The sequence below is a fragment of the Dendropsophus ebraccatus genome, chromosome 3, assembly GCF_027789765.1.
Source record: "Dendropsophus ebraccatus isolate aDenEbr1 chromosome 3, aDenEbr1.pat, whole genome shotgun sequence".
NCBI classification, from domain to species: Eukaryota; Metazoa; Chordata; class Amphibia; order Anura; family Hylidae; genus Dendropsophus; species Dendropsophus ebraccatus.
In genome coordinates, this window is record NC_091456.1 from 101,465,234 (window position 1) to 101,537,322 (window position 72,089).

Consider the following 72,089-nt stretch of genomic DNA (forward strand, 5'->3'; position numbering starts at 1 on the left):
TTCAAACTAAAAGAACATAATATTGGAAAAATTTGAGTTTTTCATTTTTACTGTCTACTTTTGAATACTTTCCTCTAATACCTGTGGGGTCAAAATGGTCACCACACACCAAGATGAATACTTTGAGGGGTGCACTTTCCAAAATGGAGTGACTTATGGCGAGATTTTACTCCGCTGGCACTACAGGGGCACTGCAAACGCACCTGTCGCTCGGAAACTTCTGCAGCAAAATCTGCATTGAAAAAGCTAATTGGCGCTCCTTCCCTTCTGAGCCCTCCTGTGTGCCCATGCAGTGGTTTATGCCCACATATGGGGTACCATTGTACTCAGGAGAACCTGCGTTACAAATTTTGGGGTACTTTTTTCCTCTTGTTCCTCGTGAAATTGAGAAATTTCAAACTAAACGAACATATTATTGGAAGAATTCGAGTTTTTCATTTTACTGTCTTCTTTTGAATACTTTCCTGTAATACCTGTGGGGTCAAAATGGTCACCACACACCAAGATGAATTCTTTGAGGGGTGTACTTTCCAAAATGGGGTGACTTATGGGGGGTTTTCTCTCTGCTGACACTACAGGGGCACTGCAAACGCACCTGGCGCTCAGAAACTTCTTCAGCAAAATTTGCATTGGAAAAGCTAATTGGCGCTCCCTTCCTTCTGAGCCCTGCTGTGTGCCCATACAGTGGTTTACGCCCACATATGGGGTACCGTTGTACTCAAGAGAACCTGCATTACAAATTTTGGCGTGCTTTTTGTCTCATATTCCTTTTGAAAATGAGAAACTTTAATCTAAACGTATATATTATTGGAAAGTTAAAATTTTCAATTTTTTTACTGCCTAATTGTGAATACTTTCCTCCAGCCCCTGTAGGGTTAAAATGCTCATTATACCCCTAGATTAATTCTTTAAGGTGTGTAGTTTCCAAAATGGGGTCACTTATGGGGGTTTTCAGGATACCAGACTTCTAAATCCATTTAAAAAAAGAACTGGTCCCTAAAAAAAATCAGTTTCACGAAAATGTGATAATTTGCTGATAAATTTCTAAGCCCCATAACACCCTAAAAAAGTAAAATATGTTTACCAAATTATGCCAGAATAAAGAAGACATATTGGTAATGTGACTTAGTAACTAATTTATGTGCTACGACTTTCTTTTTCTAGAAGCAGAGAATTTCAAAGTTCATAAAATGCTAATTTTTTCAATTTTTCATGATATTTTGATGTTTTTCACAAAAAACACACAAAATAGTGACCAAATTTTGCCACTAACATAAAGTGCCATATGTCACGAAAAAACAATCTCAGAATCGCTAGCATACGTTAAAGCATCACTGAGCTATAGGAGCATAAAGTGAGACAGGTCAGATTTTGAAAAATTAGCCTGGTCATTAAGGCCCAAACTAGCTGCAGCACGAAGGGGTTAAAGAATGTCCTAAAGGCCCTATTACACGGAACGATTATCGTTCGTATTCGGCCGATATCGGCCGCTACGGACGATAGTCGTCCGGTGGAATAGAGTGCAACGATCAGCCGACATCGTTCATGTCGGCTGATCGTTGCAGTCGCTTGTTTTTCAACATGTTGAAAAACAAGCTACTGATATAGCAGCGATCTGCTGCCGTCGCTCCGTTGAATAGGACCGTTGGCAGCAGACGCTGCTATATCCTATGGGCTGCCGGGACGATCAGCGATCCCCCGGGCAGCCCCCCCGCAGCTCCCCGCCGCCCCCTCACCTGCTCGCTGCAGCCGCGTTGAATAGCGGAATAGGAGTTGTGCCCCTGCCTGAATACAATTCACTCTGGGCGCTGAAAGAAATAATTTCATCTGGAGAGAGTCTACCAGAAATCCCAGGAATATCTTTGTCTTGGATGGTACCAGATCTCACTTCTCGTGGTTGATTAGCCAACCTAGTTGTTAAAGAATGTCCTGGACATAATCCAACTGTAGACTCAGAAGATTCTGAGTCTGAGCCATAATCAACCAGTCGTCTAGGTATGGTATGATCCTTATTCCCTGTAACCGGAATAGGACCATCATAGAAGACACTACCTTCGTGAATACAAAGGGAGCGGAGGTTATCCCGAAGGGAAGAACCTTGAACTGCATGTGTCTTATATTCCCTTGTACCTGAACGGCAATCCTCAAGTATTTCCTGTGGGCCGTCATTATTGGAATGTGGAGATAGGCATCCTGTAGATCTACTGTCACCATAAAATCTCCCTCCTGGAGAAGAGACTTTACAGATTTTATATTTTCCATACGGAACTTTCTTTTTATTATGAATTTGTTTAAATACCATAGATCTATAATAGTTCTCCACTTTCCTGACGGCTTCGGCACGAGAAATATCGGAGAGTATACGCCTTGACCAACTTCTGCGAGCCTCTATGGATAGGAGGTGAAGAACTTCGTTCACTAGAGCTGTCTGTTTCTCTGGTCTTAGTCTGCGGGATACAAGAAACCTTGGAGGAGGAGGAAGAGAGAAATGAAGGACATAGCCATTGCGAATAATGTTTACCACCCAGATATCTTTTATTAGTGTCTCCCAGGCTGGGAGAAATAGACTGAGACGCCCCCCCACCGGGATACTTCTGGCGTCAAAAATCTGGTTTCTTTGTGGAATCCTTATTCTGTTTTCCGGAACCTCTCTTGGAATTATATCTTACTCTTCCTCTGAACTGATATCTTCCTCTCCCACGCTGAGGCGATCTTTGTCTACGAAAGGAATCACGTGACTTATATGACAATGGAAGAGACTTTCCTTTCTTATCCGACATCTCTTCCATTAATTTATCAAGCTCAGTGCCGAATAATCTACCAGGTTGGAATTCCATATTACAAAGCTGGAATTTAGAATTTGCGTCCCCAAACCATGGTTTTAACCATAACGCTCTCCGCCCCGCGGTGGAGAGAGCCATCGACTTAGATGCAAGCCTAGTTCCCTGTGATGCTGCATCACATAGGAAATCTATGGCCATATTAACTTTTTTGAAGGAGCGAAGGACATTGTCCCTGCTCACTCCAGACTCCATGTTCTCTTGGACCTTGGCTAACCATCTTCTAAAGGCCCTATTTCACGGAACGATTATCGTTCGTATTCGGCCGATATCGGCCGCTACGGACGATAGTCGTCCGGTGGAATAGAGTGCAACGATCAGCCGACATCGTTCATGTCGGCTGATCGTTGCAGTCGCTTGTTTTTAAACATGTTGAAAAACAAGCGACTGATATAGCAGCGATCTGCTGCCGTCGCTCCGTTGAATAGGAGCGTCGGCAGCAGACGCTGCTATATCCTATGGGCTGCCCGGACGATCAGCGATCCCCCGGGCAGCCCCCCCGCAGCTCCCCGCCGCCCCCTCACCTGCTCGCTGCAGCCGCGTTGAATAGCGGTGGCAGCGAGCGGGGAACGAGGAGCAAACGAGCGCTGAGAGCGCTCGTTTGCTCCTCTGACGACCTGTGGAATAGGGGCATTAGGCTTCTAGAAACCTCGAAGGAAGATATAGACGCCGCTCCTTGGGCAGCAGCCGCCATATAGGATCTTTTAAGGGCTACTTCTACCCTTCTATCCATAGAGTCCTTTAAATTGGACCCATCCTCAGCCGGTAAAACCGTGCGTTTGGATAATTTTGCTATAGCCGTGTCCACTTTAGGAGGTTCCATCCATTCCTTGCAATGTTCTTCCTTGAGAACATACAAGGTTTTAAACCTCTTACTCAATACTGGAGCCTCTTCAGGTTTTTTCCATTCGGTCTCTAACATGGACCTTGATGTCTCACCCACATGAAAAGCCCTCGGCTTTTTTGTGGAGGACGAACCTTCTCCTACTTCTTCTGGATGTATTTCAGCTTGGACAGCTTCACGTAACTTGAAAATTCTGTCCGTAGTAAAATATCCTTTAAATAACTCTTTTTCATCCTCAGAGGTAGAAGAAGAGGAATCAGACTCAGATGATGATTGCACTTCATCAATAATTTTTAATTCAGACCCCTAAGGCAGAAACAATATGTATGTGTGTGTAACTAATCTTAACACCATATTTCAGCCGGAAGAAATATACTCACAGGCTGAGAAGTAGAGGGAGAAATACTCCTCTTGCTCTTTTTCTTAGGACAGGAATGACGACAATCCTTAGATACAGCTAATGATTTTTGCACATAATCTTTTACCCAGACTACCACATCTTGCACATCGGGTTCCTCATTATTAGACGGAAGCGGTTTTGGTCTGCAGGATTCACAACGCACTAGAAACACATAGCTACTATAAGTTTCTTTATGAAAAAAATAGTAAAGTCTTATCTGAATCAGTTGCTCTTCATACGGTATTCATAGCCGTCTGGTAGAGGAGTCTCACAATGCGCACAATGAAAGTGCTTTCTTTTCCCAGACCTTTTGTTAGATGGGCTGGTCTCCATTTCCGACATCTATAAACATAAATTTATATTAAATCCCTATAATAGACCTAGTCTATAAGGGAGATGTCATACCACATTTCGCCACTAGATGGCGCCAGAGTACAGTGATAGTATACCTGAGATGGATGTAAGGATAGATCCGTCCCAGGACATGTGTGTGTGCATGCCTGGAAATGGTCAGGGCAGTGACTGGGATGTGTAATGAAGGTGTCACCATTATCTGGATGGGGGTCAAGGAAGCTTGAGGAGCTGTATCAGCAGCTCAAACCATTCTCTGTACTGGTGGTCTGTCTGGAGCCTGTTCACCGTGTGTGCATGCTCCCATGTGACCACTATTACCAACACCCTGAAAAACCGGCCTAGATAGTGGGCAGGCCATCTTGCCTCTCCCAATACAAATATATGCCTCCTTTAAAAGTCAAGTGGGCAAAATGTGAAATGCATGTTAGAGGCATGTCTAGCAGTCAACAATAGTACACTGCCCTAAAGTAGCCTTTGACAGCTTTTCTATAGGACAGAGGGGGAGGCCTTGTACAGGGCTCCAGATGGCGACCAAAATGGTCGCCAATGCGACTGACATATTGCAAATGGCGCCCAGATTTATTAATCTGGGCGCCATTTGCGACTGGCCCCGGCGGCGGCGTGCTGTCTCTTTAAAGAGAACCAATCACGGAAGAAATTTAAAATTTTTTTATTTTCTAATTCAATGTAATTATTTATTTAATTAACATTTGTAAATACTTTTATTTATTTTTTCGGCCGCGTTTTTGTTTTATTCACTTTTTAATTCACTGTCTCGCGCCGGCTCTTTTCAAAAGAGCCGGCTCGAGACAGGAAGCTCCCGTCATCCACAGCGGCAGCAATGCCGGCCGCCGCCATCTTGATTACGTCATTTGCGTTCCAGTGGTGGAACGCAAGTAGCGTAATCAAGATGGCGGCGGCCGGGCCGAACAAGAGGAACAGGTATAGTATAAGATACAGACTGCAACAGCAGTCTGTATCTTCATTTTGTCTATTTATGAAGATACAGACTGCCTTTGCAGTCTGTATCTTATACTTTACCTGATCCTCTTGTCCGTTGCAGTCTGATGCCGGGCGGCGCCATCTTGAATACGTCACTTGCGTTCCAGCGGTGGAACGCAAGCGACGTAATCAAGATGGCGGCGCCGGCCTTGCTGCAGCAAACAAGAGGAACAGGTAAAGTATACGATACAGACTGCAAAGGCAGTCTGTATCTTCATAAATAGACTGCCTTTACAGTCTGTAGCTTATACTTTACCTGATCCTCTTGTTCGGTGCTGGAAGGCCGGGCGCCGCCATCTTGAATACGTCACTTGCGTTCCAGCGGTGGAACGCAAGCGACGTAATCAAGATGGCGGCGCCGGCCTTGCTGCAGCAAACAAGAGGAACAGGTAAAGTATAAGATACAGACTGCAAAGGCAGTCTGTATCTTCATAAATAGACTGCCTTTACAGTCTGTAGCTTATACTTTACCTGATCCTCTTGTTCGGTGCTGGAAGGCCGGGCGACGCCATCTTGAATACGTCACTTGCGTTCCAGCGGTGAAACGCAAAGTGACGTCATCAAGATGGCGGCGCCCGGCCTTCGTACAGCAAGCAAGAGAATTGGGTAAAGGGATAAGATACAGACTGCACAGACAGTCTGTATCTTCTTAGATAGACTTAGGGAGAGATTTCCTTTGATAATAGGGATAGTGATTTTTAGGTGATTGGTCCTCTTTAAGGACAATGAGCTGCGCTGCTGCCTTCCCGCGCGCTTCCCTGACCTCTCACACAACCTTGGCTCCAGTGGCGTAGCTACCAGGGTCGCAGCGGTCGCCGCTGCGACCCGGCCCGCTACGAGGGGGGGCCTGCGAGGGCCCCCCCTTGCCACTGCACTGCTCCCCCCTTAAATTACTCTTGTGACCGCAAGCATTGATTTGCTTGCGGTCACAAGAGCGTGCTCGTCCGGGCCCCCGGCTGATGCGCGGCTGCCGGGGGTGTCCCATCCTATCCCCGGCAGCGCCGCGCATCAGTGAGCTGCCTGGGGCCCTGACTTCCGGCACAGGAAGCGCACGTCAGAGACGCTTCCTGTGTCAGAAGTCACAGCCCCAGCGTACAGGGAGCTCACTGATGTGCCGCGCTGCCGGGGATAGGATGGGACACCCCCGGCAGCCGCGCATCAGCCGGGGACAGCGCCTGAAGAAGAAGAGGATCGCCGGGGGAGCGGGTTGTCAGGTGAGTTTGTGTGTTTGTTTTTTTTAAATACTGCTTAGCATAGAGGAAAGGGGGGGCATCTATAATTGGGGGAAGAGAAGGGGGGGGGCATCTATAATGGGGGGAGAAGAGGGGCCATCTTCAAGGGGGGGGAGAGGGGGCCATCTATAAGGGGAGGGGGTATCTATAAGGGGGGAAGAGGGGGCCATCTTCAAGGGGGAGGGAGTGGGGGCCATCTATAAGGGGAGGGGGGCATCTGTAATGGGGGGGAGAGAGGGGGCATCTATAATGGGGGTAGAGGGGGTCATCTATAAGGGAAGGGGGCCATGTATAATGGGGGGGGAGAGGGGGTCATCTATAAGGGGAGGGGGTCATCTATAAGGGAAGGGGGGTGCAACATGCAGTGGGGGCCATCTATATATACTATAAGGGGGTCACATAGAGTCAGGGCTACCCACCAAATGAGGGTGTAAAGGGGACAGTACAGATGTGCAGTGTGTATAGAGATGAGGATGGTGCCAGAGTGAGGAGACTAATATGTCTGTCTGGCAGATTCTGTGGATTCGTGGCTCTGAGAAGTTCTCATAACGGCCCAGGACAGATGGAGAAGAAGATGAAAAGGAAAGAACTCCGATCAGAGAAGACGTCTCCTGTGAGTCACCTGATATATCTGCGCTGTAATTTATATGGTGTATACAACCTGTGTGGAGCTGCTTCCACCTCTATATGAGTGTATGAGGTGATAGTGATCTGTGTACAGTGAATCTTATTCAGTAGCAGAGGTGGTGTTAGTCAGTATGTGGCGGTGTTAGTCGGTATGTGGCGGTGTTAGTCGGTATGTGGCGGTGTTAGTCAGTATGTGGTGGTAATATTTGTTACTTGTTATGGTACTGTGTTTTTTATTGGTCTCAGTATACTGGTTTTGGTCAGTAACAATGTGGTGGTGATGGTAGTGGTTGTGGCGTTAATATTTTCCCCTTGTATACTTGTATTATTGGCAATATTGGTCTCAGTATACAGTAACAGTATGGCGGTAAAATATATCGTGATAATATTTTCACTTCCTATATGCTGGTGTTATTGGTAATATCTGTCTTGGAGTGTGTGTATATATATATACACACACATACACCTACCAATAGCATCACTTGGTCGTGAAAGGGGGGGGGGGGCCCAAGTTGACCTCTCGCACCAGGGCCCAGGAGACATTAGCTATGCCCCTGCTTGGCTCCGCCTATATTCTTTAGCCAATCGCGTTTCTACCCAAACTCATGACGCAATTAAAGAAGAACCAATTAGCGTGAAGGCTGCACCAAGCGCTAAGCGGGACATTAAGCACACGTATAGCGGGGGACCCGGAGGACCCGACTCGGACCTCACTACTGGAGAGCTCGGTAAGGGCGCAGAGCTGCGGGGGGACTACAGATGTCAGCATGGCCTCCCTGCAGCATCAAGTGTCAGCACGTCAGGGTAGAGAGCCAGGGGGTAACTATGGCTGCACTGGGTGATATATATATAAGTGTAGGGCAAACTGGCTGCAGACACTGGGAGATAGATATATGCACAATTATTATTATCAGGGCCCCTCAGGTGTCTGTATTGTAGGGGGTCACTTGCATTAGTCACTAGGTGAGAGATATATCTATCTATATACACATCTTGTGGGGGGTCACTATGGCTGCAGTCATAAGTCTAGCTCAGTATGTATAGACTGTTGCAAGCTTTTAAGTTCAAGTTCAGAAGAGTAAGCCTCATTAAAAGGCTAGCCAAGTGAAGCTGAAGTACTGAGTCGGACTGTATATGGTTGTCAGATGTATATGGTTGTCAGACTGTATATGGTTGTCAAGTTGCAAGTTTCCATGTTGAACGTTTTCAAACTAAGAAAAGAGAGAATCTAAAGGAGGAGGATGCTGCCGTGGCCTCTGCACACAGTAAGTCCCATTTAACATAACATTAATTTTACATGGTTTAAAATGTTGGCGACCAAATATTCTATTTGGCGCCTAAATTTTTCAGGTTAGGAGCCAATGGCTCCCAGGTAAATTTTTTAGTCTGGAGCCCTGTTGTATACCCTTTTGCGTTGAATCAGACCACACCTGTAATCATTTACTGACCTGCCTATAGAGATATAACTGTAGAGATAAGCAAATTTAAAGTAAAAACAAAGCAAATCGCTTTGTTAGCTCGGCAGTCGGCTGTAAATTCGCTCATCTCTATATAACTGCGTGCCAAATGCCCATTAGGGTTTTTTTTGCCAACAAACTGAATCACATACCCTGCCCCCACCCTCAAAGAGACCTCCATGCCATCAGGATGTTGTCAGCCATAGCGCCATCTAGTGGCAGACAAAAAGACATCGGCGCTGGCGTCTCATCGGGTTTGTATAAGAACCTACGTCCCACAATAGGATTCTACAGCAGAGCTTTTTCTGAGCCTAGAATCCGCTCACGTGAGGTCATGTGACCGGCATGTCACGTGTGGCTCGTCCTATCTTACAAACACCGAGCGAGTACGTGAGAAGATAAGCGAAGACCGGAAGTGCGTAGCTCATGCCCCCGCCCACCGACATAAGGAAGCAGCTGATCTGCCTCTAGCTTTAATTGGTTTCCGTACGGTGAGGAGAGAAGACGGGACGCCAGTGACCTGTGTGTGTGGCCGGGGCATACTGCAATATGAACGGCTCCGGGCTCTTGGTCGCTGCTGTGCTGCTCGTGTGGGGCGGGAGAGGGGCCGACTGCTCAGGTAAACGGCGCGTTGTTATAGGGCTGGCTGGGGGTGAGACCATGACCGGGCGCTAACGGTCGGCTGCTGCGCGGCGTGCAAGGGCTCTCCTTACCGACCGTATTGCCGTGGTCTCTGGGCAGGAGGGTGAGAAACCGCATTACTTAGGGGCAGGGGTTCGGTGACGTCAGAATTTAAGAGCAAACCGTAATATTAGAGCCGGATGCCTGCAGCCGAGATGTGGCCTCCACCATCTAGTGAGAGCAGCACAAGGGAGGGCGTATAATATGCTGGGAGAGCGGCCACCATGTAAGGGGGCCCCTATAATATGCTGGGAGGGCGGCCACCATGTAAGGAGGCCCCTATAATATGCTGGGAGGGCGGCCACCATGTAAGGGAGGCCCTGTAATATGCTGGGAGAGCGGCCACCATGTAAGGGGGCCCCTGTAATATGCTGGGAGAGGGGCCACCATGTAAGGGAGGCCCTGTAATATGCTGGGAGAGTGCCCACCATGTAAGGGGGCCCCTATAATATGCTGGGAGAGCGCCCACCATGTAAGGGAGGCCCTGTAATATGCTGGGAGAGCGCCCACCATGTAAGGGAGGCCCTGTAATATGCTGGGAGAGCGCCCACCATGTAAGGGAGGCCCTGTAATATGCTGGGAGGGCGGCCACCATGTAAGGGAGGCCCTGTAATATGCTGGGAGAGCGCCCACCATGTAAGGGAGGCCCTGTAATATGCTGGGAGAGCGGCCACCATGTAAGGGAGCCCCTGTAATATGCTGGGAGAGCGGCCACCATGTAAGGGGGCCCCTATAATATGCTGGGAGAGCGGCCACCATGTAAGGGGGCCCCTATAATATGCTGGGAGAGCGGCCACCATGTAAGGGAGGCCCTGTAATATGCTGGGAGAACGGCCACCATGTAAGGGGGTCCCTGTAATATGCTGGGAGAGCAGCCACCATGTAGGGGGGCCCCTGTAATATGCTGGGAGAGCGGCCACCATGTAAGGGGGCCCCTGTAATATGCTGGGAGAGTGGCCACCATATAATATAACAGTGAGGGCAGCACTACATGTAAGGCAGGCCCTGTAATGCTGGAAGTACAGCACTACATATAAGAGAGGCCCAGTAATATGCTGGGAGTGCGGCCACCATACAATGATGTAACAGTGTGCCATATACTCTCAGCTTTTGACTCTTCCAACCTTGTTTGCAGGGTGTGCTGTCACCTTCTACAATGGGTTAGTAAGCTCTCTCAGCAAGGACATTGCTGTGTCTCCCAGGCTGCTTCCCTGCTACATTGCGTCACTTCTCAGGAGCTGCATCAGACTGGTTTCCAGGCTTTGTTACAGGATGTAGCTGTAGCAAACCTTCATTTGTAGGGTTTTTAGCCTGTGGATGGACACAATCTTACAGTAACGTGACAGAAGACCTCTTGGTGGTAAGGAGGGCTTGTATTGTGCAGCACGTTAGATGTAGTAAGCCCACCCTTATATTTTAGGCTTGGCTGCCCATACTGACAGGCATCATACCCTGCCATAGTCATAAAGGCATTGTGTTACCTATAGTTTCTTCATGAAAGAATGTATCTTTACCCAAGGGCCTGTGTACACAAATCAAGTACCCAAGGAAATCTGCATGTAAGGTAGCACGCTGCATGTTACATAGCTCACTGGTCAGCTGTGAATTGTAAAATATTAGAGAAGCCTTTTACCATTGAAAGCCTATTTGTTTGGTTGTTCAGTTCTTTAAACATTAGCTTATTTGGTATATCCTGTATATATTCTTTGCCTTTTTTGGCTTGTTTTATAGGGTGTAATGGGTGACCTGCTAATTCATCGGAACGAGGCTTGTAACTTATTGTGCATAGCATTATCATCTTAAGAGTAGCGTTAAGCCTGTCAAAATGTTCAGGTTTGGCAATGTTATCTGAGCCAGAACGGTCTGTGTTGGATTTTACACGGCTGCAGAAGTTGGATAACGCCCTAGGGCGGCCAGAAAAAACAGATACAGCCTGTAGCCATGTTTTCCTGGCAGCCCTAGGGCAGCATCAAACTTCTGTAGCCACAGGAAATCAAATGCAGAGTGTTCAAATAACCTTGCCAAACCTAAACACTTTGACAGATTCGCTCATCACTAAAAAGGAATGTTCTTAAAAACTATCAGTTCTTACATTACTAAGTTGTCTTGTATAATGGTGCCAGTTTTCCCATAGTGCCGTCCAGAGGAAGAACAGAAGATGCCGGGAGCTTGGAGTATGTCAGCAAAGCTTCATTCCCTCTTGCAATTTGTTTCATTGCAAAATTTGGCTTTTTCAAACCTTTCAAATATGTAATGTTTAGTGGGTTTCTGTAGATCTGCTGCTTGGACCAGTCTAAATCACATAAGAGCTTCCCTTGTTCTTAGGAAATGAAGTTTGGAGTACAGTAAGCCCATTGGCCTGTTAATAATCCTCTTTATAATTTGGCTGACCTGGGACACTGCATGTGATTTCAGTTTGGAGTGGCTTCAATCGCCTGCATTCTTCAGCACTAGCCTTGCTGCACCAATTATTAACCCCGTTGTTGATGAATGTGTACTTTATGTGGCTAGTCCAAACTGGTAAGCTGCCAGATTGTATTTTACCAGGGTCACCACTACAACAAACTCCAGCAGGTGGGGATTTGGTATTTCTCTCTGGGTTGTTAACTATGCAGCCAGTTTCAGATTTATTGCAGGCAATTTGCATTTTATTCAGCTTATAGAAGGGTAAATGTAGTAACAGCATGACCATAGCAAGGCAGCCATGAATAGATGAATTACACTCAAAAACTGATCTATCCACTACAATAATGGTGGCCATACGCCTTCATTGATTGAACAAAACTTGGCCCATGGCTGTTCCTTTCCCCTCACATAAACATGCATTCTAGAATTGACAGAGTGCTTGTGCTTGAAGGGCATGTGCACACTACAGAATACGCGCAGAGACTTCTCTGCACGTATTCTGTAGTGGCAGGGCTGTGGAGTCGGTAAGCCATAGCTCCGACTCCTGAATTTTATCAGGACCGACTCTGATTCCCGACTCCTGCTCCTTCATAAATGGCCAATCATATACCAGGGGAGTAATTTATCACACTGGCTCAGCAGCTTCTGCCTAATGTCCTACATGATCCTGGGGCGACTTCTGAGGGAATAAGGAAAGATATAAAGCAGCTTCTCCTGTGTGTGCAGTGGATGCAGCCAGTCTCCAGCCTCCATGTCCTGAACAACTCAGAATTAGACTAGATGGAGCAGGTGGTCTTTTCCTGCTGACAGTCTTCTATGTTTATAACTAAATATTCACTATACTTAAAGAAACACTGCTAACACTGCCAGATACCTGTTATACAGGTCAGCCATAGTGATATACAGGGGGTCACACATAGTAATATAGAGAAGGGTTACACATAGTGATATAGAGGTCACACAGTGATATAGAAGGTCACTGTGGGGGCACGCAATTGTATGCACACACACAGCCTGCTGCAGCCATAGCACACACACAGCCTGCTGTAGTCATAGCACACAGCCTACTAAAGCCATAGATCACTGAAGAAAAGCACACAATCTTCTCCCAGAGAGAACACCACACTGAATACAGAGGTTACAGCTACACTACTTATGTCTCCTCCTCCTCTATATTACACAGGATATCTTCATATTACACTGCTGCGCATAAACAGTCATCCAGCATCCAGGAAGAGAACAGCACAGATCTCCCCCCACACAATGGACTCTTCCAGCTCAGAAACAAACTGCCAAATGGTGACCGACAACTTTTTCCATGACCCCCCCCCCCCCCCCTAGTAATAGGGCCAGTGTCCTAGAATTTTGCTCGTAATATATATTCATGAGCAAAACTTGTAAAATTCATGTTAAAATTCAATTCTCCATTTTTTTAAGCTTTTTTTTAAAGCTGGAGTTGGTACATTTTTTTTTTCCCTGACTCCACAGCCCTGTGTAGTGGGAATAAATATATACTCTCACCGGCCACTTTATGAGGTACACTTGTCCAACTGCACGTTACCACTTAATTTCTAATCAGCCAATCACATGGCAGCAACTCAGTGCATTTAGGCATGTAATCATGGTCAAGACAAACTCCTGCAGTTCAAACAGAGCATCAGTATGGGGAAGAAAGGTGATTTGAGGCCTTTGAACGTGGCATGGTTGTTGGTGCCAGAAGGGCTGGTCTGAGTATTTCAGAAACTGCTGATCTACTGGGATTTTCACGCACAACCATCTCTAGGGTTTACAGAGAATGGTCCGAAAAAGAAAAAACATCCAGTGAGCGGCAGTTCTGTGGGCGGAAATGCCTTGTTGATGCCAGAGGTCAGAGAAGAATGGGCAGACTGGTTCGAGCTGATAGAAAGGCAACAGTGACTCAAATAGCCAACCGTTACAACCAAGGTAGGCAGAAGAGCATCTCTAAACGCACAGTACGTCGAACTTTGAGGCAGATGGGCTACAGCAGCAGAAGACCACACCGGGTGCCACTCCTTTCAGCTAAGAACAGGAAACTGATGCTACAATTTGCACAAGCTCATCGAAATTGGACAGTAGAAGATTGGAAAAACGTTGCCTGGTCTGATGAGTCTCGATTTCTACTGCGAAATTCGGATGGTAGGGTCAGAATTTGGCGTCAACAACATGAAAGCATGGATCCATCCTGCCTTGTATCAATGGTTCAGGCTGGTGGTGTCATGGTGTGGGGAATATTTTCTTGGCACTCTTTGGGCCCCTTGGTACCAATTGAGCATCGTTGCAACGCCACAGCCTACCTGAGTATTGTTGCTGACCATGTCCATCCCTTTATGACCACAATGGACCCAACATCTGATGGCTACTTTCAGCAGGATAATGCGCCATGTCATAAAGCTAGAATCATCTGAGACTGGTTTCTTGAACATGACAATGAGTTCACTGTACTCAAATGGCCTCCACAGTCACCAGATCTCAATCCAATAGAGCATCTTTGGGATGTGGTGGAACGGGAGATTCGCATCATGGATGTGCAGCCGACAAATCTGCGGCAACTGTGTGATGCCATCATGTCAATATGGACCAAAATCTCTGAGGAATGCTTCCAGCACCTTGTTGTATCTATGCCACGAAGAATTGAGGCAGTTCTGAAGGCAAAAGGGGGTCCAACCCGTTACTAGCATGGTGTACCTAATAAAGTGGCCGGTGAGTGTGTGTGTGTATATATATAATTATATTTTAAACTTCTTCTCCATTTCAAGCTGCTGGCAAAATTCAGCAAATCATATCATCATATGTACAATTGACAGAAATGGATTAATGGCTGACTTACATTTTGTATAGCCAGCTTAAAAGAATATTTCTATTATAGCTTATCAGCTGCTCACTACTTGGACCACAACTGATCCAAAAAAGGGGATGCAGTTGTCCTGCAGTGAATGGATGCAGCCTGTGCTATATCCATTCTCTATGGGGCCGACAAATGACTGCTGAATGTGGAACCATTTGGCAGCCCTATAGAAAATGATTCTTGGTGATATTAATGGTGGCCGTGCAGGTCCACTGAGTGCTATTTTTGCAGGCAATTTTTATCACCATTCTCTGGATTGGTGGTGGTCCTGGTGGTTGAACCCCCAGAGATCAGTTTTTTTTTTTTTTATCCCCTATATTTTGGGAATTTTCATTATATTCATTAAGGTTATCGGTGACGCAGGAACGATCTTACCTGTTCTGCTTCCTGGTGCTTTTACACTCTGCTCGTCTCGGAAATATACCTTCTGAGAAGGGGTGGTGTGTGTCACAATTTCTAGTAGCGGACCAATGCCTCCTCAACAATGGTTACTGTCCCCCCCCCCCCGTAACATATAAGATGATCCTACAGTAATTACAGCATTCGCCAGACATTTATTTAATGTATGTGTATGGTGACTGCTGGACAACTTTAGTGACAGCTTATATCTCATACACAAGGATCTGCCATTGAAATTCCCCATGTCTGACAGGTCTTTCCTAGACATTAGAGGAGGGAATCTCAATCACATTTCGGTTCATCTCGGAGGTGGTGAGAGGGGTGATACAGAGGTCTGAATGCCTAACATGAGGGATCCACCTCCTGGAAATTTTCAGGCTGCCACAATGGAGAGTTTTGGTCTTGCAACCTGCATGGCCATAGCCCTAAGTGTTTTATTGCCTTCCTCTGGATATTGCAGTCAATAGTTTTAAACACTTAAAGCACTTTTATGCTCAAGTTTTCCTACTGAGTGATAGAAACAAATATGGTTAGTGTCCAGCCTATTGATGACAGAAAGATATTAACAGTATGTGTGACATGACATTATCAATACAAAGTCTTGTAAACCAAAACTTGTTGGATCCCCGATTTAAGATGCCAAACCAAGGGCTTGTCATATCCAGTATTTGTCTGCATGTCAGCTAAGGTACTGGTCAATGGGCAATTTGGTGGCTTCAATGAAAGGACTTATGGGCCATTTACACAGAAAGATTTATCTGTCACTGATTTGAAGCCAAAGCCAGAAACAGTCTATAAACAGAGATCAGGCCATAAAGGAAAGCCTGATATTTCTTCTTTTAAAATTCATTTCTGGCTTTGGCTTCAAATCTTTGGCAGATAATCTGTCAGATAATCTTTCTGTGTAAATGGACCCATATGGGGCTAGTGAACGATTAACTGATGCCAGTGGAAATGAGCTTAAAGGTCATTCGAGCTGTAACACATAATAGAGGTTACATGGTCTGTCAGGTCTTGCTGTGACTTGTGACCAGGAGCTATAAATCAGTAAACTTGTTTGTCAGCTGTAATGTGGGTAGGAAGGCTCTGGTGCTGGTGGTGGGCTCTGCAAAATATGGTTGCATTTTGGCTTAATTTCCCTAAGGATTTTGGGGCTGGTCCTTTTTCAAAGGCTAATAGCTGGTATAAATACAGATGTTGGATTAAATTGCTTGCTTGCAATGTCTGCCTGTTTGATCTGCAGAGATTGTTTTCTGTTGATGGGACTGAATCTTTTATTAAGCACTAAGTTGCTGGGTATTGTTACATGTGACTTGCTTTGGATATGCCCTGTGCATAAACCTTCACTGCCTTGCCTATGTGGCCTTAAAAAGGTAACCAGCAGGTTTAACATAGTAAAAGCCCTGCCATCGGTCTGCTAGTAAGCATGTCCTTTGTTGCCCAAAGCACCCAATTACAGCTCTGCAATAAAAAATACAATATGTATGTGTTCTGTCCTGACAGCTTGCTATGGGCAACAAAGGACATTGTCCTTGCAAGACTGCTTGATCCCCCTAGGCCTTTAGAAATGGTTGTACATTGAGCTTACAGGGGATACCCCTTGTGTGGGCAGGTATGTCTGGTGTGTTACAAACACGAGGCCATTCTAGGTAAGATAATGTGCTAGGGGCTTGACTTGGATTTGTTTCTTTCTGGCAGCTTTGTGTCTATTTGTAATAGTTGTTCCTTTGTTTGAGGCTGTTCAGGTTTACATTATATACCTGACAGACTTCTGCCTAATGTATTGACCCCCTCCCTCTTATGACCTTTAGAACCTGTTTGTCATTTACATAAGTGACATCACTCTTCCAGCCTTTATCCTAAATGACCTTGAATGTATTACCCTGAATATGGAAGTCAGCATAGGGTTTGGATATATTACACTTGAAGGAAAGGCCTCCACTTGTACATAGAAATCTGCTTTGTTACTGAAGGCCGTGCTCTGCTCCCTGTAACTGCACATGTACAGATTAGCTTGCTGGGTAGTGGCTGCTCAGTGCAGGGTGAAGGTGACTTTGAGATGGTTATACTGGTGAGTCATATGACTCTGCATTGCCTTGTCATTGGATGGTGCTCTCAGCAGTCTGTACTATGTAAAAGGTGCAAGCTGCTATTACATTCCTTGGGTAGAAGGAGTGAGACAAGTGAGAGTTGTTTTTTTTTCTTTGCTGTTCCTGCTCTTGTGAAAAATCTTTGCTTCCAATTGAACTTTTGACCCTAATATGTTGCTCAGAAAAGTGCCATTAACCCAGTGTAGATTTACAACCCAGCCATCCTTTGTGCTACCCTGCATTGTCATTTTTTTGCCCTGCTAGAGGGCCTGCAGAGTTCCTAAATAACTGAGACCAGGCAGATGTCAGTTGGCATTTTGAAATCTCGCGTCTATATTCACATGGTTTATTTTATAGTGGGCACTTGTATGCCTGCTTCTGAGCTCTCCATTAACAAGCCCCTGATAGGGAACTGCTTCCAGTCATTAATTTACACATAGCAGCTATTCATACATGCCCATTATTTAGATGAAGAGACTTGCTTTGTTTAAAGATCAGTCCACATTACATGATTGTGTTAATGATTATCTCTGAGGCCACAGTGAACCCTCACAAGCCCTTTTGGTCACACAAATTGTGGTACCTTGCTGCCGCCACAGGGGCCCGGTATGAAGATTAGCGGGAGGTACAGAGGTCAGACCCAACACGACCACCTACTTTCCCCTATCCTGTGGATAGAGGAAGTGATTTGTTCCTGGACAACCTCTTTTTAATATAAGGTTTTCAGGGAAACAGGATATTGATATACCAGTCAGTTTGGCCCAGTTTTCTAGTGCTGATTGGCAGTTGTGATGGAGCCTCTGTGTGGTTCTGATTCAAGGCTGCATTTACACGTCTGCAAATTTTGCAGACTTATGGACGATGAATGCCTTTCCTGGATGGTTTCCCTGCCCGACATGATGTATCAATACCATTCCAGTAGCGGGAAAATGTTTGTAGTGACAGAGCTGCTGTGATTACAGTGCTGCATAGATTCAAATAGTTTCCCTGCTGACATGATATGGATACATCGTGCCAGGCGGGAAAACCCTCCAGTACAGACATTCGTTGTCCATAGGTCTGCAAAATTTGGACGTGTGACTGCAGTCTAAGGCGGCATTTACACGTCCCATAATTTTGGTTGCCATTAAAGTTAATGCAGCCCTTTACATGATCTGTGCTGTGATCCGCACTGCAAAAAAATAGGACCTGTCCTAGTGCAGATCGCAACACAAATCACTCCCTACCGCCCGGCAGCAGCGATGTGATCCTGTCATTGCATCTACTACTCGCCTTCTACCCCGTACAGGCAGGCTACACATGCTCACCGGAAGTGGCCTGGACTACACTGCCCTCTCTTCCCGACAGCATAGTCCAGGCCACTTCCAGTGAGCATGTGTAGCCGACCTGCACGGGGGTAAAGGTGAGTAGTAGATGCGATGACAGGAGCGCACATCATGTGCTCCTGTCAGCTCTGCTGCCTAGGGTGTGGGCCTCTGCCTAGAGTATCTGTGCCACAATCCTCCTCCAGATTATGTGAATGCAGCCTAATGCTTTTGATATTTTGGACTGGGACTCTCTGCTGTAAGCATATTTGTCATATAAAAATGGACATAAAGGTGTTTATCTGCAGGGATCTGAGAGTTCAAACATCGTCCAATCAGGAGAATAAGCGGGGAGAAAAGCGAGCTGTAACGTTTGTGAGCAGCACAGTCCCATAGATTTGCATGATCAATCTTCCTGGAATTATCAGTGTTATAGTGGCCCCAGCTAACATTCTTACAATAATTGTAGGCTGCATCTATCCACAAATGAAGGTTTGCATTGGACACATGTCCTTATGATGATGGCAAAAGGTGATAACTTTTTAATCTGGGTACAGCCTTTAAAAGTGGTACTCTAAAGGAGGAAAATCAGCTGGTGGCACAGTATGCCTTGCATGAAGTGCTGTATTCTCACTGTCTAACATGGTGCTTGCTGATGCCATTTAAAACTGTCCACACCACAAGGAGTTTGCTCTAAGGCTTTGCTGCTGCTCTGGACAGTTTCTTACACAGACAGAGGTGGCAGCAGGGAGCACCGTGTTTTACGTTGACCAGTTTTAAGATATATATATTTTTTTCCCTCGAGTACATCTTTCAGTTGGACACCTACCCTTATATAGTCAGGTAATACTGTGCTGTCCCTTGTCTCAGTGGTGTTCAGTATTCTTTTTTGGAGCACCGGTATCTTTGTGGGGTCAGGGTTGTGATCTGTTTAGTGTACCTGACAAAGGTCAACAGCTGATTGCTTGTCTACATAACTTAGTAAAATGTCAGCCAGACAGTAGTAAAGGGCAGCTGCATCTGTTACACTGTATATTTAGTTCTACACCAAATTGCATGTTTCCCGCTTAGGTGTGCCGTCACTTGGGCATTTACTTCAATGGGGAATGCCTAAGGCAGCATGAAAATGGCGCTAAAAGGGACATGTTAGTTAAAGCTTGAAGAAAAAACAACAACTTTGTAAGCTTTCCCCAAGCGATTTGTACATGTATGGAGGGGGTGGGGGGGTGGGGGGTTACTAAGCAATACAGTAAGGACTTTCTGTTACCTATATAAACTAATTATAACTGCTTTCACATCATGAGCTCTGGTAAGGCTTGGTGGCTCACACTGCATTTTTGCAGTCCTTTTAATGTATTTTCTCTTAATCTCTTACTTTCAACGTACAAAAAACCATGGTGTACCACACTTGTGAACACTAAATATGTATACATATATATTTTCCCATAAAATGGATACCCTAAATGAACTGTAAAAACAGTGTGAATCCAGCATAAAACAAGACATTCCTACTGTAAGACTACTTAAATTCTCCTCCATGATTATACTAACTAGGGCTGATTGATGGTGAAGAAAATGTGCTCTCCTGCCTTGAGCAGTGAGCACACTGCCGGCACCATTCTGCCCCAGCTTGGGGGACTACAGTCTATGCTGCAAAGCCTTCTGCCACTCACCCACCACTATCTGCAGACAGCCTCCTGCCTCTCTCCCTGCTGCAGGGAACAACGGCACAGGCCTGCCTGGGAAAACCAGTGCGTCACTGCGGGGATGGAATGGAGGAGAGGACCTGGCACAGGCTTTATAGATAGAGGGGACTTGTTTCCTTTTGTCATATACTGCAGCAAACATACAGGGTTTTTCCTAGGTTTTGCAAACCATTGCACCGCAGTTCTCTTGCACATTAAAAGTGCTGTTAGTCACCGACTCCATGTAGAACAAAAGCGCTACATTTGAGTGCTTTGATACATGAGTTTGTGTAGGTCTGGCTTGTACACTGTTCTTTATGACAAAACAAATGACTGGCGAAAAATGGATCCTGTGACCAAGGAAAATATACTGTAGCTTTGTGGTTACCAACAAATGATTGCTTCTGCTAGAGAAATAACAGCTGTATGCACTAGTTACAGCAGGCCTGTGGAGGTCTATACACAGTACCAGGGCATATTATATACAGACTCTATAAACTGGAAGTGCAGTGTCTGTATATACTGTGGCAGTCTCCTCCGTGTACACTGTGTCATTAAAGTTCCACGGAAACGCAAACATTTTTCCTGCCACCGGTGGGACAGCAATTCAGTCTGTAGGTCGACAAAATATACAGACATGTAAATGCAGCCTAACACTTCGTAGCTACGTTTTTGAGCCAAAAATGTGATAATGTTGGTTTTATTTGTTGGTCAGCCTAATTTTTTAACATACTGACATATGGAGAACAAACTTGCATGTAGCAAATAACAAAAGGGTCTTACAAGCTTGGTAGTTGCCCATGCACAGTAAAGGGCCATTCCCTACCCTTTAATCAAGGGGTATCAAGTGGATTGTGGAGACAACCACAATTGGAGAAAAACTGTCTCCTGAATGTGCATGGCAGGTCTTCACTCTGGTGGCAGAGTTATTGACTGACTGAAATGTTACTGTATTGATTTCAGAACTCTCCACCATACAATTGTTCGTTCAACCATTCACCTACTTTAGCTTTAAGGCCCTACTACACAGAACGATTATTGGCCGATATCGGCAGTTACTGCTAATAGTTTGTGTAATAGAAGGCAACAGTCAGCCGACATGAATGATGTCGGCTGATCGTTGCAGTCGTTTGTCTTTTTAACATGTTGAAAGACAAATGACTCATATGGCAACAATCTGCTGCAGTCGCTCCGTGGAAAAGGTGCGGCGGCAGCAGACCTCCGCTATCCCCTATGGGCTGCCCGGACGATTTAGCGATCACCCAGGCAGCCTCCCAGCGGAACCCCCTGTACTTACATGCTTGCTTCCAACATGTGCAACAGCGGTGTCGGTGAGTGGGGAATGAGGAGCAAAGGTGCGCTGACAGACTGTAATAGGGCCTTTACTCCTACTTCCAAATGTTGCTATGCACACAAGGTTTCAGCAGTCTGGGTGGATTTCTTGTCAATCTCTTGTTTTGTTCTGATTGTAATCTAATCAGTTAATTGTGCCTTGTCCTATTTAGTGGCTTGTAGCCTAATTAGCTAATGGAGAGCATGTGCTCATTAACTACTTGGGCCCAGTAAATGTCATGATAGTTTTGTTGAGGGGCTGCTAATAAGGTATACTGTTCTCATTTTAGGAGAGGCCAAAGACTGAGCCAGATTTAAAGTGACACTGTCACCTGCTTTTTGCTTTCTGACTTCTGTACATAGGTGTAAAAGGTAAGTTTTGCAGTTGTCATACCTTATTTTATATCGTACTTCATGGTGCTTGTTCAAGTAAAAAGTGATCTTTTAATAACTGTAGATTGTGCTAAGTGGGTGGGGCTTAGTACTGCCCCCAGCGGCACCATTGGCCCAGCCCCTCCATGACATCATAGGCACATAGCGCCCCCTCCCCCCCTTGTCGGCCTTTGGAGCAGGCTGGCCTAAAGGTCTAGGCCCCACTCCCTCTAGATCGACCCATACCAATGGGTGTCAAGGGGGTGGGGTGTCAAGGGGGTGGGGCCTATGTGTTGACATCATGGATGGGCGGGGCCGACAGTGACACTATTGCCGGGAGGCCCCTCACTTCTGCAGTTGATAAGATTACTTTTTACTTCAACAAAAACCATGACCTATAATATAAAACAAGGTATGAAAACTGCTAAATTTACCTTTTACACCTGTGTAGAGGAGTCAGAATGCAGAAAGGGGTGATAGTGTCACTTTAAGACTTGCATGTTTGTGTTTGTTTTTTTGTTTTTTTTAACCTTTCACTCATACCCCACAGCTGGGTTCATAAAGTCTCCACTGTCAGAGGTCAGACTTACTGGAGAATCAGTAGAGCTACACTGTGAGGCCATTGGACGGCCGATGCCAGAGATCCAGTGGTGGTTTGAGTCAGACTATAGTACTGAAGGCTTCCTTCAGCTGTGGGATGGAGCACGTGAAGAACGTGTACAGATGAATGGAACATATGTGCACCATGCTGCAAGTACACTCTATCTCTTCAACCTCACCCCAGAAGATTCTGGAACTTATGAATGCCGCGCCAGCAACGATCCAGATCGTAATCATTTGACAAAGAGTCCTCGCATCAAGTGGATTCGTTCACAGGCCAATGTTATTGTCTTAGACCGTGAGTGAGAGACCAGATCCTGAAGAACCTCTGTGGTATCCTGAAGACCCACTCCCTTGTAGCCAAATTCTTCCACTTATTGTTGTAGTCCTGACTTAGCTGACTCCTTGAAAATGCTTTGTTTCCCTAATGTTGGCTTTGATCCTTGGCTCCGAGGCACCATTCTCACAATGTGACGTTCTTCCCATCTTATTCCTGTCAGGATTTACCGCTACTGCTCAGTTGGATATCCTTAGCTGGACCTTACTCCCTTCCCCTTTCACCTCTGTTTGTTTGATATGCCCAGATAATGTTTGTGTACTGTTCAGATACATTGCAAGCCAGTTTGGTGGGTATGGTAAATTAAGAAAACTTATCCAGATCATTCTGTTCTATAGAATGTTGTTTTTGCTGTTCATAAGCTCACTATTAAAAGCACTGCTGTCTTCCTAACCTCTGCATACAGCCTTCACAAATTATGACTTTCCTTTGTTTTGTGGATAATCCTAGCTGCTCCCCCATGTAGTGAAACCTTACCGGGCCATATACCTGACCTTCAGTGCCACAAACCCTTCTGTCTAAAAGAATGATCGATGTTATCCTTGTTTCAGAACACACTGCTCCCAATCTACATTCAAATACTTTATCCTGCATCCTTCCATTCCTCACAGCTCCTACAAGTGGTGTTTTTAATGCTATAGCAAATGAACAAAATACTGCAGTGCTTTCAAGTGAGACTCTTAAGGAGGCTCAGGTAGACTTAACACTGCATTCTTGTGTACATGTAGTAGTATGTTCATCATAAATTGTCACTGTCGTTATAACATTCAAAATCTAAATCAACAGTAGTGGTGAAATAAAGCAAGTTGCAGTTATATTTATTTATTTTTTTTATGCTTTAAAATAAAGCTATACTTTTATCCAGGTCCAGTCTTTTTAAGGCAACTTTTTAGTCTTGTGATGGTTGAAATAAAGACACCAAACACATTAAGTCCTGGGCAGTACTGAGTGTCACTGCTCAACGTGTCCATCAATCACATGACTGCCTTCTGAATGTGCAGATGTACAGGATTTCCTTTGTTTAGTCTCTTTGAAAAAGTGTAAACGCAGGAAGTACCATGTTTACCATGATATAAAATAAGATAAAAAAAACTAAATTGCAAACTTTCTTTAGTTCACATCTGGTTTTAGGTTTTGAAAGTTATGACAATGACTCTTTAAATTCCAATATATCTTTTAGCAATTAAATATTGAATGTCAATAAAACTTAAATGAAAAGCAATCTACACTTTCTGCAATATTAAGACATGCCACATTTCTAACTTGTGTATCTTATACCACAGATCCACGTATCCTGACAAGCTCCCCAGATGCACCCGGCGGAGAGATACTAACGTGTAATTTGACAGATTCTTCCTTTCAAATTTCTGGTCACCAGTGGTATAAGGGGCATAAGCTTGTTCATGAAGACAAAGAGGATGGTCAAGTTACAACATATAAGTAAGTAGAGTGACTTATCAGCATTTACCAAGATTCTTTACAGCAAGACCCATGGAAACAAAATATAAGGGGTGTTGGGGGTGGGGGGGGGGTGGGATGGCTGTAGCGGAGCACTGAACATCAGCTATGGGAATGGTGTTAGGTCTTATCTATTGGTGTCGCTTTACTGTAATGTAATCCTGTCTCTGAAAGACACAGCTGACGTCATCTGTACTGAACTGGAAATGTCAGAATATTAGGTTTAGTGAAAAAAATAAAAACTCTGGTATTTTAGGGTTATTTTCTAATAACTTAATGCTAATGCATAACCGAGTACTTACAATGTGCGCTATACCGAGTACTTACAATGTGCGTTCTTCACATTTAGAGGTACCATACTCGTGCAACAGAAATTTTTTTTTTTTCCCTTTATGGCCGGGTTTAGACTACAGGATTCGTGCGGATATAATCTGGCGGATTCCGTTGCTCATATGCGCTCACGCCCGCGCGCCTTTACGCTGGCTCCATAGACACCATTCTATTGTGGCCGATTCCTCTAGCCGCCGAAAGAATTGACATGTCAATTCTTTAGGAGGAGTGCGGAATCTGCCCGTGCATAGAATGGTGTCTGTGGCTCGTGGCGGAGAGGCGAATGGCCATGAGCGCGTACAGGCAACTGCATCCGCCAGATTATATCAGCACGAATTCCATAGTCTGAACCCGCCTTATCCCAGTAAGGGAGTACTATATTAGAACTTTTTTTATAGTTAATAATGTATTAGCATACTCCTGTATGCTAATACATTCTTTGTGGCACAGCAAACAGCCCTAAGGTCCGTTCTAGGTTCCAAGGGCTGACTGGAGAATTTTTCTTGTTTGATCAGGTCAATGGGAAACCACGTGACCGATTTAGAGCAAGAAATTCCCTTTTAATCATGCTGTGGACCACAGTGTTAAACAGGTAGGATAAAAGGTTCCTCCGCTCCTGCTCAATCCTTCCAAGTATGCATATGACAACTCTGGCTATTGTAGTGCAGGAGCAGCCCCCTCCCTTCTACTGCACTGACTCCAAAAGATATTACTGCTGACTGAGGACCTGCACAAACCCAGTATTAAGGCAGTGGGTGGTCATAAAGTTAAATGTTTAATAATAATTTGAATTATGAATAATATAAACACTTCTGATAACTCATTCCCTTTAGCAGCCTCATAATAGCAGTCCACATAGTGTTTTATCTGCTCTGCCACAGCCCCCCTCCCCCGCATATTAGTGTCTATTGTATTCAGTATGGTCTAGGTGGTTTATAAAGGTCCCTCTTCCACTGCCATTAAAAGCTGATTTTGTAATGGAAGCTTTTGAGAGGGTTGAAGGGGAAAAGAGGGTTGACAGTTCTGAAAGAAGCCTCAACATTAGACTTTTACAGGCAGTAGCCTGGTTACCGAACAGTATGTCATGACTTTTAGGAATTAGAGTAGTGCTCCTGAGGACAGATTTTCTGGAGCATTCAGAACTTTCCTGCAGTTTTTAAATTTCATAAGTGAACCTGAAAGGGTCTTAAAGTGTGTGTGTGTGTGTGTGTGTGCTGTACTTAATTGAGGATTGTAAGAGGAAGGCATTGGTGTCTTTGTATCTGTGCATTCAGTGGCTGCCTGCATTAACATCAATGTCTGACTGAGGTGGTGGCACTTCACTCTCTCGGGAGCAGACGTGCAATTGAACCATTCATGTTCTCTAGAGGGATTAACTGCATTAGAATTCCTTTCTGTGACCTGAATTCCTGTCTGTCCTGTGTAAAGCGAGTAAAACAATCTGCTTGTTTGTCTTCTACTCCGTTGCAAATTATGGATGTAGTAATGAACATTGCCTTGCAGTTTTAATAATTGATGCCATATTCTGTGTCTTCAGCATTACAGAGGTAAACGTCGAGAGCTCTGGACAATATACTTGCAAGTTCCTATCTGTTCCTGACCTTATGGGAATGATCAATGTAACAGGTAGTGTGTGTGTGTGTGTGTGTGTGTGTGTGTGTGTGTGTAATATATGTGTATATATGTATGTCACAAGTTTTTCTTTCTTGCAAACCACCTTGCTGGTGGTGTGTTGGAAGCAGCAAATATGGGCAAGAATAAGGGCCCTATTAAACAAAGCAACAATTGGCCAAATGGGCCAATTTGGCAGATAATCGCTTTGTATAAGTAGACGACGATCAGCCGATGACAACGATGGGCTGATCTTGTCTTTTGGTCCTGACCTAAACTATGTGTAATAGGGATGCATGGCTGACAGCATATCACTCCTTGGTCCTGGTGGTGGTCTGCCCTCTGCTTCCCAGAGCTGCAGCTTTAGGGCGGATCTCTGAACTGACAGGCGCTCAGCCAATCACAGGCCTCGTTAGTCCGAATCAGTTATTTGCCTGAGCGGCCTGTCAGTTCAGAGATCCACCATGAAGCTGCAGTGGCTGCTCCGGGAACCATGAAGAGATATGTATACAGTTTAAGGGCAAGGTCTGGCGCTCTTACAGAAGGCATCGTGCCCTGTAATAGGACCCTAAGGATCCTTGTAACTGACAAGGGCCAGATGACCATGACTAGGTCAGTCAATCTCCAAACCCCAGGGCTTGTGGGATCCTAGTATGTAGTGGTTAGTACATACCAAAATTATTTCAAGAAGCTAGTGAAGAGTCATGGACAACCAGTGCTTTAGTGATGCATGTAATTAACAAGGACTAGCCTATCTGGCATATTAACCCACCAATAAAAAGGTGTAGCTGTTCCCTCATCTACCATAAGTCATTCTCTGTCTAGGGTAGTGCACATTCTATTAGATGTCTGAATTTTTTATTTTTTAGTAGGTTCTAAAATGCGGGAATAAATGTCCACACACAATAATTGAATAAAGTTTACTTAAGTAATAAAAGCAAGACAAAGCAAATACAAACCTATATTAGCTATCCCAGGTGATGGCCTCGCCCATTCTTCTGGGCACCTGGGAGAGATGACTACACACCGTTGTCTTCTGCTGTTCCACCAAAATGCCCCCCCTGCTTGTGTGCATAAGCTTTTATATTCCCCTGAGTGTCATGCATCTATACACTAAGGACAGCCAAAACCCCAGCAAGATCCTTAGCCCCCTGTACTTTGCACAAACCTAGATCAGCGTCATGTTTTCATTGGTGGATGATGTGCAGACTCTCAAACTGTCATAAAATATCTAGTTTGCAGGTAGCTAAGATAAGGAGTCTCCAACATTAGGCCAATGACAATAGTGAATTGAATGTATTCACACTTAATCCAGGATGACTGTCTCAAGGTTCTATATCCTATACTATATATTACACTACACTGTATGCTACACTATACTTGGAGATTTACTGTGCTAACTAATTTAATCAATATATACGCGAGCACACTCTTATGATCGTTCTCACTTTCTTTTCTATGTTTTGTGGGAGGCTCTTAATACTTTGTATTTAAGCTTTAAGATTTTATTTTTGATTTCTAGTTTTAAAGGACAAGTCCAGTGAAAATTTTTATTAAAGTATTGTATTGCCCCTCAAAAGTTATACAAATCCCCAATATACACTTATTACAGTAAATGCTTATAAAGTGCTTTTTCCCAACACTTACTACTGCATCAAGGCTTCACTTCCTAGATAAAATGGTGATGTCACGACCAGACTCCCACAGCTGTGCAGGCTGTGGCTACTGGAGAGAGGATGATAGGGAGACACTGGGGGACACAGGACACTGAGCATCCCTTTGCCATCCTCTCCAGCAACCACAGCCCGCACAGCTCTGAGAGTCTGGTCGTGACATCACCATTTTATCCAGGAAGTGAAGCTTTGATGCAGGGGAAAAAAGCACTTTATAAGCATTTCCTGTATTAGGTGTATAACGCTGATTTGTATAACTTTTGAGGGGCAATACAATTTAAAAAAAATTTGCCGGACTTCTCCTTTAAGGCTCTAAAAATTATTTAAAGGGGTTGTCCAGCGTGGGGGCTATTTTCTCATATGGCCGGGGAGGAGGTGGCTGAAAGAAAAGACGTCCACTCACCTCCCCGGTTCCAGCGGCGGGTCCCGGTTCCCGGCCCCTTCCGGGTGTCTGACGCGGGCCCGAGACGTGACTTCTCAGGTCTGCTCAGCCACTCAGTGAAGGAGGTGGGACCCGCCGCTGGAACTGGGGAGGTGAGTGGACGTCATTTCTTTCAGCCACCTCCTCCCCGGCCATATGAAAAAGTAGCCCCCACGCTGGACAACCCCTTTAATTGGTAGCAAACTCCATATACTGCAGATAGTTGCCTGACTGGTCCATATGCAGTGGAGCAATATTAGGATATGAACAGATGTTGTCTCTTTGAAGATCTGTTTTAGGGTGCGTTCACACGTACGGGATCTGCAGCAGATTTGATGGCGCAGATTTGAAGCTGCAGATTCAAAGCAAATAAGTTCTAGGCCATCAGATCTGCTGTGAACTGTGTTCTGGAAACTGTTTGGCTAGTGAGTGGAGGACTTGTATTAATGCAATTTTTTTTGTTAGTAGTCTTAGTCTACGCATTTCAACCCTCCTTGTTTTCTTTAGTCCCACCCCATGTTATGGCTTATAAGAAAACTGAGCATGGAAATGAAGGGGACACTGGCGTTTTGACATGTAAAAGCAACTCCTACCCTCTTGTGGAACAGTGGATGTGGTACAAGTCATCTGATGATGGTCACAAGGTTTGGGAATGTTTATCTTAAAACGTTTAATGTGGATATGATATGTACCATATTTTTCAGACAAACTTTTTAACAAAAAAACTTGCCTAAAGTGCCTACTTGATGTCATGATCATGTGACCAGTCTTACAAAGGACAGAGGTGTACACCATAGCAGTGTTTGCACAAAGCTGTGTGTATCTCAGCACAGTATATTTAATGTGGCAGGAGTGCTCTGATGCAGCGATAATGCCTTACAGATGGCTTGCAAAAAAGAATCCTTTTATAAAATGGTAGTTTTTATTTCAGAATTCATAGAATGTCCATACATAAAGATTTTTAAATCAATGTTTTTTTTATATATAATGGCAAGCCCTCTATACAAATGAAGCACTTTCTGCCATTTAAGTGATTGGAGCCACCTACCAGGGAGGTTTTTAATTAGTTTTCCTTTTTTACTTGTATAAGCCAGGCTTTCTTAATGGAGTATTTAAAGTATTACTCTATACTACAAACTATTACTACAAAGACAAAGGTTGAGGCTAATATACTGTCTTGACAATCCTTCCTTACATTTGATATATGGGGTGGACTGAGGCATAGTCTGCTGCATACACAGTGCTTGCTGCCTGTGTATCATAGTGGACACCTGCTGGCAGCAGCCAGGATGAGAATTGAGTGGCATCCTAGGTGTTTTTTAGATAGGCCCTTTTGGTCTCTGAGGGTATACACCAATAGAGTAGTCAGATTGCAATATGTCATAAAAATGGGGAGCCTCTTTTCTGATTGAATGGAGTGGCAACATGCATGGCTGCTGCTCTATAGAACTAAGTCCCTTTGAGACTCTGATCTTCGGCCACAAACTGGTGCAGGTCGGTGAGATCGACCCTAGTTTGCAGTGCCTTTGATGGCACAACTAACCTAGCTTCTTGGCCATGCGAACGTTCCTTGTATAGTTTCTGCAGTCATTTAAAGTGACTGTACCACCAGGCCCAGGCTGAAGTACTGGTGGCGTGCCGACCCACCCTTAGTGGGAAGAAACCCCAGCCCCTCCATGACGTGACACTATTAGAATCAATGGAACCCTATCATAGAGGGGCTAGGGTTTCCTTCCACTAAGGGTGGGTCGGCTCACCTCCAGTGCTTTAGCCTGGGCCTGGTGGTACAGTCACTTTAAATCTCACTGTTTACAGGGAGATGTGTGGCCAATAACGATAGATTTTAAAGCCAGCACAGAAGATCCAGCACAGCCGAGGATGGGGCCTTTTCCCGCTCCTCAGCTGATCGCTGTCACGCTTACACAGGCTGATTAGTATCTAGCAACACTCCTTGCCGATAGTCTGCCTGTGTAAAAGGGCCTTAAGGGTATGTTCACACTAAGAAATCCTCAGGGAATTAGTTAAAAAAATTTATTTATTTTTTTTTTGTAAAGGGGGAGTGCGGCGCTAAGAAATTATTCACAAAAGGACACATTACAAAGTTATACAACTTTGTAATGTATGTTATGTCTGTGAATCGCCTCCTTCCCCGTGTCCCACCACCCCCGCACGTGTACCCGGAAGTGTGGTGCATTATACATACCTGATCCGTGTCGCGCCCGTCCGCCATCTTGTGCCAATGATGTCATCGCCGGCCGAACCGCTCCGACCGTCCCTAGTGCCGGCCGCCCTCTGCAGCGTCATCAGATGCTCAGCCGCGACTGGCTGAGCACAGTTAGGCTCACTCAATCGCGGCTGAGCAGCTGATGACGCTGCAGAGGGCGGCTGGCACTAGGGACGGTCGGAGCGGTTCGGCCATCCGTCCGAAGATGACATCATTGGCACAAGATGGCGGACGGGCGCAACACTGATCAGGTATGTATAATGCACCACACTTCCGGGTACATGTGCGGGGGTGGTGAGAAACGGGAAGGAGGCGATTCAGATATAACATACATTTTTTTTTTTTTTTTTTTTTTCCCTCTTTCTGTCCAGGGGGAGTGGGGGGGGGGGTTGTTTGGGGGGGGGGGGTGGTTTATGTATTAAAACATTTGTTATGCGCAGGAGATTTTATCTATGTTGTTTGAGTAGGCAGCTATGTTTTGCTGAAATGTTATGTATTGGGTATAATCATGGAAACTTTTCATAAATAAATATAAATTTAAAAAAAAAAAAAAAAAATGATCTAAATAGATGTATCCTTTGATGAACTTATGCAAAGAGAGTTTCTTGTGGCATATGTCTGTCAGAATAGCTTCTGGATATTGTTTCTTGGCATTACTGAAAAGCGTAATCTACCTCTAGATTTCATATTAAGGCATACAATTACTGACAAGCAACTTTTTTGAATATATAATTCAGCGCACAATTCTAAAAGAAGTAAAAAAAAAAATAAAAAAAAAATATCAGATGCAGTGTGAATACTAAGCCTTTTGATGCTGCGGAGTGAAGTCTCTTCCTGCACTGAGAAGGTCAAGAGTTTTAGGGGGAGGCACCTTGATATACTTTACTATATATAATATATTATATTATATTATTATATAAAGGTGTTAGTGCTGGGACTTCTACAGTGCTCATGTTATCAGAGCCATCAGGACAGCTGTATACACAGCCGCACACCTGCCCCAATTGTTAACCCTCCGACTGTTGAGATCAAACCTTGTAGCCTTGATCTCCAACCCCATCGCTATTGAGACAGACTTGGACTGGAAAGGTCCCTAGAGCTGCCACTTGTAAAAACCTGCTAATACATTACAGTGAAATACTGCAAATATACTGTATGGCCGTATATTGTGATAAAGCAATATAGGGAATAAAAAAAAGGAAAAAAAAGAGAAAAAGACCACCTGGTCCATCTAATCTGCACTTTTAGTATTTCCCATTGTATTATCTGAGGATAGATATATGTTTATCCCAAGCAGTTTACATTCAGTTATTATAGATTTACCAACCACATCTACTGGAAGTTTGTTCCAAGCATCTACTACTCTTTCAGTAAAGTAATATTTTCTCAGGTTGCTTTTGATCTTTCCCCCAACTAATCTCTCACTGTGTCCTCTTGTTCTTATCTAAAGTATTATTTAAATAAATGTAATACAAAATAAAATAATGTTCTCTTTTTATAAAATAAATTTAAAGGGCAAAAAAAAAAAAAAAAAGATATAACATACATTACAAAGTTTTATAACTCTGTAATGTGTGTTTTGTGAATAGTTTCTTAGTGCTGCACTACCCCTTTTTAAGTAAATTTTTTTTTGCTTGAAATTCCTTGCCTATTCAGCTTTGACAGAATTTTAGTGGAATTGAAGCCCCATTGACTTCTATAGGATTCCTCTAGCAGAATCTGCCCTGAGAATTGACATGTCAATTCTTGAGTCAGAACGTGGATCCACAGTGGAATTTTCCTGGCGGAAATTCTGCTGTTCGCAAATGAGCCAAAAGCCCATTATGCACAATGGAAAATAGAAATGTTCATATTTTTTTTTACAGACGGAACTTCAATTGATTCCATCTGCGTTTTGATGTGGAATCCACTTGAAATTCCGTGTCTCCTCCCATTCACTCACTGCAGGACACTGAGCACGTAGGGATTCCGTGGTGGAAAGCTCCGCTGCGGAATTGCGGTGCTTTTGCTCAGTGTGAACTGGGCCTTAAGGTGACAGTACAGCACTATATCTTCAGAAATCCCATAGTTGAGTGTAATGGCAGCTGAGCTTCCTTTACTCCGGGGATTTTCTTTTTGATCTGCCACTTAATGTTCTCTGTAGGGTTATGCCCTAATGTAGTCAAAAGGTATAAAATACCTCAAATGATTTATTGAGTATGAGAATGTAAATTAATTAATTTTTTTTTTTTTTTTGCTCCAAACTGCACTCATACCACGTAGTAGTTTTTCAGGGCATGTTTGATTTCCTAATAGTGGTTTCAAAGAAGTAAATGTTGCCGTACTCCGGTTATTTTCAAATGTGGATCATAGTCTAGTTGCTTCTCCTGCTGAGCTTAGAAGTTTCCCCACCTAGGCACACCATGAGCTGAGGAAAGTGACCCCGCCCTCTTGTTCTCTGTTCTGGACATAGTGTCTGCTGCCTCCCTGCATAAGATAACAAACACTGCTTTGTTCTGGAAATAATAAATCCTCCAGCAGCAAAACAATTCTTGTCTAACAAAGGAATCTAGTCCAGATAACTTAAGTTCCAGTACAAAAATATTGTTACTTTAACAGTTGAACTTGTAGGCATCTTGACCTGGGTTCAGTTTATTCCAGTTTAGTCTGTCTGATACAAAATAAATCACTATTATGGAGAGTTGCCTGCATATCTGTGGGATGTATGGTTTCTGTCTACATTTAGACTTTTATGTTTTGCTCTTTTCTCCCTAGGCTATAGTGAATGGCTCAGAGGACCGCTATTTCATTAAGTCCTCTGGAAATAAGACAGAGCTTCGCATCCACCAACTAGACATTGAAAAAGATCAGGGTGAATACATATGCAATGGATCCAATGTGCTGGGTGACACAGGGTCCACTGTTACCCTTCGAGTGCGTAGCCGTCTTGCTGCACTCTGGCCTTTCCTTGGCATTGTAGCAGAGGTTCTGATTCTGGTCACAATTATCTTTATTTACGAGAAGAGGAGAAAGCCTGATGAGGCACCTGAAGGTAAGATGATCTGCAAGTACTAGTTTTTTGGATAATGACTGTGTGAAGTTACTTTTTATGGCTTCACAAACTCTTATTTAAAAGAATGAAGAGTGCACATTCACATTTGTAGGTGCCTATAAACCCTAAAATCCATGTATGTAAAGTTGAAAGTACTTGAGACTGCCACAGACTGAGGTTTATACTGCATCCATATAGCTTTATTTGTTCTTTTTCCTCCCCTTATTGAGCAACAGGAAGGGAAAACTCATTTGGTAAGAATGAATGTAATTTAATCTGCTTGCATCTAGCACAATAGTGAATAGGTGAGGCAATACATGATCAGTTTCTGCCCTGCTTTATTGATCACTGCCAGCATGGAGACAACTGCTGTATTCAGACTTGAAATAACTTGTTTTATCTTCCCACAGATGAAGATGGTGGATCTGCACCTTTGTAAGTAAAACTTTTATATGTATAATTCATGTTTTGTGTATTTAAAGGAATTGTGAATAGAATTGGTAGAGGGAAGGTCATTACATGTAAGCCTGTGTTTCCACATTTGTAGAGAAGGTAGGGAAAACACAGTTTAAGGGTACATTTACACTTACTGGATCCGCAGCGTATTTTCCGCAGCGGATGCGCAGCAGATTTCATTTAAAAAACTGAACACCATCAAATCTGCTGCGAATCCTGTAGGTGTGAACGCACCCTAAAAACTCATTCATGAAACAAGCATTTTAGTCAACACAGCACATGAACACTCCTTGGGACATTTCCCCTTTTTGTGGGTGGTAGTGCCAATAGTCCGGGTGGGTCACTACTCCACTCTGGACCACCGTGACAACAGCCCAAGGGACCCTGCAATAACCTGTGAGGTCACTGTCCACAGGGGATCAAGGTGTAACCGGCCCTTTTAAAATAAAAGCAGATGTGCCACCATACCTGTGTGCCCAACCGACACTTGCGTCACAACGTAACATCCTAGGGTCCGGTTACGTCTTGGCCAACCACCATAGAGTTGGCGTCACACTTCACCACCTAGCAAGTGACCGGCCATACCTCCACCATACCACCGTGGGGGCACACCACAGTGGGGACCGGACAGATTCTCATTAATCAATTAAGAAGGCTTATATTTGTGATTATAATCAATCTTGCAGCTATGTCTGTGAGATGTGCATATTTCTTTCTTGTTGGTGGTTAGTAAATCTAACCAGATGTTCTCTAGACATTTGTATGATATAGCTTTGACAAGATATTTCTTGACGATTACTTTTCTACTGTTGCACAGTTTAACATATAAATTTTTGGTTTTTTTATCTTAATTTCTTTTACTATTGCTTTTTTAGGAAAAGCAATGCTGGCACAAACCATGAGAATGTGCGGCAGAGAAATTCAAGCTGAGCCATAGGTAAGTGTGCAGTGTATTTGAACTTTAGGGGAAGCTATTAGTAACTTTAAAGGGGAACTCCAGGCAAACCTAAAATTCCAATGCTTGCATGGGATTGGGGCAACATAATGAATCTATACTTGCCAGTCCATGTGCCCCCGCAGTTTCTCCATTCTTCCTGCGTCACGTCCCAGTGGGGGAAGTACCCGCTCAGCCAGTCTGTCAGTGCAGCAGTGTTCTGCCCCAGTCACTGGCTGAACAGACATTTCTCTGCTGGGATGTGATGCTGCAGGAGACTGGCAGTGATCCATGAACGGTGTCACTACACTATGGGGGCATAGGAATGGTTAAATATAGATTCTCTAGTGTTCCACTGGCCCTGAGTTTTTTTTTATTTATTTTTTTTTAAATACTCGGGTTGAGCAGAAATCTTTTGTGACATTTTGGGTGTGCTCTAACCACTGCACATACTGTCACCTTAGGAATACTGTAGGGTAGCATGTGCATTGGTATCTCCTGTTAGCTGCTAGGTCTGTGCTGTAAGTATGAAATCATAGGTGCATAACTGTCTGGTATTTTTTTTTTTTTTTTTTTTACACACCTGGTGCTTGGTCTAGAGGTGATTATTTGTTGTGTGGGATGTGTGTTCTTGTTCCATAGAAAACAAAATTTTGCAAACAAGAAATGTATCCTGCTCTGATTTCTACTGTCTATTTAACCTTGGGGGAAGGGGGAGAGGGGTTGCTTGATGGTTTCTGGGTAGGAAGCAGATGATAGGACTTTTGTTCCCTGTAAAAGGAAACAAAATCTTCCTTTCACATTTTTAAGCTAGCTCTTGCACAAACCCAGTACATTGCAAATAGATGGTAAATGTAGGATTTTACAAAGTGTTTATATTGGCATTTCAGCAAAGTGCTAAATACATGGCACTCTCAAACCAGCCCAGACCCTGTAATACCATCTATAGGGGGCTGTTTAGCTGTATAAAATAGTTGAGACCACACAGTGAGAGCCCTCATAAGGTGGCCACCCCAGTATAGAGAGATCCCTATATGTAATATAAAGAGTCAATACCACCTGATCCCTATATGTAATATAAAGAGTCAATACCACCTGGACTATCTTTAGATATGAGATGCATACATGTTTCCAGTATGGGAAATGTGTAGAGACTTAAGTGTTTGTTTAAATGGCCCAGTTCACACATCCTTACATGTTATAAGGCTGTGATCCACGCTGGGAAATGGGGGTCCTAGTACAGACCTGCAATTGCAGCAAGGATCACTATTCTCTAGGTCAGTGCAATGTGGACAGATAGATCTCTGTAGTGCTGTCCATGGCGACTGACAGCTTGTGGGACATGTAAATGTAGGGCTGCACAAGGCTATGAGCACGCCCAAGGTTTAGCCCTACTTGCAGGCGTAGCACAATGTGAGTGGTGCATGCCACCTTTTTTGTTTCTTTGAATCCCTATGTCATCCTTGGACGACAATCAAGGTTTATAACTGTGTCCAGAGTCTGCTTTTATTTGGTTAATAGTAAACAAGTGTAAGTTAATGACATGTATTGTTGTTCCTTGCAGATGAATGAAAGATTCATTATGGAAGAAACATTGAACAAGTTCTGGTGTTTTGCACTCAGAGTTCAAGAATTCCCTGCCTCCCTTCATATTCTAAATGGCAACACCCAATCCTAATAGATTTTTTTTCTCCTTCATGTAAAACACAGATTTTTTTTTTATTTGCTTGAAACAGAAACGAGGACCTTTGCTGGATGTCAATGTTCTGCTGACAGGAGCTGCTTTTTTTTTTTTTTTTTTTTTTTGTCTTGCAGCAGCTGCCAAATGTTTGTTGGCACCTGGTATTTAGATTCAGTAGTAGCCTTATAAATTCAGTTGTATTTTCTTTAATCCTGAACTATTTCCTTCTGTGTATTTTTTGTGTGTTTTAAACTGTTGGCATGTACATGCAGTGCAGGACAACATTCATTTTAGTTTTCATTTATATGTAAAGGGATAATGCAGAACTCTTTATCCTGTGGCCCACAATCTAATGTATCTGTTTTTAAAAGTTTGACACTGGATTGTAAATTTGTGTCTAAAGAGAAACCACACCAATAAAGTCCCACCTCTTTATTTGTTTAATTTTAATTTCTTTTTTTTTTTTTTTCTTAAGACCGTTTATCAACAAACTGCCATCCTCTTGCATTTTTAAAGACCTCTTGGGTAGTTTCACATTGTGTTTGTACAGTGACATCAATGGCTCATTGGCACCATTCTACATAACTACACTAACTAAAGTATATAACTTACCAGATGCATGGAGGCAAGTGAGTGTGCGCTGATCTGCTAGATCGGTGCTTGCTTACTGAGACTATACACGGCTTGATTGTGCAGCAATTGGCTGGTCATTGTGTAAACCCTTAGCAACCCATGACGTATCTGATAAGTCATGGTGCAGTGGGGGGAGTTCAGAGCGGGGTCCTGCTGGGTTCCTTCTCTGAACGGCGCCACTCCCGGCGCTTATGTACAGCCAGGGAGTGCCTCTATTAGCCGGGCGGAGACCCGTCCTGCCCGTGTCTGGCCTCAGCGTTGCAATGACGCTGATCCCGACTCGGCAATAGATTGCTGTGGCCTGCAGCCGGCCAAAGCAGTCTATCACCGATCTAATCGATCTTTGCTAAATAATTCCAAAGTGCAAAATTGCGCATTTTTGGTTGCATCAAATCCAGAAAAAATGTAAAAAAAAAAGTCACATGTGCGCAATCAAGGTACAGCGAGAGAACACATCATGGCGCAAAAAGACACCTCAATCAGCCCCATAGACCAAAGGATAAAAGTGCTATAAGCATGGGAATAGAGCAATTTTAACCCCTTAACGACATCTGGCGTAAACTTACGCCCTCGCGCCCTGGTACTTGGCGCATCAGGGCGTAAATTTACGCCCGATGTTTCCCCGATCGCTGCGTGTTCACACACAGCGGTCGGGGAAGATGGCCTGCTATAAATCATAGCAGGCCATCGTAGCTTCACGGCACGGGGGGTGGTTAACACCCCCCGTGCTTACGATCGCCGCTATAGGCTGATCAATTCAGATCAGCCAATAGCGGCGATCGGAACCTTTCCGGGTCATCGGCGACCCGATGACCCGGAAAAAATGGCGGTCGGTGCCGTCCTCGGACAGCACCGACCGCCATTACTGTAAAAAGTAATGGTGATCGCCGTGCCACCGGCCCGATCGCCGTGAACGGCCGCCCGGCCGTTCACGGCGATCGGGCCGGTGGCACGGCGATCAGAGTCCCAGAAAATAGTAAATACCTGCCCTGGACCCCTCAGCTAGGTAGCGGAGGGGTCCAGAGCAGGTATTTTTACATTACTCACCTGTCCCGGGCTCCTGATCGGCGTCTTCCGGGTTCGCGGCGTCCTCCATCTTTCCGTTCGGTCTTCGGGTCTTTCCGGCGATCCCAGTCGTCTTCTCTCGGCTATTTTCGGCTCCAGCCTCGTCCTTTTCCGGAATTTGCGCTCTGCTGCCCTCTAGCGGCTGATATGTGTAATACACGTATCAGCCACTATAGGGATGTTCAGAATGTAGAAAAAAATATATTTTTTTTTTTCCCATTTTCCGCACCCTATCGCCGCTGAGTGTTGATCAGCATCGCACGAAAGTGCGCTGCTAATCAGCATCTCCTCCTTTTTGGCGTAAGGTGGTTTTTTTCTATATTCTACTGCCACGGTCTGCTGATAAGTGCCGCACATAAGTGCGGCATTTATCAGCAACTCCTTTGTTGGCGTAGGTTTTTTTTATACTTACTGTAAAAAAAACACGTAAAAAACACTACATTACACCACACTACATTGAATAAAGTTTGACACTACACCACTACATACCCCATATACCAATCCCCGTATAAAGATGGCCCCTAGGGTGTTTTCGGCGTCAGAGGGATACTTTATTATTGCCTCCGACACCGAAACAGCCAGTGAGGATGAATGGGGGGGATCCTTCTTTCCTCCATTCATCCTCATCCTCCAATGACATGTCTGGGGGGTAGCGTAGCGTATACTGCCTCCCAGACACGTCTTTTCCGCCAGTACCGTCCCAATAAGAGATCATGGTATGGCGTGAAATTCTCCAAACTCTGTGAGCGTACCTCAGGGTACTCTTACAGATTTAGGGTACGTGCACACTGCGGAATGGCGAAGGATAACCCTTTGTGCATTCCGCAGCTGGCACCCGCCGGCGGACTGATGCAGGCGCATGTCTCTACCCGTGTCATAGACTCCATGTTATGCACAGGCGGATTCCGTCGTCCATCCAAAGAATGAACACGTTGGACAGAGAGCGGAATCTGCCCGTGCATAGAATGGAGTCTATGACACGGACGGAGACGTGCGCCTGCATCAGTCCGCCGGCGGGTGCCAACTGCGGAATGCACGAAGGGTTATCTGTCGCGATTCCGCAGTGTGCACGTACCCTTAGAGTGTATGTAGGAAGGGACACCCGAATCCAGCCCCAGATGCCCCCTCCCCCCCCCCCCCCCCCCCCATCCTCGGAACAAGTGGGAAGATCATCCGGGAACTGATCTTCCCACTGCTGGATAAAGGTTACCACCTGTATGGGGATAACTTTTATACCAGCACCCCCTCTTCTGGTTCCTCGCTGCCCGAGCTACTGTAGCTTGCGGCATGATCCGAACATATCAGAAGTAGTAATAGCGCCCTAATATTTAGTAGCCATATAGTGGCCCCAGCGCTTCTGGATATGAAGGACCCCGTATCGCACCAGGACAACATTTTCCAGGTGACGTCCCCCACACTGGAGAAAGGGAGACCCCAGTAGAAGTGCAGAGTGTGGCGTAACAGGGGGATCAGGAAGGACACCATTTTCCAGTGTGACGCCTGTCCTGATCCCCCCGGCCTCTGCATACAGGATCGCTCCAAGGTGCACCACACGTCACTGGGGTTCTACAGTATCTAAATTCTGTCCCTTATTCCTATTTCAGGGGTCACGTTGATCCGAGGATTATTCTGATCGCCATTATGGAGTCGGGAAGGAATTTTTCTCCTGTGATGAGGCTACTGTCGTCTGCCTCACGAGGGTTTTTTGCTTTCCTCTGGATCAACACAGGTTGAATTTGATGGACACCTGTCATTTCCAACCTTATAAACTAATAATTGGCCTAATACCCCCAAATAAATTAGAATTGGCCCTTTTCCCAGCTAAGTAGGTATGGCCGCCATTCCCATTAGAGGATGCCATGATGCAATTACAAAGCCTCTGTGCGGCCAGGACAGTAGAAACCCCCCACAAGTGACCCCATTCTGGAAACTACACCCCATAAGGAATCTAACAAGGGGGGCAGCGGGGATATGGCCCCCTGGTGACGGCCACATTTGGGACGTGAAAATTAAAAAAAAATTGTATTTTTTTTTTTCTCGGCATATGTTCTACGTAAGTGACTGTCACCAGTGGGGTCCATATCCTCACTGCACCCCTTGTTAGATTCCTTATGGGGTGTAGTTTCCAGAATGGGGTCACTTGTGGGGGGTTTCTACTGTCCTGGCAGCACAGGAGCTTTGTAATTGCGACATGGCCTCCATCCTCCATTCCAGCCTCTAAATGGCGCTCTGTCCCTTTGGTGGCTTGCCCTGTGCCCATATGGCACATTATGCCCACATGTGGGGTATTTTCGTACTCAGGGGAAACTACCCTACACGTTTTGTGTTCATTTTCTTTTTTAACCCCTTGTGGAAATGGAAAAAATCAAGGCTAGACCAACATTTAGTGTAATTTTTGTAAAGTTTTTACTCTAAATCATTAATCTTGTCATGATTTTTTCATTTTCACAAGGGGCTAAAAGATTAAAAAAAACAATAAATGTGTAGAGCAATTTCCTCTGAGTACGGAAATACCCCACATGTGGACATAAAGCGCCATGCGGGTGCAGGGTAAGCCTCCGAAGGGAAGGAGCGCCATTTCGTTTTTGAAGGCTGGATTTCAATGGAATGGATTTCGAGGGGCCATGTTGCATTTAAAAGGCCTCTGTGTTGCCAAGACAGTTGAAACCCCCCACAAGTGACCCCATTATGGAAACTGCACCCCTCAGGGAATGTAACAAGGGGTGTAGTGAGCATATGGACCCCACTGGTGACTGGCACAAATATGGAACAATGTGGCGTGAAAATGAAATATTAAATTTTTTACACAATAATGTTGGTTTAGCCTTGAATTTATCATTTTCACAAGGGGTTAAAAGAGAAAAAAAACACACAATATGTGTAGAGCAATTTCCCCCGAGTCTGTAAATACCCCACATGTGGACATAAAGCGCCATGTGGGCGCAGGGCAAGCCTCCGAAGGGAAGGAGCGCCATTTGGATTTTGGAGGTTGGATTTGGCTAGAATGGATGATGAAAGCCATGTCGCATTTACAGAGCCCTCGTGCTGCCAAAACACTGGAAACCCCCCACAAGTGACCCCATTCTGGAAACTGCACCCCTCAGGGAATCTAACAAGGGGTGCAGTGAGGATATGGACCCCTTGAGGACGGGCACATTTGTGCCATGAAAGTGAAAAAATTAAATTTTTTACTTTTACGTCACATTGTTCCACATTTGTGCCCGTCACCAGTGGGGTCCATATGCTCACTGTGCCCCTTGTTAGATTCCTTGAGGGGTGTAGTTTCCAGAATGGGGTCACTTGTGGGGGGGTCTCCAGTGTCTTGGCAGCACGAGGGCTCTGTAAATGCGACATGGCCCTTGAAATCCTTTCCAGTGAAATTCAGCTTCCAAAAGCCAATTGGCGCTCCTTCCCTTTGGAGGCTCGTCCTGCGCCCCCTTGGCACTTTATCGCCACATGTGGGGTATTTCCGTACTCGGGAGAAACTGCGCTACACATTTTGTGTCTTTTTTTTCCTCTTATCCCTTTAAGAAAATGAAAAATTGAAGGCTAGAACAACATTTTAGTGTAAAAAAAATTTTTCTTTTTTCACGCCATATTGTTCGGAAAATCTGTGAAGCACCTGTGGGGTCCAAATGCTCACTGCACCCCTTGTTACATTCCTTGAGGGGTGTAGTTTTCTAAATGGTGTCCCTTTAGGGGTGTTTTTTAGGTTTTGGCACCCCAGAGCCTCTGCCAACCTGAAGTGGTACAGTCAGAAATGACCAAATATAACGGAGGCATTGAAATTCACTAGGCGCTCCTTTGTATCTGAGGCTTGTGGTTGCGTCAAATAGCGCAATAGGGCCACATATGGGGTATTTCTATAAACTGCAGAAACGGGGCAATAATTATTGGGGTGCATTTCTCTGGTAATAGGTTTATAATTATGAAAAATATTGGATTACAATAAAATCTCTGCACAGAAAATTAAAATTTTCAAATTTCTTACACACTTAGCTTTTATTTCTGTGACTCCCCTAAAGGGTTAAAACACTTTCTGGATATGCTTTTGCAGAGTGTGGGGGGTGCAGTTTCTGAAATGGGGTGCTTTGTGGGGCTTTCTAACATACAGGCCCCTCAAATACACTTTAAACCTGAACAGGTCCCTAAAAATATCTGATTTTGAAATTTTACTGAAAATTTGGAAATTTGCTGCTAATGTTTTAAGCTTCCTATCGTCTAAAAAAAAATGAAAAATCGTTTAATAAATGCCGCCAACATAAAGTAGACATGTTGCTAATGCTATTTAATATATAATTTATGTGGTATAGCCAATTTCTGTATACGCAAAAAAGTTTCAAAGTTGGAAAAATGCAGTTTTTCACATTTTTTCACATTATTTGGGTTTTTTTCATAAAGATTCATTATGAGTATCGACTCCAATTTACCAGAAATGTGAAGTACAATATGTCACGAGAAAACAATCTCAGAATCAGCCGGATAGGTAAAAGCATCCCGAAGTTATTAATGAATAAAGTGACACAGGTCATATTCATAAAATTTGTCTCTGTCATTAAGGCCATTTCAAGCTCTGTCCTTAAGGGGTTAAGAAACCTATTTGTAAACAATGGTTTGAATTTTTTTTAAAAGCCATCAGATAAAAAGTTATACATGTTACATATCGTGGTAATCGTAAAAACTTGAACATGTATAACAAGTCAGTTTTACCCCAGGTTGAACGGCGTAAACACGAAACTCCCTGAAATTGAAAAAAGAAAAAAAAAGGAATTTGTTTTAATTTGACAGCGCAAATGTTTTCCGGTTTCGCAGCATATTTTATGGTAAAATAAAGTCTGTCATTGCAAAGCACTATTGGTGTCGCAAAAAATAAGGGCTCATGTGGGTTTCTAGGTGAAAAAATGCAAGTGCAATGGCTTTTTAACCCCTTCAAGACCAAGCCTATTTGCACCTAAGACCAGGTTCATTTTTCAAAATCTGACCTGTCTCACTTTATGCTCTTATAGCTCAGTGATGCTTTAACGTATGCTAGCGATTCTGAGATTAGGCCATTAGGCCATAAAAAAAGGAAAAATTAAAATTTTCCAATAATATATACGTTTAAAGTTTCTCATTTTCAAAAGGAACATGAGAGAAAAAGCACCCCGAAATTTGTAACGCAGGTTCTCTTGAGTACTACGGTACCCCATATGTGGGCGTAAACTACTGTATGGGCATACAGCTGGGCTCAGAAGGAAAGGAGCGCCAATTAGCTTTTTCATTGCAGATTTTGCTGAAGTTTCCGAGCGCCAGGTGCATTTGCAGAGCCCCTGTAGTGTCAGCAGAGAGAAAAAAAACCCATAAGTCACCCCATTTTGGAAAGTACACCCCTCAAAGAATTCATTTTGGGGTGTGGTGAGCATTTTGACCCCACAGGTGTTAGAGGAAAATATTCAAAATTAGACAGTAAAAATGAAAAACTCGAATTTTTCCAATAATATGTTCGTTTAGTTTGAAATTTCTCCATTTCACAAGGAACAAAAGAAAAAAGTACCCCAAAATTTGTAACGCAGGTTCTCCTGAGTAAAAAGGTACCTCATATGTGGGCATAAACCACTGCATGGGCACACAGCAGGGCTCAGAAGGAAACGAGCGCCAATTAGCTTTTTCAATGCAGATTTTGCTGAAGAAGTTTCTGAGCACCAGGTGCGTTTGCAGTGCCCCTGTAGTGCCAGCGGAGTAAAATCTCGCCATAAGTCACCCCATTTTGGAAAGTGCACCCCTCATTCATGGTGACAGGGGATAAAAAGTTCCGGGGAGCACATGGCACAAGCCATCACGGTATATAGTATATACAGGGGGGTCCCCGATCACTGCCGGTGGCGGAGAGCATGGGGTTTTCAATCATTTTTACAACACTATCACTGTGAACAGATATACTTTTACTTATTTCATCTCCCCCCACTGGATTCATGGTGGGGAGGAGATGAAATACAGCAGCGGCACTGGCCGATTAGGGATCGCGGTTTCGGCGGTCACTAAGGGGTTAATGGGGGTTAGCTGCGGGATCGCAGCCTATTCTCATCTCCGGTGCCTCACTCAGATGAGAGCGGGATCGCTATCTCTGCAGCGATCCCGGTGTCATCACAAACCCCCGTCAGAGCAGGAACGTATATATACATTCCTACTGCATGGGGCATGTGTAATAGGAACATATATATACAGATTGCTGACGTGAAGGGTTTAAACATAAAGTGGAAAAAGCAAAAGCGCAAAAATGAGAATTGGCTTTGACCTTAAGGGGTTAATCTTGCTTAGAAATCACCCATTGGTTGTGCATTGCTACATGTAGTGTTGCGGGGCTGATGATTGTGTAAAAATAAAGTTAATACTGGCCCTGTCTAGTTAGTGACAGACTGCTCAGCCTAAAAAGGGACAGCGTGGCCAGTTATTTGACTGAGCATGTTCATTCTTTGAGCGGAGAGGTGCAAAGAAAATCCCATTCAAGAAATAGGTCAGGCAGAATTACAAGAGGAATTTGCTGGTACATTCAGCTTTTACTCAGTGTGCAAGGGCCCTAAGACAGAAAAGCTCTGTACATTAACCCCTTAAGGACCCTCGCAGTCTGGGTTCCGATCCCCTTTTTTTTTTTTTTTTTTGCAGGTCTCTTACCTCTTCCCCGGCAGTCAGATCGGCGATCAGTCTATAGACTCTGCCACAGGCAGAGTGTTAGTCCCCTGAGGGGACATAAAAGGTGTAAAGTAAAAATTTAAGTTTTTAAAAACACACCATAATATTATATAATAAAAATAAATCCCCCCCCCTTTCTCTGCATCCTCCCTAAAGAAGCAAAAGTTCTCAGATGCAGTAATCTCGACTATACAAGAAGGAAGTTCTCAACAAATAGCTGTTACTTGAGAATTTGGAAGTTCTGCTCATTGTCAGGTAACTCAACTAATTTAGATTCTCCTGACATCCTGTTAATCCTTAGTTTTCTGCAGGATGGCCTGGACCTTGGTCTGAGCTGTAGTTCCATCAAGGTCCAGTTTAAGCCTTATCTAGTTTCTTTCAGACATCTCTCATGGACTCTCCAGTAGTCAAGAGATTCATCAGAGGTGTGAAAAGGATAAGACAAAGAGTAAGATCCCAGTATCCTCCTTGGAATCTTAATACAGTATTGTCAGGCTTAATGAGAGATCCATTTGAACCCTTCTCTGCATCAGAAATCAAAGTATTAACTTGAAAAATAGCTTTCCTGGTGGCGATGACATCTACCAGCAGGGTTGGGGAAATTCAGGCCCTATCTTTAAAGGAACGTTCATGAAGATCCTTGATGACAAGATCATCTTAAAACACAATCCTGAATTCTATGCCAAAGTGTTCTCAGAATTTCATCGGGATCAAGAAATTATTCTATCTTTATGTCCTCACCCTTCAGAAAAAGAGAATTCCGTACGCTAGATGTAAGCTGTGTACTTCACTATCTAGATTCAACTAAGTCATGGAGAACAGATAACAACTTGTTCATACAGTACGGAAGTAGGAATAGGGGAAAGAAAGCCTCAAAGGATACCATAGCTAGATGGATCAAAGCTGCTAGAGATGAGCGAACCGGGTTTGGGTTCGAGTCCATCCGAACCTGAACGATCGGCATTTGATTAGTGGCGGCTGCTGAACTTGGATATAGTTATTGGCTGTATCCATATTTTCCAGACAAACCTTAGAGCTTTATCCAAGTTCAGCAGCCGCCACTAATCAAATGCCGAAAGTTTGGGTTCGGATGGACTAGAACATGCTCGAGGTTCGATCATCTCTAAAAGCTGCCATCACAAGTTCCTACATAAATAAAAAATTGGAACTGCCAGTTAAAGCTCATTTGACCAAAGCTATTTCATCATCCTGGGCTGAAAGAGCTGACTCTTCTTTAGACCAAATCTGCAGGGTGGCAACATGGTCCTCAATCCATACGGTCGCCAAGCACTATCGTCTGGATGTACTAGCTGCCAGAGACAGGTCCTTTGGACGGAAAGTCTTGCAGGCAGCAGTCCCACCCTAACCTACTAATCTGGTATGTCTCCATTCTGGTGCCGCCATGAAGGAGGATGCTGAGGAAAGCTTGACCGTTATGCTCACCGTTAATTCAGTTTCTGTGATTCCTTCGTGGCGGCACCACCGTATATCCCTCCCTAGTTATTTGGTGGCTGTTTATATATTCATCTCCTTGGTTATTTGGTAAAAACACTGAGGTGGTTGGGGAGGGGCTGTCTTTTAAGGGGGCATCCTCCATTCTGGTGCCGCCATGAGGGATTCGTGGAAACCAAATTAACGGTGAGCATAATTCGAGCTTTTCCATTTCATAAATATAACACAAATAAATAAATAAACATATATACCATAACGTGCATATGTCTGATCTGTTAAAATAAAACAATATGGTTCCCGCACGGTGTAAACAAAAAGTGGTAAAACACCAAGATTATTATTTTTATTTTTTGAAATTTAAAAAAAATTGATCAATACAACCAATCTAAACAAATATGGTACTAATAAAAACTAGAGAACATAACGCAAAAAAATGACACCCCATTTAGCCCCGTACGTGAAAAATATAAAAGCGCTATAAGTCACAATAAGGCCAATGTAATCACACCTATTTGCAAAAAAAATAGTTTTGCTGTTAATAAAAACAGTAGCATATTTTCCGGCGTATAAGACGACTTTTTAACCCTGAAAAAAAAATCTTCTCGCTGAAAAATGGCCGCATCCCCACCGTATGGGGCGACCACTGTAAAAAAAAAAAAAAAAAGTAACTCACCTGGGGCCTGTTTTTGGCCTCCGTGTCTTCTGTCCTGTTCCCGGCGCAGGTGGTGTGATGTACACTGACTGCGCCGGGGATCCCCGAAGCTCTCCTGAGCAGCCAAGCGTCTCATCAGAGAAGCTCGGAGACGCTCGGCTGCCGGGAGAGCTTCGGAAGAATGACAGGCTTTGGGTACTTCCAGAGCCTCCCGAAGCCTGTGTCGTTCTTCCGAAGCTCTACGAGCAACCGAGCGTCTCCTGGCATGTTTACTAATCCGCAGTTACACCAATCTTGCTGGAGCACTTTATCGATGAACTATTCTGACTTATAATTCATGTACTTCTACAAAAAAATTACTCTCTTTGGCTTCAGCTGCTTTACTCATGCGCATGAGAAGGGGACTGATCCCGAAACGTTTCGTCACGGCAGAAAGGAACATCCACTTAGTAGTATGCACACTTGGTACAAGCTGAAGCAGTCTCATGGGAAAGAATCATGTGAAACAAGAGTAAGAATAAATGAAAATTTGAAGACAACAAAACGGGAGTCAACACTCTTTTGTATAAGAACATGAATTATAAGACGCTCGATAAAGTGCTCTTGCAAGATTGGTGTAATTGCGAATAAAAATAGTAAAACATTAGAAAAGCTAAATAAACTGCATATTGCTGTATTCAGACCGACCTATAGAATAAATATATTATGTCAGTTTTACTGTAAAGTGCATTACGTAAACATGGAATCCTCCAAAAATTTGCAGATTGTATTTTTTCCCAATTTCACCCCATAAATGATTTTTTGGGAGTTCTGTCATATATGTTATGGTAGATTGAAAGACTCCATTACAAAGTACACCTGTTCCTGAAAAAAAAAAAAAAACCAAGACCTCACATAGCTCTGTAGATGGATAATAAGAGTTATAGCTCTTAGAAGGTGAGGTGGAAAAAAAGTAAATTGGCCAGGTCCTTAAGGCCATTTTGAGCTCTGTCCTTAGGGCTTAAGATAAGACTAAACTGCATTTGAAATTTTTAGTGTGGACAGATACTTTATGCTTTGGTAGCATTAAAGGGAACCTGTCACCCTCCGCGCCGGGGTGACAGGCTCCCGACCCCCCGTTAGAGCCCCCTATACTCATCTAATCCCGCCGGGTCCCGCTTCTGGAGGTGGTCGGGTGATGAAGATCTCAGCCGCTGCAGCCCGGCACGCGCTGAGAGATGAGTCCAACACCCATAGAGAATGACAGGAGAGTCCAGCGCTCCGTCATTCTCTATGGGTGTTGGACTCATCTCTCGGCGCGCGCGCCGGGCTGCAGCGGCTGAGATCTTCATCACCCGACCACCTCCAGAAGCGGGATTAGGTAAGTATAGGGGGCTCTAACGGGGGTTCGGGAGCCTGTCACCCCGGCACGGGGGGTGACAGGTTCCCTTTAAGTTTAACTTTAGCCTGCTGACATGCTAGGAAACTGTGCAGTTTCTTACAGTAGAGCCTACACTGTTCTTGAGAGCCAAGCTCCTCTGGTAGTATAATGGGTTGCCCCAGTGCTAAGGGCTACCTGTCACAATTTGCTGGCATGTGCATTCCATAGCTTAGCATGGAAAGACATGGCTCACACTGGGGCAATCTTGTATCTGAGGCAACGTCACAAGCCCAATGAGTTCCGCACACAAGCTGCATTAGAGTATAGCTCTTGCATAATATATTGCTAAGTGTGTGGTGTTGCCTCAGCAACCTGTTGCTCCAGCTCCGTTGTATCCATTCCAAACTGTAGAACACAAGACTGGGTGTAGTGACAGCTACTCTTTAAGACTATGGTGTCCTATACCAGTGCTCTACAAACTTCTGACCTCCTCAAACAATCCTTTCTGATGCTTGGAGCTCAGCAACAAACCACCCTACAGCACCTATTTTACTCCCAACAATACAAACCATGTACAGAATGCACATATAACCTAGCCGCACAGTGTACTTCTACAATAACACTAAACCAATACCACAGTGCAGCAAAGTATTATCCATATGTCTGTTGTCTCAGATTGCAACCAGTCATACTTTTTGAAGACTGTAAGCAGCTACGGTGGATTTTATTGAAAGCAATTTAACCCCTTCACGTCAGTAACATGTATATATACATTCCTATTGCACATACCCCGTGCAGTAGAAATGTATATACTGTATACGTTCCTGCTCTGACGGTATTTTATGATGAGAACGGGATCGCTGCAGAGATAGCGATCCTGCTCTCATCTGACTGCAGCCCCGGAGGTAATGAGAGTCAGCTGCGATCCCGCAGCCGACCCTCATTAACGCCGGCGGTCACTAATGGGCGGGGGCCGCCGCTGTATTTCATCTCCCCCACCGTGAATCCCCGGGGGGGGGGGAGATGAAATAAGTAAAATCAGACCCCAGATCAGCCCCCCTAGTGCCCCAGTCACTAACCGTGCCCCAGTCACTCGTGAAATTGAGAAATTTCAAACTAAACAAACATATTATTGGAAAAATTCGAGTTTTTCATTTTTACTGTCTAATTTTGAATACTTTCCTCTAACACCTGTGGGGTCAAAATGCTCATCCTACCCCAAGATGAATTCTTTGAGGGGTGTGCTTTCCAAAATGGGGTGACTTATGGGGGTTTTCTCTCTGCTGACACTACAGGGGCACTGCAAACGCACATGGCGCTCGGAAACTTCTTCAGCAAAATCTGCAATAGAAAAGCTAATTGGCGCTCCCTTCCTTCTGAGCCCTGCTGTGTGCCCATACAGTGGTTTACGCCCACATATGGGGTACAGTAGTACTCAAGAGAACCTGCGTTAAAAATTTTGGGGTGCTTTTTCTCTCATGTTCCTTTTGAAAATGAGAAACTTTAAACGTATATATTATTGGAAAATTAAAATTTTTCAATTTTTTACGGCCTAATGGTGAATACTTTCCTCCAGCCCCTGTAGGGTTAAAATGTTCATTATACCCCTAGATTAATTCTTTAAGGTGTGTAGTTTCCAAAATGGGGTCACTTATGGGGGTTTCCAGTATACAAACCTCCTAAATTAACTTAAAAAAATAACTGGTCCCTAAAAATATCAGTTTTGGAAACTTTCACGAAAGTCCTGTAACACCCTAAAAAAGTAAAATATGTTTATGAAATGAAGCCAGAATAAAGAGGACATATCGGTAATGTGACTTAGTAACTAATTAATGTGATACGACGTTCTTTTTTTAGAAGCAGAAAATTTGAAAGTTTATAACATGCTAATTTTTTTGATTTTTCATGATATTTTGATATTTTTCACAAAAAACACACAAAGTAGTGACCAAATTTTGCCACTTATTTAACCTCTTAAGGACCCATGACGTACCGGCACGTCATGGATCACTGTCACTTAAGGACCCATGACGTACCGGTACGCGGGTCCTTTAAGAGGGCGCCGCGGCCGGCCGGGTCCCGATCGGGGGAGATAGCCTGCTATAATACATAGCAGGCCATCTCTCCCTGTCGGCATGGAGGGTTGTTAACCCCCCCCATGCCGACGATCGCCGCTATTGGCTGATAAGCCCATAGCGGCGATCGGAACCTTTCCGGGCCATCGGTGGCCCGATGACCCGGAAAAAAATGGCGGTCGGTGCTGTCCGAGGACGGCACCGACTGCCATTACTGTAAAAAGTAATGGTGGTCACGGTACCACCGTCCCGATCGCCGTGAACGGCCGGCCAGCCGGCCGGCCGTTCACGGCGATCAAAGTCCCCACAAGTAATAAATACCTGCTCCGGACCCCTCATCTAGGTAGCTGAGGGGTCCAGAGCAGGTATTTGTACATTACTCACCTGTCCCGGGGTCCTGATCGGCGTCTTCCGGGTTCCCGGCGTCCTCTTCATCTTGTCGGGTCTTCGGCTTCTTCCGTGAGTCCCGATCGGCTTTTTCCGGCTCCAGCGTCGTCTTTTTTCGTATTTTTCCGGCTCCAGCGTCGTCTATTTTCGGATCTTGCGCTCTGCTGCCCCCTAGCGGCTGATAAGTGTAATACACGTATCAGCCACTACAGGGATGTTCAGAATGTAGTAAAAAAAAAAAAAATTTTCCCAATTTTTTTTCTTTCTATTTTCCGCACCCTATCGCCGCTGAGTGTTGATCAGCATGGCACGAAAGTGCGCTGCTAATCAGCAACTCCTCCTTTTTGGCGTAGGGTGGTTTTTTTTTTATATCCTACTGCCACGGTCTGCTGATAAGTGCCGAACATAAGTGCGGCATTTATCAGCAACACCATTTTTGGCGTAGGTTTTTTTTGTATACTTACTGTAAAAAACACGTAAAAAAACACTACATTACACCACACTACATTGAATAAAGTTTTACACTACACCACTACATACCCCATATACCAATCCCCGTATAAAGATGGCCCCCAGGGTGTTTTCGGTATCGGACGCATACGTTATTATTGCCTCCGACACTGAAACAGCCAGTGAGGATGAATGGGGGGATCCTTCTTTTCTCCATTCATCCTCATCATCCTCATCATCCAGTGACGTGTCTGGGGGGTAGCGTAGCGTACGCTGCCCCCCAGACACGTCTTTTCCGCCAGTACCGTCCCAATAAGAGATCACGGTATGGCGTGAAATTCTACAAACTCTGTGAGAGTACCTCAGGGTACTCTTACAGATTTAGGGTACGTGCACACTGCGGAATGGCGAAGGATAACCCTTTGTGCATTCCGCAGCTGGCACCCGCCGGCGGACTGATGCAGGCGCGCGTCTCCACCCGTGTCATAGACTCTATCCTATGCATGGGCGGATTCCATCATCCGTCATTCCATCAACACGTTGGACGGAGAGCGGAATCCGCCCGTGCATAGAATGGAGTCTACGACACGGACGGAGACGTGCGCCTGCATCAGTCTGCCGGTGGGTGCCAGCTGCGGAATGCACAAAGGGTTATCCTTCGCGATTCCGCAGTGTGCACGTACCCTTAGAGTGTATGAAGGAAGGGACACACAAATCCTGCATACCCCCCTTCCCCCTCCCATCCTCGGAGTTAGTGGGGACATCGTCCGGGAACTGATCTTCCCACTGCTGGATAAAGGTCACCACCTGTACGGGGATAACCTTTATACCAGCACCCCCTCTTCTGGTCCGTCGCTGCCCGAGCTACTGTAGCTTGTGGCACGATCCATAAATATCAGAAGCAGTAATAGCGCCCTAATATTTAGCAGCCATGGAGCGGACCCAGCGCTTCTGGATATGAAGGACCCCGTATCGCACCAGGACAACATTTTCCAGGTGACGTCCCCCACACTGGAGAATGGGAGACCCCAGAAGAAGTGCAGAGTGTGGCGTAACAGGGGGATCAGGAAGGACACCATTTTCCAGTGTGACACCTGTCCTGATCCCCCCGGCCTCTGCATACTGGATCGCTTCAAGGCGTACCACACGTCACTGGGGTTCTACATTATCTAAATTCTGTCCCTTATTCCTATTTCAGGGGTCACGTTGATCCAGGGATTATTCTGATTGCCATTATGGAGTAGGGAAGGAATTTTTCCCCTGTGATGAGGCTACTGTCGTCTGCCTCACGAGGGTTTTTTGCCTTCCTCTGGATCAACACAGGTTGAATTTGATGGACACCTGTCATTTTCAACCTTATAAACTAATAGTTGGCATAACACCCCCAAATAAATTAGAATTGTCCCTTTTCCCCAGCTAAATAGGTATGGCCGCCATTCCCATTAGAGACTTGCCATGATGCAATTACAAAGCCTCTGTGCATCCAGGACAGTAGAAACCCCCCACAAGTGACCCCATTCTGGAAACTACACCCCATAAGGAATCTAACAAGTGGGGCAGCGGGTATATGGCCCCCTGGTGACGGCCACATTTGGGACGTGAAAATTAAAAAAATAGTATTTTTTATTTTCACGGCACATGTTCTACACATGTGCCCATCACCAGTGGGGTCCATATCCTCACTGCACCCCTTGTTAGATTCCTTATGGGGTGTAGTTTCCAGAATTGGGTCACTTGTGGGGGGTTTCTACTGTTCTGGCAGCACAGGAGCTTTGTAATTGCGACATGGCCTCCATCCCCCATTCCAGCCTCTAAATGGCGCTCTGTCCTTTTGGTGACTTGCCCTGTGCCCATATGGCACATTATGTCCACATGTGGGGTATTTTCGTACTCAGGGGAAATTACCCTACACGTTTTGTGTTCATTTTCTTTTTTAACCCCTTGTGGAAATGGAAAAAAATCAAGGCTAGACCAACATTTAGTGTAATTTTTTTTAAATTTTTACTCTAAATCATTGATCTTGTCTTGATTTTTTCATTTTCACAAGGGGTTAAAAGATAAAAAAAAACACAATGTGTAGAGCAATTTCCCCTGAGTACGGAAATACCCCACATGTGGACATAAAGCGCCATGCGGGTGCAGGGTAAGCCTCCAAAGGGAAGGTGCGCCATTTGGTTTTTGAAGGCTGGATTTGGATGGAATGGATTTCGAGGGGCCATGTTGCATTCAAAAGGCCCCTGTGTTGCCAAGACAGTTAAACCCCCCACAAGTGACCCTATTATGGAAACTACACCCCTCAAGGAATGTAACAAGGGGTGTAGCGAGCATATGGACCCCACTGGTGACGGGCACAAATGTGGAACAATGTGGCGTGAAAATGAAATATTAAATTTTTTACACTATAATGTTGGTCTAGCCTTGAATTTATCATTTTCACAAGGGGTTAAAAGAGAAAAAAAAACACAAAATGTGTAGAGCAATTTCCCCCGAGTCCGTAAATACCCCACATGTGGACATAAAGCGCCATGTGGGTGCAGGGCAAGCCTCTGAAGGGAAGGAGCGCCATTTGGATTTTAGAGGTTGGATTTGGCTAGAATGGATGATGAACGCCATGTCGCATTTACAGAGCCCTTGTGCTGCCAAAACACTGTAAACCCCCCACAAGTGACCCCATTCTGGAAACTACACCCCTCAAGGAATCTAACAAGGGGTGCAAAGAGGACGGGCACATTTGTGCCATGAAAGTGAAAAAATGAAAATTTTCACTTTCACGTCACATTTTTCCACATTTGTGCCCGTCACAAGTGGGGTCCATATGCTCACTGCACCCCTTTTTAGATTCCTTGAGGGGTGTAGTTTCCAGAATGGGGTCACTTGTGGGGGGTTTCCAGTGTCTTGGCAGCACGAGGGCTCTGTAAATGCGACATGGCCCTTGAAATCCATTCCATCCAAATCCAGCTTCCAAAAGCCAATTGGCGCTCCTTCCCTTTGGAGGCTCGTCCTGCGCCCGCTTGGCACTTTATGTCCACATGTGGGGTATTTCTGTACTCGGGAGAAACTGCGCTACACGTTTGGTGTTTTTTTTTCCCTCTTATCCCTTTGTGAAAATGAAAAATTGAAGGCTAGAACAACATTTTAGTGTAAAAAATACTTTAGTCTTTTTTCAAGCCATATTGTTTGGAAAATCTGTGAAGCAGCTGTGGGGTCCAAATGCTCACCGCACCCCTTGTTACATTCCTTGAGGGGTGTAGTTTTCTAAATGGTGTCCCTTTAGGGGTGTTTTTTAGGTTTTGGCACCCCAGAGCCTCTGCCAACCTGAAGTGGTACAGTCAAAAATGACCAAAAATAATGGTCCCTTATATCTGAGGCTTGTGGTTGCGTCAAATAGCGCAATAGGGTCACATATGGGGTATTTCTATAAACTGCAGAAACGGTGCAATCAATATTGGGGTGCATTTCTCTGGTAATAGGCTTATAATTATGAAAAATATTGGATTACAATAAAATCTCTGCACAGAAAATTAAAATTTTCAAATTTCTTACACACTTAGCTTTTATTTCTGTGACTCCCCTAAAGGGTTAAAAAACTTTCTGGATGTGCTTTTGCAGAGTGTGGGGGGTGCAGTTTCTGAAATGGGGTGCTTTGTGGAGCTTTCTAACACACAGTCCCCTCAAATACACTTTAAACCTGAACAGTTCCCTAAAAATATCTGATTTTGAAATTTTACTGAAAATTTGGAAATTTGCTGCTAATGTTTTAAGCTTTCTATTGTCTATAAAAAATGAAATATAGTTTAATAAATGCCGCCAACATAAAGTAGACATGTTGCTAATGCTATTTAATATATAATTTATGTGGTATAACCATTTTCTGTATAAGCAGAAAAGTTTTAAAGTTGGAAAAATGCATTTTTTCACAATTTTTCACGCTATTTTGGGTTTTTTCATAAAGATTCGTTATAAGTATCGACTCCAATTTACAAGAAATGTGAAGTACAATATGTCACGAGAAAACAATCTCAGAATCAGCCGGATAGGTAAAAGCATCCCGAAGTTATTAATGAATAAAGTGACACTGGTCATATTCATAAAATTTACTCCGGTCCTTAAGGCCATTTCAGGCCCGGTCCTTAAGGGGTTAAAGTGCCATATGTGACGAAAAAACAATCTCAGAATCGCTAGCATACGTTAAAGCATCACTGAGCTATAAGAGCATAAGACAGGTCAGATTTTGAAAAATGAGCCTGGTCTTTTAGGTGCAAATAGGCTTGGTCTTGAAGGGGTTAAACATGTCTTGATGACAATGCCTGTTTATGTCTAGGGAAAACATAAAAAGGGTTATGCAAGTATATCATTCACAACCTCCGTTTCATTTAAATAAATTTTTTCATACTCGAGTATCCCTTTAATCACCCCAAGCTATAGAACTTTTTAATATGTTATTACCAGTAGTCCTTGCTTCAGTGGCTTTTCACCACTCACTGAAAATGGAAAATAGGAGGAGTACAAAACTTGTATTGACCCCAGCTTCTCTCCCCCGTGTCAGTGCATCATCTCTGATGCCACAGGAGCTTTGCTGGATCTCCAAACCCTCTGAGTGATTCACAAATTCACTATCTCTGACCAGCTGCTGCAACGTCACTGATTGTGTCCAAGTCTGCAGTAAAATTAGGGCCATGTTCACACTTGTTAGTTTTATTGCAGTACTGCAGCATCTTACCAAAAATATGCATTTACACAACTAAATGATGCCAAACCGCACAGAGGATCAGAGCCGCCTTGTCAATGTTACAGACCATGGTCTTTGAATGGGAGAGTTCAGCATGGAGAGCCCTCCCATTCAAAGACATAGCAGGAGGGATTCGGTGGGATCTCCACGCCGAATCCTTAGCATGAACGGGCCCTTAGGTTGTATCCATGTTTCCCATGCAGCGGGATTAAAATGCTGAGTGATTGGTGTGTGCATATATACTCATAATATAGGAAGCATGCATTTAGGTGTAAAAGTGGTCAGTGTGATCAACCACTCAGAGGTTGGTATTAGAAAAGACAGCATGGTTATAAATATTGGCATAAGAGCCATGCATAGGAACATCCATTCGGTTTATATGGTTTGTAAACGCATAACAGCAGTGAATATAGTAAAAGCAGCAACAACCATCAGGGGGTATAATAGCAGCCAGTGTTGGGCCAGCAGCATCACAAGTATGTGCTGCAGAGGCCAGAATTATAATAAAGAATAGCATAATATCCACTGTACCAGGTACGAGGCGAGCTTGGATAGAGCAGCATAACATCCCACAGATTAGTATAATAGCAGCTAATGTGAAAAGAGTAACAAAGAGTTTCACCTGTCCCAAATTCACCACGACTGTCCTGAATATACGTCCTGACAGTTCCCACAAATTACTGCACTGGGAACATTCTGGTAAGCTTCACAGTCCCGCAGATTTTTCATCCCATGGATTGGGTGCAGAGCACCTGGGCCGCTAAGTGTAAGATGTTAAGTGGTGATGCACTAGCAAAGTCCCAGCTCTGAATAATGTTACCCGCTCAAGAGTAGAAGGCTTCTGCTCCTAAGCAGGCTTCTGGATACACTACCCCAGCTGGACTTGACGTAGTTTCCGCTATTAACTTGTGCTATGGATCTTTGCAAATTTTGTTGAAACAACGGTGCCTGTTTAAATAGCCTATTTTATCGATGTTTTAACAGCCCTTCTTAGGGTCAAATTACATGGGCCGACTATGGCCCGATCATTTTAGTAATCGAACACCGATCTGCTGGATATACTGCAGTATATAGTTAACAGTGTGACCAAAAAAAGTGCAATTTAGGAAATTAGAGACAGCACCAGCTGTCCAGAGACAGCACCACTCTTAAAGCCTTATTGCAAACTAAACCTGAGCTAGAGACAAGAGTGGCCATGTTTTTCTAACGCTGGATAGCCCCTTTTAAATGATTACAGTAATACCCAAATTACATAGCTTTTGTTTGATTCTACTTTTATTTTACTAGTGAATTGTGGCACAGAAAGATACTACTGATATCTACTACTAAATGGCCACTGTATGGGGTGTTATTGTTTATATTGCAGTAAATACAGCATATATGGTTATGGTGTGGAGGAATTATTTGGCCTTTGTAAAGTGCTATTAGTAGTGTGGGAGGGTATTGTGTAGAGCAGTGATTTTCAACCAGTGAGCCGTGGCACACTAGTGTGCCGCGACACATGGTCGGGTGTGCCGCGGGGAAAGTTTCCCAATCTATGGTGCCCCTGTGAAACAGGAGAAAACAATGGGGGAGAGAAACCTGGGGATAGGGGAGAGAAGTAGGGGGGAGAGAAACATGGGGATGGGGGGAGAGAAACAGCGGAGAGAAGTTTGGTGGAGAGAAGTATGGTGGAGAGAAGCATGGGGGAGAGAAGCACAGGAGAAGCAGGGGGGAGAAGTATGGTGGAGAGAAGCAGGGGGGAGAAGTATGGTGGAGAGAAGCACAGGAGAGAAGTAGGGGGGAGAAGTATGGTGGAGAGAAGCACAGGGGGAAGAAGAAAACAGGCCCAGGTTTTACACTGAGTGAGTATAAATACATTTAGAATCTATATTATTAACTATATGTATAATATGTACTGTTTTAGTGCCATTTTGGTTGGTGGTGTGCCCCAGGATTTTTTAAGTATAAAAAGTGTGCCGCGGCTCAAAAAAGGTTGAAAATCACTGGTGTAGAGAGATGCTGCTGGATACAGGTTTCATAATACAGTTATATCCAAAGAGAAGGGTTGATGAGGGGGGTAGCTATGCCTATGTTTTACAAGATATTAAATAGCAATACTGTTCTTAAAGTTGTTTTTTTTTGTTCGAGGTGAAGTTGAAAGCACTTCAAAATAAATATTAAATGTGAGGAAATATTTTGATCAAGTTCATATGTGGAGCCATGGGGCTAACAATGCAGTTTGGGTGGATTTTATTTCTACAGAAAACAACCCCTCTGGTACTGCTACAAAATACTGTATGTTTAAAGTTATGTCCACTTCTCAATTTCTGGGATGGCTGGGATTGTAAAAGTTACGCCAACTATATGGTGAGATCTTACACGTGGTAAAAAAAATGTATATATATATATGATTTATCTGCGTATAATACTACTATTTATAGGCCATGTGCTGAAATACTTCCGAATCAGACTGGAGAATCTGCGGTCGCCACATACAGTGTGTAGAACTCAAAAACGTCTGCATCGCCACCATTTGCAGCGACTGTATGAAGGCCAGAGCAAGCTGCAGGCATCCCGGGTATGAAAAAAGAGATACGATAGAGTGGTACTGTGCCCAGAAAAACACACTTCTTTCACCCTTCTGGCCTGCCCTTGTATCCTACCGGCATTACTGTATTGTATTATTTGGATGCGTTGGATGAGGGGTAGTCTTATACGGCCAGTACTCTAACTCTATATTTTAACTGGAAAAGTAGGGGGTCGTCTTATATGCTGGAAAATGCACAAGGTATATTGGCACCCTGTCAAAACTTTTGACTGGCTCAGACGTACGTCCAGGGCCGCCTCCATGTATTCAGAGCGGAGCCGCACGGCAGCCGCTCTCTGAACCGCCGCAGTCCCGGGTGCCCCTCGTAGCCCGGGACCGTCGCTATTAGCAGGCACGGTCCGATCGCCGTGCCCGCTAATAAAGTAATCGGATGCAGCTGTCAAAGTTGACAGCTGCATCCGATTACTTGATGCAGCCGTTCCCTGGTGTGTAGTGGGGTGGATCGGTCCTCTGGGACGTTGTTCCGGGGGAGCGATCCACACATCAAACCCTGTCCATGGTCTGCGCCGTAATGCCGCTGATCCCGGCTCGGCACTCGATTGCTTCCGGCTGCAGCAGCCGGATGCAATCAATGTGCCTATCTTATTGATCTATGCTGCATATCTATGCAGCATAGATATGTATGAGAGATCAGAGTGCTTATACTAGAAGTCCCCCAAGGGGGCTTCTAGTATAAGTGTAAAAGAAAAAAAAAAGTGTTATTATTAAGAAAAAGCCCCCTCCCCTAATAAAAGTTTGAATCACCCCCCTTTTCCGATGTTATAAATAAAAATAAATAAATAAACATGTTTGGTATCACCGCGTGCGTAATTACCCAACCTATTAATAAATCACATTCCTGATCTCGCACAGTAAATGGCGTAAGTGCAATAAATCCCAAAGTGCAAAATTGCGCATTTTTGGTCGCATCAAATCCAGAAAAATTGTAATAAAATGCGATCAAAAAGTCGCATATGCGCAATCAAGGTACTGATAGAAAGAAGACATCATGGCGCAAATAATGACTTCTCACACAGCCCCATAGACCAAAGGATAAAAGCGCTATAAGCCTGGGAATAGAGCGATTTTAAGGAACATATATTTGTTAACAATGGTTTGAACTTTTTTCAGGCCATCAGATACAATGAAAGCTATACATGTTACATTATAATCGTTACGACTTGAGAAACATATATAATAAGTTAATTTTTTCAGGGCGAATGGCGTAAAAACGAAAAACCCCAAATAAAAGAAATGCGTTTTTTTTTTTTCTATTTCACCACACATTGAATTTTTTTCTGGTTTCACAGTGTACTTTATGAAAAAATTCTGCCTGTCATTGAAAAGTACAATTAGTGGCGCAAAAAATAAGGGCTCATGTGGGTTTCTAGGTGAAAAAATGCAAGTGCTTTGGCCTTTTAAGCACAAGGAGGGAAAAACGAAAACGCAAAAATTGAAATTGGCCCGGTCCTCTAAGGGTTAAATGATTCACATTCTAGTGTTAAGTGTTACAATGAATTAAAGTAGGACACATTATAAATATAGCTTTACAGAGACAGTTTTCAGCAGGGCTGTGGAGTCGGAGTCGTGGAGTCGGAGCTAGTTTTGGTTGGAGTCGGAGCTAGTTTTGGCTGGAGTCGGAGTTGGGGAAAAAATTAACCGACTCCAACTCCAGCTTTAAAAAAATCTTTAAACATCATCAATATATTTTATGAGCAACATTCTAATAGATCACTGGCTCTATTACATAAGGGTGGTCAGGGAAAAGTTGTCAGCCACTATTTGGCAGTTTGTTTCTGAGCTGGAAAAATCCATTGTGTGGGGGGAGATCTGTGCTTTTCTCTTCCTGGATGCTGGATGATTGTATTTCAGCAGTAGTGTAATATGAAGATATCCTGTGTAATATAGAGGAGGAGGAGGAGAAGACATAAGTAGTGTAGCAGTAACCTCAGTCCTCAGTGTGGTGTTTTCTCTCTGGTAGAAGATTGTGTGGTTTTCTTCAGTGTTCTATGGCAGCAGCTGTGTGTGTGTGTGCATGCTATAGCTGCAGCAGGCTGTGTGTGTGTGTGTATATGTATGTATGTATGTATGTATGTATGTGTGCTATGGCTGCAGCATGCTGTGTGTGTGTGTGTGTGTGCTATGGCTGCAGCAGGCTGGGTGTGTGTGCTATGGCTGCATCAGGCTGTGTGTGTGTGTGTGTGTGTGTGTGTGTGCTATCGCTGCAGCAGGCTGTGTGTGTGTGCGCTATGGCTGAAGCAGGCTCTGTGTGTGCGTGCTATGGCTGCAGCAGGCTGTGTGTGTGCGCACTATTGCTTGCCCCCACAGTGACCCTCAACATCACTATGTGTGACTCCATCAGTATGGCTGACCCCTCTGTATCACAGGGATTTGGCAGTGTTAGCAGTGTTTCTTTGTGTATGGTGAATATTAGTTAGAAACATCGAAGATTGTCAGCAGGAAAAACCACCTGCTCCATCTAGTCTAGTTCTGAGTTGTTCAGGACATGGAGGCTGGCTGAATCCTCTGCACACACAGGAGAAGCTGCTTTATATACAGTATTCCTTTATTCACTCAGAAGTTGCACCAGGATCATGTAGGACATTAGGGAGAAGCTGCTGAACCAGTGTGATATCTGACCGGCCATTTATGAAGGAGTCGGAGTTGGAGTCGGGAGTTGGAGTCAGTCCTGATAAAATTCAGGAGTCGGAGTTAGAGTCGGAGCTAGAGTCGGAGCAGCGGCTTACCGATTCTACAGCCTTGGTTTTCAGAAGTCTCTAGGTAAATCTGGTCCACTATGCCTTGGTTCTGCTTTGGTTTGGTGACTAGTATTGTGCCAAGGGAATGGTGTAGGCCAAATGTAGTGCTGATCTTCATAAAGGGCTCTAGGTCTTCCCCAAGTAACTATAGACTGGTATGCTTAACGTCCATTGTGGAAAGGAAATGCCCCGCAGAAATGCTTCATTGTGGGAGCTGCCGCATGAGATGTGACGTCTCAAGGCAGCTCAGCCATTCAGTGGCTGAGGCGGGACTTTGCTACGGCCGCAGAATGGCTGAGCTGCCTTGAGACGTCACGTCTCATGCAGCAGCTCACACCAGGAAGCGGCCGCGGGACGGGTGTACTGGATGGCGCGATCCAGGACCCGGCGCTTGAACAGGGTAGGTAAGTGACCAGCAAAGGCCATAACCACCCCATCCCCGGCCATAACTGAAAAATACCCCTGGGCCGGAGTACCCCTTTAAGGATAGAAGCTATCCAACCACCCTAATATGTTTAGGTGTGGATTAGGTGTGGATAAAGTGAGTGTATCTGGATTTTGCAAAAGCATTTGACATTGTCCCTCATGGGCGTCTGATGGTTAACTTAAAGGGGAAGTCCAAGCAAAATAATTTTAAGATATGTTATTGCCCAACAAAAGTTATAAAAATTACTTATAGATACTTATTATAGGAAATTCACTTATAGTGCATTTTTCCTGCACTTACTACAGCATTGCGTGTTCAGGTCTCTGTAAAGTTGGTGATGTCACGTCACATAAACTGCCAACTCCTGCTGCAGCGGTGGAACAAATTGGAGCAGCAGTTTATGTGACATCACCAACTTTACAGAGACCTGCTGCATTTCCCATAATAAGTGTGTATTAGTAATTTTTATAACTTTTATTGGGCAATAACATATCCTAACATAACATATTTGTTTATTTGGGGGAAATGTGTTTTTACACCATTCGCCCTGGGGTAAAACTGACTTGTTATATATGTTCCTCAAGTCGTTACGACTAAAACGATATATAACATGTATAACTTATATTGTATCTGATGGCCTGTAAAAAATTTAAACCATTGTCCACAAATATACGTCACTTAAAACCGCTCCATTCCCAGGCTTATAACGCTTTTATCCTTTGGTCTATGGGGCTGTGTCAGGTGTCATTTTTTGCGCCATGATATGTTCTTTCTATCGGTACCTTGATTGCGCATATACGACTTTTTGATCGCTTTTTATTACAATTTTTCTGGATTTGATGCGACCAAAAATGCGCAATTTTGCACTTTGGGATTTTTTTGCGCTGACGCCGTTTACCATGCGAGATCAGGAATGTGATTAATTAATAGTTTGGGCGATTACGCACACGGCGATAGCGAACATGTTTATTTATTTATTTATTTACTTTTATTTATAACCTGGGAAAAGGGGGGTGATTCAGACTTTTATTAGGGGAGGGGGCTTTTTACTAATAATGACACTTTTTTTTTTACTTTTACACTTATACTAGAAGCCCCCCTAGGGGACTTCTAGTATAAGTGCTTTGATCTCTCATTGAGATCTCTGCAGCGTAGATATGCTGCAGAGATCCATGAGATCGGCACTCGTTTGCTTCCGGCTGCTGCAGCCGGAAACAAACGAGTGCCGAGCCGGGGACGGCACCATCTTGGAGCGGTCCCCGGCCGGCTTCAGAAACGGAGATCGCTCCTCCGGGATAACATCCCGGAGGAGCGATCTCCCCACTAGACACCAGGGATGACGCTGCGTCCGGTAATCGGATGCAGCTGTCATATTTGACAGCTGCATCTGATTACTGTATTAGCGGGCACGGCGATCGGACCGTGGCCGCTAATACCTACGGTCCCAGGCTACAAGTGGCACCCGGGACCGCCGCGGTTCAGAGCAGGGTCGCCACGCGGCCCCGCTCTGAACTCCCTTACCGGCATCAGGGCGTAAATTTACGCCCGATGTCGTTAAGGGGTTAAGGTCTATGGGTTTAGAAAGTTTAGTCTGTAACAGGATTAAAAACCTAGAGAGTGGTGGTGAATAATTCTTACTCTGAATGGTCCCCGGTAATAAGTGGTGTACCCCAAGGGTCAGTATTGGGGCCCCCCTTCTGTTAATTTTATCCTCAATATCATTAATAAATTAAACAGCAATGTTCCTATCTTTGCAGATGACACCAAGCTTTGTAGTACAGTAAGGTCTACGGAAGATGTGCAGATGTTACAGGATGACTTAGACACATTGAGTGTTTGGGCATCTACTTGGCAAATGAGCTTCAATGTGGATAAATGTAAAGTTATGCACCTGGGTACTAATACCCACATGCCTCATATGTCATAGGGGGAGTTATGAGTGTCATATTCTACCCTCATAATCGTATTCTCTCCCAATCTCCTTAATTTACAATCACTACTTATTCGTCCCAATCTGTTCTTTATCTGTCTCGTGCCCTAAAAACATTTTATACATTTTTTTTTTCCCTCTAAAGAGGGAAAATGTGTGGGCGAATGTATTAACATGAATGTGGACGGGTTGTTGTATAATGCTTTTAACCATCTAATCCATTTAGATCCAAACCCGTGCTCAGACCCTATTTAATTTCATGGCCCAAACGTAGTCAGCTAGTGACCACATTTGGGTCATTTCCAGTATGTATATGAGTTTTTACTGAGACTTAAAGGAGAAGTCCAGCAAAATTTTTTATCAAAGTATTGTATTGCCCCCTAAAAGTTACACAAATTACCAATATACACTTTTTACGGGAAATTCTTAAAATGTGTTTTTTTTCCTGCGCTTACTACTGCATCAAGGCTTCACTTCCTGGATAAAATGGTGATGTCACGACCCGACTCCCAGAGCTGTGCGGGCTGTGGCTGCTGGAGAGGATGATTGCAGAGGGATGCTCAGTGTCCCTCCAGTGCCCTGTGTCCCTCTGCCATCATCCTCTCCAGCAGCCACAGCCCGCACAGCTCTGGGAGTCGGGTTGTGACATCACCATGTTATCCAGGAAGTGAAGCCTTGATGCAGTAGTAAGTGCAGGGAAAAAAAACACTTTTTAAGCATTTCCCGTAATAAGTGTATATTGGTGATTTGTATAACCTTTGGGCGGCAATACAATACTTTCATAAACATTTTCACCAGACTTCTCCTTTAATCCACACTTGTGAGTCTGAGTAAAAACTTATAGTAACTAGCTGACTCTTTGCACCAAAGGGGGAGTTACTCTGGGAGAGTCGCTCATAGAGAAAGATCTGGGTGTACTTACAGATAATAGACTACAGAACAGCACACAATGTCAGTCAGCTGCTTCTAAGGCCAGCAGGATATTGTCATGCATTAAAACAGGCATGGGCTCTCGGGACAGGGATATAATATTACCGCTTTATAAAGCTTTGGTGCGGCCTCATCTGGAGTATGCTGTCCAGTTATGGAATCCGAATGATAAAAAGGATGTCCTAGAGCTGGAAAAGGTACAAAGGTGGCAACTAAACTAATAAGGGGAAAGGAGCATCTTAGGAGGCTAGATTAAGGGAGTTAAATTGGTTTAGTCTCGAGAGGAGACATATAAGGGGACATATATCGTTGATTGATTCATTTATTTAAATATGGGGAAAAGATGTTCCAGGTAAGACAAGGGGGCACTGCCTCCGCCTGGAGAAAAATGGTTCAATCTCCGGAGGCGATAAGCCTTCTTTACAATGAGAACTGTGAATCTGTGGAACAGTCTACCACAGGATCTGGTCACAGCAAAAACAGTAGAGGGCTTCAAAACAGGGCTAGACAAGTTCTTAGACCAAAATAACATAAATGCATATGTATAGAACCTACCCATCATGCATCTCCCTTCCCTTTATCCATTCCCTCCTTTTTCAACCATACTATGTAACTATAATTTATTGCTGAGTTCACTGTATCAGAGGTGTCTTTTGGAATCTTTGTCTTAGATTTTATTAAATATGCTGGAACAGCACAGCACAGTATTCTGCACAATATTTTTTTATTCTAAGGGACTCCTATCATAGTCAATTCATATGTTATTTATATCCAGAGTGTTATTCTGCTTTTTTTTTTTTTTTTTTTAATAATCTTTATTATACAAAAAGCCATTATACATTAAACAAAATAAAGGCCTTCCACCCAAAACTTCTCCCACACTTCCCTTTCCTACAGGCCCCTGCCAATCCAGGTTACATTTCCACAAGTATTTGGGAAATGATAAGCCTTCTCCTAAATGCCTCCTCTTTGCCATGTGAATACCTTGTTTCTTAAATCTTTTCCCACACTTCCATTCTTTTTTAAGGGTGAGTATAATCAGGGCAAAAGATAAGGGGGGGGGGGGGGGCACAGGAACACCACATATGTAAGGGAGCTTACACCTCCTTGGTTAATATTTCTGTATTCAATCCATCTTGAACCATGCTTTCTTCCTCCAGCCCTCCACAGCTGCAAAGCCCACCAATCAAAATGCACATATCATGCACTTTTCTGCCAGATCAGCACCAGGTTTATTATTTCTTAGTTATCATATACCTCCCATCCCTGCCTCCACTTTATTAGGCATACCAAAACATGTTATGGGCATGCTGTATGCCATCAGGGGTAAGGCCAGAGAAGTGAAATGCATGCCTACTACCCCTAACTGCCCCCCCTCCCCCCAAGTTGGGGACGAAAGAGAATAAAAACCCACCTAATTCCACCCTAGAACCAGTGGTGATATTTCCTCCTATTTTATATGGTTCATCCAGGGGTTTCATACCTAAAGCATTCTGCACTAATCAGCAACCATCAATCTGGTGCTTAGAAATAACTTAGGGCGCCTTCACACCTACCGGATCCGCAGTGGGTCTCACTTCTGCGGATTCATAGCGAGAACCGCTGCGGATCCGGTACCATTCAACCCTATGATAGCACATACTCACAGCGGGATTGACATCCTGCTGTGAATATGTGCTTTAACCCCCTGCTGTCCGAAGCCCTGCCGCCGCATTCCCCATCCCCGGCGCATCCCCCCCATCCCCGGCCGCATCCTGCAGCCCGCCACCGCCCGTATCTCCCCAGCCGCATCCCACATCCATGCATCCCCCCATCCCCGGCCGCATCCTGCAGCCCGCCGCCGAGAGCATACAGTACCTGCTCGGCGGCACGGCTGCAGTGAGGCTCCCGGCTCTGGTCCCACTCAGCTGATCTGAGCGGGACTGGAGCCGGCAGCCTTACTGCAGCCGCGCCGCCGTGCAGGTACTGTATTCTCTCGGTGGCGGGCTGCAGGATGCGGCCGGGGATGGGGGAATGCGGGCTGCTGGATGCGGCCGGGGATGGGAGGATAGGGGGATGCGGCCGGGGATGGGGGGATGCGGGCTGCTGGATGCGGCTGGGATGGGCTGATGCGGCGGGGCTGCGGACAGCGGGGGGTTAAAGCACATATTCACAGCGGGATGTTAATCCCGCTGTGAGTATGTGCTATCATAGGGGTGAATTGATACTGGATCCGCAGCTGATCTCGCTGCTAATCCGCAAAAGTGAGATCTGCTGCGGATCCGGTAGAGAGTCTTTTTTACCTAAACATACCCGCATCTGTAGTCTTTCTGTTTTGTTCAGAGCAGTTTGGAGGCAATATGTAATCACTGTATGGTGGTAACAGTGTTATAAGATAACTACAGTATGTATGTATTGGGGCCCATGACTCTGTGTGGGGGCACTTTGAGGGCATTATACAGTGTATAAAGCACTGATTCTGAAAGCCTTTTGTCCGGGTGGGGTTAGGACACCAAAAGCAAATTCCAAAAAGGGCGCCATCTGCCCTAAGTCTGGCCCTAACCCCACCCCAACTTCCCCACATTTTGGACATTCTAAACTAGCATTATTTGTGTTTTACTGAATTTGCAGGTTGAATTTGTATAGGTTGAATTCTGTACAACCTATAATAAGCCTAGTGCCACATTAACAACTGTGATTTCCTATAAGAACTATTAAGTGTCATATACTTCCCTCATAACCATATTCTCTCCCAATCTCCTTCATTTACAATCACTACTTATTCTTCACAATCTATTCTTTATCTGTCTTGTGAACTAATAACATTTTATACATCTTTTTTCCCTCTAGGGAAAATTTCTGGGCGAATGTCAACACCAATGCAGACGGGTTGTTGTATAAGGCTTTTAACCATCTAATCCATTTAGATACAAACCCGTGCTCAGACCCTATTGAATTTCATGGCCCAAACTTAGTCAGCTAGTGACCACATTAGGGTAATTTCCAGAATGTATATGAGTTTTTACTGAAACTTAGGGCCCTATTCCACAGGACGATTATCGTTCGCATAATTGTTACCGATAAACGATCCAAACGACCGCTATTGCGAAAGACCTGAAATCGTACACCCATTTACATGGAACGATAATCGTTACTTATGATCGTTGTTGCAGTCGTCTTGTCATCACTATTGTGTTCGTCACTACTGCGAACGACCAAACGACATCTTATTCAATTATTCGATTTGCGAACGAGCAACAATAAAAATAGGTCCAGGTCTTATTTAACCATCAACGATTTCAAACGATTCAAACGATTTAACGATAATCTGAACGATAATCGTCCCGTGGAATATGGCCCTAAAACCACACTTGTGTAAAAGTAAAAAGTAAAAACTTGTAGTAACTAGCTGGCTATCTTTAAGCCATAGAAAAAAATGGGGTCAGTTCCAGTCCATGCACAGATATATCTGCACCCATTTTTGACAGGGTGCTGATGTATTTTTGCATTGGAAAGCACAATTGTGGTGTAAATGCCTTTAACTAGCCCTAATAATCACTTACACTTAAATGCAACGCTCTGCTTGACAGAGGGAGGAGCCATTGGATTCCTGTCCTTAAATTCACATTCACCTAGTATCGTAGTGCACTGTGCATACTCACTTTTTGCAACCATTGGTACATTTTAAAGGAAAAGTCCCCTAGGGCACACAGGGGGTTGGGGAGACGTAACACAGAAAGTATACTGATCGGTCCCCATGCCCCAGTAGCACCGCGTCAACAGGTTTCCGAACACCTGCAGGATGTCATATTCTCCCTGCTTAGGGGTATGTCACAACCTAGAAAGTAGCCCGCTTAGCCAGTCAGTGACTGCAATGGTGTCCCGCCCCAGTCACTGACTGGCTGAACGGGGCTTCCATCAGCTGGGTTGTGATGTTGCAGGAGGGAGAGATGGAGGATGTCAGTGAGAGCAGGATGCAGCGCTGTGGGGACATGGGACTAGTAAGTATACTTTTTATGGACCCACTTAAAAATATATACTTCTTGGCACGTTTTTTTATGTAATGTTATTGTGAATGCCCCCTGGGCAACTGCAATAAAAATAATTAGATTGTTTTGCAGGCTTTAAAGCAGAAGAGTAATTCCAAGCAACCTTTTATTTTATAGTTCCTTAGTATGGGAGGTCCTCTGAAATTAAGGCAAAGGTCTTCAGTGGAGTCAAATGAACAATATTTATTCTACTATATTCAGCCAGTATTATCCTTTGATTTCTATATTGGTTGGAGACTGTTTCCTAATTACGTGCAAGCCAGGAATGTTTCGAGGAAGGGACTCCATCAATGGTCTTTGTGTGGTGTGCTTTGTTGTGTGCCCTTTGCTGTACAGCTTTTCTTTCATGCACAGTGGGGGACAAAGGTTTTGCAACTGATTTGCATGTGTTTATTAAAAGCACAAATGTAGCTACACAACAAAGACAGTGGATACATGCTGCTCAGACATGGCTTCACACATGAACACAAATGGCCAATTGCCAAATCATTTTACACCTCTTAATTTAGGCATAGACCAGAACTAACAAAACACACCTTGATGTAGGTTGTATAGAAACAAAGAAGACTGTCACCATAAAAAACACACCTGGTCTGTCTAGTCTGTCCTATATTTTCCGTTTTCATTATCTTAGGATATATGTATGTTTATATTGTATGTTGTCTACCACAACTGGTAGAAGTTTGTTCCAAGTATCTACTTTTCTTTTAGTAAAATATTATTTTCTCATGTTTCTGATATTTCCCCCAACTAATCCCAGATTGTGCCACCTTGTTCCTGAGTTTTTTTTTAATTTTATTTAAAAACTCTCCCCTCTCAAATCTTTAGTCCTTTAATCTTTTAACCATATTTAATGGTTTTGTGTCCCCCCCTTTCCGTTCCTCCCTCTAGACAAGTGCTTCCCAACCTTTTCCACCTCGAGGCACCCCTTAGAAAAAAAATTACGCTCGGGGCACCCCTACTAAATGATGTTCTACACAAAATAAAAACCGCCATTTAGTGACTCACAGTTGACGTCTTCTTTGATCTGAGACGTTACTTTCCCCTCTCCTTTCCATCAAGTCCAGACCACCGTGACAATTTCTTCCAGCTACAATTCATCTCTTCAGAACCTGCCAGACAGACATCTTAGGCTCCACACATTTCAAGCAACTTGCTTCCCTTTCTCCCTCCTATAGCCTTCCAAACTGCTGTGTACCCTCACACAATAATAATGCCCCCTGATGTTCCCCCTTATACTAATAATCCCCCCTGCTGTACTCCCACATAGCAATAATGCCCCATGCTGTGTACCCCCATACAATAATAATGCTTTCTAATGTGCCTCTTATACTAATAATGCCCCACTGCTGAGCCCTTTATATAGTAATGACGCCCCTGCTGTGCCCTCAGTATAGTAATAAAGCCAATGCTGTGCCTCTTATACTAATAATGCCCCATGTTGTGCCCCCACATAGTAATATTGCCAACTGTTGTGCCCTCCGTAAAGTAATAATATACCCCCTAGTGTGCCTTTCATCATAATAATGTCCTACATGCTTTTCCCCTCAGTATAAATGCCCCCTCCCTGCTCTTCCCCTAGTAATAATGTCCCCCATTCCGGGCTGTGTGGCTGCGGGGAGCAGCTCTCCTTTCTCTTCGGGCTCCATTTTGTGAGCCACGGGGACGGAACCTCTGGCAGGCGTGATAATGTTACATCATCACGCCTGCTAGAGAGGTTACGTCCCAGTGTCTCATAGACTGCAGACATGTAGTGTCTCCAGCCTATGGGATTAAATGTAGGAGCAGGACGCTGACAGGTCACGGACCTCCTGTCTTCAACAGACATTGTGGGGACTCAGTACACCGATCCAGCAGCCCAGTGGATGGATCAGTACGTCCTGAGGAGCACACAAAAGACCGCAGCAGCCGATACACTGGTGGCCTTAGCTAATACACAGGCGGCCTAGATGGCACCCGCTCCACAGAACACGCTGCAAGCAGGTAGCGGGGATAGTGAGGAGGGGATGATGGGGCCCACACAGGACTGGGTACAGGGCCGTTTCTAGCGGCGGGCGGGCCGGGCAATCGCATGGGGCGCCGACAGATAGGGGGCGCTGGTGCACCCTGCGGACCTCACTCAACCCCGTGCGTGCCTCCCGCCTGCATGCCCGCCCCATCATCTGCCCCTGCGCTCGGCCCATCACCTGCCACAATACCGCCCGCAGCTCCCCCCCTTCCCCGGACCGCACCTCACCTCAGTGGCATGCGCGCCAACCCCCTGCCCCATCACCTGCCAGAGCCCCCCCGGATCACACCTCACTCAGTGGCATACGCGCACCCCCCCCCCCCCCCCCCCGCGCCCCATCACCTGCTCAGATGACCCCTGCCTGCAGCTCCCCCCGGACCGCGCTCAGCCGCCACCGCCAGGCCGCAGCCCCCGCACACATCTTCTCTGCTGGGGGATCCTGTTCCACGCAGGCTTGGGGAGAAGATGAGAAGAGAGAAGGAAGTTTTTATTATCTTTTGTGTGTGTGTGTGTATTTAGGGGTGGCGGGGGGGGGGGGGTGGCAGTGTTGCTATAGGGGAAAACCACAAGGGGGTTTATTACTATTACTGTGGGGGGAGCCCTGGGCGGATTATTACTATTAGGGTGGGGGACACTGGGGGGATTATTACTGTAAGGGGGAGCACTGGGGGGATTATTTATTACTGTAAGGGGGAGCACTGGGGGGATTATTACTATTAGGGGGAGCACTGGGGGGATTATTACTATTAGGGGGGAGCACTGGGGGGACTATTTATTACTGTAAGGGGGAGCATTGGGGGGATTATTACTGTAAGGGGGAGCACTGGGGGGATTATTACTATTAGGGGGGAGCACTGGGGGGATTATTTATTACTGTAAGGGGGAGCACTGGGGGGATTATTACTGTAAAAGGGAGCACTGGGGGGATTATTACTATTAGGGGGGAGCACTGGGGAGATTATTACTATTAGGGGGAGCACTGGGGGGATTATTACTGTAAGGTGGAGCACTGGGCGGACTATTTGTTACTGTAAGGGGGAGCATTGGGGGGATTATTACTGTAAGGGGGAGCACTGGGGGGATTATTACTATTAGGGGGGAGCACTGGGGGATTATTTATTACTGTAAGGGGGAGCACTGGGGAGATTATTACTGTAAAAGGGAGCACTGGGGGGGATTATTACTATTAGGGGGGAGCACTGGGGAGATTATTACTATTAGGGGGAGCACTGGGGGGATTATTACTGTAAGGGGGAGCACTGGGGGATTATTACTATTAGGGGGAGCACTGGGGAGATTATTACTATTAGGGGGAGCAC

General features: G+C 44.6%; 1 protein-coding gene across 2 annotated transcripts; it reads left to right on the forward strand.

Moving 5' to 3' along the window:
• The first annotated feature begins 9,177 nt into the window (after positions 1 to 9,177).
• On the forward strand, positions 9,178 to 37,082 carry BSG (basigin (Ok blood group)). 2 transcript variants are annotated; one of them, XM_069962377.1, is made up of 8 exons: positions 9,178 to 9,375; positions 24,112 to 24,268; positions 26,154 to 26,242; positions 28,829 to 28,965; positions 33,300 to 33,576; positions 33,987 to 34,011; positions 34,908 to 34,969; positions 36,531 to 37,082. In XM_069962377.1, exons 1-7 carry the CDS (start codon positions 9,306 to 9,308, stop codon positions 34,960 to 34,962), a joined length of 810 nt encoding a protein of 269 aa, XP_069818478.1. In that variant the 5' UTR covers positions 9,178 to 9,305; the 3' UTR covers positions 34,963 to 34,969; positions 36,531 to 37,082. The 2 variants fall into 2 exon arrangements, with proteins under 2 accessions (XP_069818478.1, XP_069818477.1); XM_069962376.1 differs by lacking the exon at positions 9,178 to 9,375 and adding an exon at positions 22,375 to 22,789.
• Positions 37,083 to 72,089: the final 35,007 nt, after the last annotated feature.

Excerpts from the sequence above, each read along its gene's own strand:
- BSG (XM_069962376.1), top strand. The coding sequence starts at position 22,390 with ATGTTTGTGTTTGTTTTTTTGTTTTTTTTAACCTTTCACTCATACCCC. Across the intron at positions 22,790-24,111 it reads CAATGTTATTGTCTTAGACC|ATCCACGTATCCTGACAAGC; the intron begins GTGAGTGAGAGA and ends CTTATACCACAG. Across the intron at positions 26,243-28,828 it reads GGGAATGATCAATGTAACAG|TCCCACCCCATGTTATGGCT; the intron begins GTAGTGTGTGTG and ends TGTTTTCTTTAG.